We start from the raw sequence: 72089 nt of genomic DNA, 5'->3' as shown, positions 1-72089 counted from the left end.
TTCAAACAGAACAACCACATCAGAAGCGGACAGCATGACTTATTGATATTTGTATGCTGAGGATTATACTCTTTCCAAAAGCTAGACGAAACCATTCATTACTATTGAAATTACTGTTGTTGTAGGCTAAATGCAGTTGAACTAACCACTGTAAAAGTGGAAACGCTTTCATCTTGCTTCTGAACTTTGTAGCCCCCAAATTTTAATTATATAATTCTTCCATATGATATGGAAGAAGCCGAGGAGGATATCCTTGTTATTATTGTTTTTTTCCAACTGCTGTTGTGATTTTTTCCCCCTGGATTAGCATTACAGGGGCTGTGGCTGGCTTGGTGAACTATGAAATACAGAATTAGGTAGCACAGCTGGTATTGCAAAGAGAAATGATTTCCTTCTTTGCAAATCTCTTTTCCAAATATCAATTATTTTAAGTCCTTTCCTTCATTCAGAGTAGGATTGTCAGATCCCAAGGCTTGGACCCCATCTCAATTTCTAAGTGTCAGGGCAAAGAATCTTGGGGAAAGAGCACTTGCATTTTTTAAAAAAAATGGTGTATATTTTGCTCAGTTTTAGTATTTTTGTTTTTAATTTAAATCATATTTTTTGCATCTGCAGTTGTTGCTTAATGTAGTGTGCTTAATGGTGTCACTAGAGACTTATAACATTATCCCTGTATTATAAATACCGCCTTCTTCTTGAGAAATTATAGGAGAGCACCCTGTTTCAGGTTTTGGTCTTTAAATCTCAGGGAATGGCATAATCCCAATATGTCAAATCTACATTCAGAGGTGTAGAGATGAATATGTGCTAGAATGAAAGCATCCCACCCCATTTCTTCTGGAGCAAAGACAAGATACATATTACATTTTGGAGTAAGGAAACATAAAAAGAGAGAATATAGGGCAAATATTGGGGGGATTAGTTAGAGAACTCTAGCCCCACACATTTGGACTCTAGTTCTACTCACCATAAGCAGTGTTAATATTCTGAAGTCACGAGATCCTGTCTAATCTTGGAAACTAAACAGAGTTAAGGCCAGGTTAGTACTTGCATGGGAGACCAACGAATCCAGGTCTTGCAGGCTGCATTTCAGAGGAAGGCAGTTACCATCCACTTCTAAGTATTTTTTCCTTAAGAAAACCCTATGCAATTCATGAGTCACCATAAGTTGACAGGTGACAGGTGACAGGCCTAACAGTTGGTCCAAAAGTAAGGGATATCACAATAGTTCACTATGTTGGCTTCTACCAGATACCAGGTAAGTTTCAATGGGAAAGAAGAGTTGTGTAATCTATGACAATAAGAGCCCTTTTGAATTGCTCTGTGCTCTCAAGGAGATTTTCAAGAAGTTTGGATCCAACATGGTTAAGGAACAGTGTGTGTGTGTGTTTGTTGTTTCCCAGCTATTCTAAACCTTTTCCACTGAACTTTTGCTCATAACAATGGGATCTGCTGAATGAATAACTGAAATGCCATGCTTGAGTTGCACATATTGTTAAGTAATGCAATTAGTAAATACATTCACAACATGCCTGTAAGACAGGTCACTGTTACCTCTATTATATACATTGTTAAGAGAGTTGAGAAGGACTTGCTCAATAAACCTGAGACAAAAGCAACTTTTGAATTACACATCATGTAAACAAACATAAATGTATTCCATAAAATACATTTCTCTTTACTGAATGCATAAAATAGCCTTTCTCGATCTCAGACTTTCTAGTTGCATTAGATCAGTGGTTCCCAATCTTTTTTTTTTACCAGGGACCACTTGACCAGGGACCTCTTTGACCAGGGACCACTATCTAACATTAATACCAAAAGGGTTTCCAATCAGTTTTTGGTCAACTTTAGATTCAGTTTGGTTATTTGGTGTTCTGATTCAGAAAATTGCATTGGATAGACCACATCAGCTCTAGTTTCTGAAACAGAACATATGCCATCCAGTAGTCAGTCGCCATCTGCTCACCCACAGAAAACCATATTTAAAAATCTAGAGATGATGTGGTCTATTCAATGCAATTTTCTGAATCAGCACCCCAAATAACTCTAGGAACAGGCCTAAAAACAAAGCCACCAAGGTGCCCCTGCCTCAATGATTTGTCCTCAGTCATGCGTTTGGATAGGGCTTTTTAAAGTCCTTTCTCAGAAATCAATCCATCTTTCCTGCTTACCCGCACGCAAGATTCTGCCTCTAATTCTTTCATTTTTCCAGCCAATGTTATAATTAGAACTTAGAAAAAGTCATGAGAAAATGAAACTATTTGTGTGTGGCCAACATCCTTCCTGTATCATGGTGGGTTTAAAAAAAACTTTCCCTCTCACTTAAGAAGTACTGTATTCCATAATGGGCACAGACTTGCATGCCAAAAATGGGTTGTGTGGGCAATGATAATGGAGGATTTCCTGGATTTTTCCAACTTGATTTCTAATGGGCACTAGGCTATAGGAATTTCAATTTACATTCCAATACTAAAGATGTTACCAAATCCAGCTGCAAGATTTCTCTGTCGTAATGTTTGTTCTTGTAGAAGTGATGAATTGGTGGTTGCCCTGGTTTTTGGAATGCCTTCTATCAAGAGGCTTTTTAGAGACTTCCATTTTTTCAGCTCCAACCAAAACTCTTTTTATTTTCCCCATAATTTATTATTTTACTCCTTGCATTTTTTTTAAAAAAAATGACCTGTTTCTCTTATTCATTCTGATCATGAAAAATATTAACTCATCATGTTACTTTAAAAACATTTTACTCATTATTCCCAGTAAAGTAAATTTGCTCTACTTCTATTGTTTTTAAAATATAACATTGTCAATCCCTCATTATTAAAAACAAGTAGCAAGGTGCAGTTAATAAACTTACTTGGGAGTTTTCCCCAAGCACTGATTATACCTTTAGACACAACTCCAAACTGTTATTTATTTATTTATTTGCTGTATTTCTACTCTGCTCTATATCACCCCGGAGGGGACTTAGAGCAGCTTTGAGCTTTGGTAAATATTCAATGCCACACTGAAATGTAAAAGCATACAATACACAACACATTAAACTTTAAAATCAAATAACACATATAAATACAATTAAAAACTGTTAAAAACACAGCAGCTAATTCCGCGATTGATTCCGTGGATGTATATTGTACTGTGGTCCTGCTACTCCCCAAATGCCTGGTTCCACAGCCAGGCTTTGACTTTCCTCCTGAAAACCAGGAGGGAGATGCAAACATTGTTTCTGTGTTTAGAGTTTTAAAATTTCTTTTCTTCTTTAATATTTTGACATGAAATTCTGTAAATAAAAATAAATACATACATAAAAATGTTGCTACATGAGAAGAAAATACCTCATCTGGTGATCTTCATATGAATCCTATACAACCAGTGGCAACTAAAGCTTTCAAGCCAGTGGGGCAATGAACCCATGGTGTTTAAAAGATACTTCAAACTACTGAACCAAGGCCATATAGTGCAGTTTCATAATGCAGCTGAACTGCATCGTATGATAGTGTAGATTGGGCCTAAGTCTCCCAGATTAGGTGGAGAACTCATTTAAAGTTCTGACAGCGAGGAGTTCTCCAGAGACGACCCTTCACAGCACTGAATAGAGAGAAGAATGAGCACTATTCTTTTGTCAGTAACATTTGTATTTGTTTGTTCTATAAGAATTGGTGCCTTATCATGTTCATTTAAATATTATGTAAGCATATTGTTCTCTCCTTTCTCTTTCTCAAAAACTGACCCTATCCAACTTCTCCCACTTTATGGCTGCTGATGTGACAGCAGTTGTTGTGGTAGGAGGAAGAGAAAAAAAGCCCTTCCTTCAATGAAATATGAACAAAATAATGTGTGTTTCTGAATTGGTAGTTTTATATTATAAGCTTGTATGGTGCTGCAGTTAGTGTGCCTGACAACAACTAAGAAAAACTAGGTTTAAATCCTTGGTTAGAAGAAGTTCATTAGATAACTTTTGGCTTTTCAGAATCTCTTAGTCTCATCTACTTCACTAAAGTGTTGGAAAATAAAGTATGTGAGGGTGTGAGAAAGAGAGTAAGAAGGAACCAAAGGAGAAGGGTGAGATTAATAATAATAATAATAATAATAATAATAATAATAATAATAATAATACATTGCATGGAAAGTTCCTTGACAAAATTGAAGGAAAAGCTGATAAGGAGAAGACCTGGCTATGGCTCACAAATGGGACACTGAAGAAGGAGACAGAAGGCCTGATCCTTGCAGCCCAGGAGCAAGCCATCAGGACAAATGCAATTAAGGCCAAGATCGAAAAATCAGCTGATGACCCAAAATGCAGACTCTGCAAGGAAACCGACAAAACCATTGATGATATTCTCAGCTGCTGTAAGAAAATCACACAGACAGACTACAAACAGAGGTACAACTCTGTGGCCCAAATGATTCATTGGAACTTATGCCTCAAGTACCACCTGCCAGCAGCAAAGAACTAGTGGGATCACAAACCTGCAAAAGTACTGGAAAATGAGCACGCAAAGATACTGTGGGACTTCCGAATCCAGACTGACGAAGTTCTGGAACACAACACACCAGACATCACAGTTGTGGAAAAGAAAAAGGTTTGGATCATTGATGTCGCCATCCCAGGTGACAGTCACATTGACGAAAAACAACAGGAAAAACTCAGCCGCTATCAGGACCTCAAGATTGAACTTCAAAGACTCTGGCAGAAACCAGTGCAGATGGTCCCGGTGGTGATCGGCACATTCGGTGCCCTGCCAAAAGATCTCAGCCGGCATTTGGAAACAATAGACATTGACAAAATTACGATCTGTCAACTGCAAAAGGCCACCCTACTGGGATCTACGCGCATCATCCGAAAATACATCACACAGTCCTAGACTCTTGGGAAGTGTTCGACTTGTGATTTTGTGAAATGAAATCCAGCATATCTATCTTGCTTGCTGTGTCATACAATAATAATAATAATAATAATAATAATAATAATAATAATAATAATAATAATTGATCATATCCTCAGCTGCTGTAAGAAAATTGCACAGGCAGACTACAAACAGAGGCACAACTGTGTGGCCCAAATGATCCATTGGAACTTATGCCTCAAGTACCACCTGCCAGCAGCAAAGAACTGGTGGGATCACAAACCAGCAAAGATCGTGGAAAATGAACACGCAAAGATACTGTGGGACTTCCGAATCCAGACTGACAAAGTTCTGGAACACAACACACCAGACATCACAGTTGTGGAAAAGAACAAGGTTTGGATCATTGATGTTGCCATCCCAAGTGACAGTCGCATTGATGAAAAACAACAGGAAAAACTCAGCCGCTATCAGGACCTCAAGATTGAACTTCAAAGACTCTGGCAGAAACCAGTGCAGGTGGTCCCGGTGGTGATGGGCACACTGGGTGCCGTGCCAAAAGATCACAGCCAGCATTTGGAAACAATAGACATTGACAAAATTACGATCTGCCAACTGCAAAAGGCCACCCTGCTGGGATCTGCATGCATCATCCGAAAATACATCACACAGTCCTAGACACTTGGGAAGTGTTCGACTTGTGGTTTTGTGAAACGAAATCCAGCATGTCTATCTTGTTTGCTGTGTCATACAACGTCGTTGTGTCAATAATAATAATAATAATAATAATAATAATAATAATAATAATAATAATGAACTGCCTGTATTCCTCTCCTTAGGATCACATCCACTTGTAATATACCATACTGACATTGTATTGTTGGTCACACATTTCCCTTGTGCAAATTTAGATTAGAAACTCTTTTCCTCCCTCTCCACAGAGTCAACACCCACTCCCCAGCCCAGCCAGCCATGAATGAGACTAACAGTAAGGGGACCCTCACTACTGAAATGGCAAAATAAATTGTGCTTTTCTTCTTGGGGCCATCAAAGCACCATCCTCTGCCTTTCCTGACAGGCACATCTTCAGCACAGCTTCACTTGCAAAGCTCTAAGGTTAGAATGAAGCACCTAAACATAAGATCAGTGGTGAAAGGGTTACGGCTATCAGATACCATTTAAGACAACTTATAGTTGTCATGGCAGATATGAGGTCCTGAATTACTGAAGAGTGTCAAGGAGCAGGGTGGGCAGGTCACTAAAAAAATCTATTCCAGCCACCTAACTTTAGGTATACAACTTGGACCCAGAGAGCCAGAAATCTTAAGAGATCACTGCAGCTCCACTTCCCTATCAACCTTATTGGACAAAACTAAGAAAGAAGAATCTTCTGCTCCCAGCCTCATTCACCCAGGTTTCTGTGATACACACAGGGAGAAAATGCTCCTCAAAGATCAAGTCTTAAATGTCACCTGTTTTCCCATTTACCAATCTGGCATTCAACAGAAGCACTTTCAACCCAGAGAGACTATTGCCAAGGTTTTCCAGTTAGTTTGAGCTGAAGGGCTGTTTGGGAACATCTAACATGAAAATGAACAAAATCTGGCTACCAGTATTAAAAAAAAACTCAAAAATCAGAACAGTAAATAAAAAGCAACACTCTGAGTCATGGGAACTAGGGGCAGTTAACATTTCGCCTGCCATAGAAGTGGGCGAAACGTCAGGAGAGAATACTTCTAGAACATGGCCTTACAGCCCGGAAAACATACAACAACCCTGTGATCCCGGCCATGAAAGCCTTTGACAACACATTCTAGTCCTATTCGTTCAACTAAACTGCAGTGGGAGACCCCGGTGGTGCAGTGGGTTAAACCCTTGTGCCGGCAGAACTGATGACTTGAAGGTTGGGTTGCTAACCTGAAGGTTGCCGGTTCAAATCCAACCCGGGGAGAGCACAGATGAGCTCCCTCTGTTAGCTCTAGCTCCATGAGGGGACATAAGAGAAGCCTCCCACAAGGATGGTAAAAATATCAAAATGTCTGGGCATCCCCTGGGCAACGACTTTGCAGACAGCCAATTCTCTCACACCAGAAGCTACTTGCAGTTAAAAAAAAAAGCTAAACTCAACAAACTGTAATTTTCTGTAATTCCTTCTGCCCTGTACAATAGTGATGGATGCCCCCTCAGATCCAGTATGTGGTTTGACTTGGAAGACTCAAGTGTGTGAACTTTTTTTAATGTGTGAGATTGGTGCACAGTGACCAACACACAGTCTTCACAGAGAGAGATTTTGAGACAATGCCATGGTTAATACAATGACTAGAGGCCTTTCATTTGTTGCAGCCTTCATCTGCCTTCACAGCCATTGTAACATGTATCATGTTATCATCCACCTGCTCCACCATTGAGGTCTTTGGATTTTTCTTCATCTGGTTCCTCCTCTATGACTCTGCTGCCATAGGAGATACCACTAGAAGTACAGGCAGTTCTGTAGTTTGGTTCTTAAGTTGAATTTGTTCGTAAGTTGGAACAAGTACATTTTAAAGTGTAAGTTCATCCATATATATATATATATATGTATGTGTGTGTGTGTGTATGTGTATATATGCGCTTTGGATAGCATAGTGAAGAGTTAACACCTCTGTGGTGTTTGTTTTGCTGTCTGTGCCCATGTTGAGAAGATTTCAGCTCACTTTCTGTTCCTGTGAGAATTGGATTTTGAAAAATTTGGCTTGTTGTGGAAACAAAGATTGGCAATAAAGCTTCAGTGGAGGCACCTTTCCCAGCAGTGAATTTTCCTTCCGAGGGGTAAATTTCTCTCACTTCCTTTTGTCTCACCCTCATTTTAACCATGAGTTGTTTGTAAGTTTGATGTTTGTAACTCAGGGCCTGCCTGTACATGACTCTGACAGCTTCGCTCATAGGTTCACTGGAACACATAAGCCCTCTCACCATGACAAAGTGACAATCCAGTGAAGGGCTCCAGTATGTGAATCCTATTTCATCCATATGATTTATTGCTATAAGATGGGCACTCTTCCTTCTGCTAACAACAGCAGTGCATCATATAATGCCCACTTTTAAAAGATAGGTTAGATGTCATAGAATACTGTGCTGCCAAGAAAGCAATGATTAGTATGTTGAACTTGTGCTGGGGAGATTGCTCAAAAAAACAGAAAGACCAATACAGCATAAGATGGGCAGCTTTAACATTTTCCATGAAATTGTCTTCCTAGAACAAGAGATAAATACTTTTTCTCTAGAGGGACAGATGAGAAACCTAGATTATTTGAAAATATTGATGCTGAAAGTAAAGGTCAGAGTGGTATCTCCATTTTCACTCCCCTCACAGCCATTTTCAACCACAGCACTGAAATGGTATCCTACCTTCAACCAGCTTCATGTGTTTCAACTCTAAACATTGTTTAAAGATGAAGTGGAGTTTCCGAGAAAGGAACTACCATATAGGCTCCCCTTTAAAACTTTGTGTTTATGCAAGAACGAATGGCAGGAATGGTATTTTTTCTGAGCAGTACTAAAATGTCATGTTCTCAGCTTCTTGTTCCTGCTTTCAGTTGAAAAAAAAAAGTAAGGCACTCATGATGTAAACAAACATATCAAGGACAGAAGCATTTAAAACACTGGAATGAATAAAAAGAGAAGCAGAGACCTTGATGTTTGCCCTCTTATTTTGAAGAGACAGGTAGATATTCCAATACAATGCCACCAATCTTGTAATTCTTCAACATTATAACATCTCTCAATGCCGGTCATTTATTTAACAGAAAGATCAAGTTGCTTTATCAAAATTAAACTTTTCGTGAATTTCACGTTAACCTTTGGAGACTGAAAGCTTTCAATGAAAATTAAAGTGCTGTGAATAATAAACACTCCATTTATCTTCCCTTCTTTCCTAGAAAATACTGGAATTATATGAACCTAGCTAAATATATCCCTGTTTTTGTCCAGATGAAACCGCCCCAGGGAACTTCAGCCACAGTCTCATTAAAATCTGAATAAATATTGAGGAGCCAGCTCCAAGAATCATGAATGTGCTTGAAATGAGGTCCAGAAACCACAAAACTTCAGAAGATAAATTTCTTCATCTGATGAGTTTTTAGTGCACCCTGGAATCTATTTTCTGTCTTTCTTTTTGTAATTATGGAGGGAAGATGAATATTTCTTAAACTCAATTTGACTTTTTTGACAATTGTAGGATCTGAAACAGCTTCAGCAAAAAACATCTGTGTTGGTGATAACTTTACACATTGCTGCTTGAAGGGTATTCAAAGTTATTGCTTTATACTTTAAGTAGGAAAACATGATGTCACATAATGACAACGAGGGATCATTTTACTGGATCACACTTGCTTACTAAAGAGCATAACAATAGGCATGATGAAACAGACCAAAGGTAGTAGTAGTAATAATAATAATAATAATAATCCCCCCCCGCAGGTGCCACCTTGACGTGGTGGGGGGGCTTAACTGCTCCAATGATGACTGAGGGCTGTGCTGGCGGTAGTGTAACTACCGGCAGGTCCAACCAAGCCAGAGAGGCCTCCGCTGAGGAGCAGAACTAAGAGCACCTAACCCATTAGCATTATGGAGAATCAAACCCAAACGAAGTCTATACTGGCTCGGTCGTCGCCCAGGTTAAAAAGGACCGCGGTGGATGCTGCTGATTCTGGACATCCATCGACAAGTGGGCTACGGAATCATCAAAACCCAAATGAACAGTCACAGAAGCGGCAGAAATACACAATGCCAGAAAACCGCACAATTATGAAATGCTACTACAAATCTGAACCTCAAAGGCGTGGCTACCAAAAAAGGATGCATCAACTGTGGAAACAAGAGTACCCTGACTCACAGATAAGAGAACCCCGACTGGCTGACCAACAAAGATTCATAATCAGAAACAAAGTGTTCAGTGAAGTTGAACTCGAAGAAATCCAGAAAATTTGCAAAGTAAATTACCATCAGACCACAGCACAGACAGCAGCAGAGACTCCAGCAACACTTGGAATGGTGGAACAGATTTAACCAGAAGAAAGTGTGGAGCTTTTGCAAGAATTTGAAGAACCAGCACTTGAAACATCTGCTGAACCACCTTGACAGCAAGACAACAAGAGCTCAAGAATAAGATCATGGCTCATGATGCAGCAAATGCAATAAGAAAGCGGCTCCCAACTCTAAAAACAGTGCCCAAGAGACACCTGGCGCCTCTCATGAAAGATGTGAATACAGTACTCTCCACTGTCCAAATAACATCAATTGAACAAACAAACCAGTATGCCTACAGTGCAGCAGTGATAGTAACAGAAGAGCTTGGGCTCCTACAACCAAGGCAGCCCCAAAGAAAATCGACTGGAAAATCAAAGTGGAAGGTCAGGCTAGAGTTGAAAATCAAAAAGCTTAGATCAGATGCAAGTAACCTGAAAAATATGAAAGAAAAGAAACTGAAAAATGACAAAATCAAGCAATACCTGATCCGAAAGTACTGGCTGAACACCAGAAAAATTGAAGAAGCTTTGGAAATCGTGAAAGAACAAATTACAGCAACAGCCAGAAAAATTGAAAGGTATGAAGCCAGAATCATCCAGTACAGACAAAATCAACTGTTTCAATCAGACCAAAGACGGTTCTACCAGAGTCTGAACCAAACAACAGACACAGTAACCATAAAGCCAGAGAAAACTGCAACAACGAAGTTCTGGAAAGAACTTTGGGAAAATAATAAAAATTACAACAAAAACGCTGGGTGGATAAAGGAGTTTGAAGGAAAATTCTCACAGAACAAAATGGAACTGATGGAAATAACAACTGAAATGATCAGCAAACGAGTGCAAAAAGTCAAGAACTGGACATCGCCTGGTAGTGATCAACTTCATGGATTTTGGCTCAAACATCTGATTAGTTTACATGGAAAAATGGCCCAACAATTCAATGAGATGCTGCAGAAAGGAAGTATCAGTGAATGGCTAACAACTGGAAGAACATACCTGATACAAAAGGATCCAGCAAAAGGAGCAGCACCAGGAAACTATAGGCCAATAACGTGTCTGCCCACTATGTTTAAACTACTGACTGGCATCATAGCTGACAGAATTCAAGACTATCTTGAAGAAAAAAACATCTTGCCAGATGAACAGAAAGGCAACAAACGGAAAAGCAGGGGCACAAAAGACCAGTTATTGATTGACAAAATGATTCTGGAGAACTGTAAGAGCCGAAAAGCTAATCTTCACATGACGTGGATTGACTACAAAAAGGCCTTTGACTCACTCCCACACAGCTGGATCATCAAGTGCCTGGACGCCATCGGGATTAGTAAAAACGTTGGCACCTTCATTGAAAACATGATGGAGCACTGGAAAACTGAACTGTTTGTTGGAAATGAAAGCTATGGACTTGTCAACATCAGGAGAGGAATTTTCCAGGGAGATTCATTGTCCCCTCTGCTTTTCATTATTGCCACGATCCCTCTGTCAACAATCTTACAAAAAACAAATCTCGGCTACCAAACATCTAAGAATTCTCACAAAATTTCACATTTGATGTACATGGATGACCTGAAGCTATATGGGAAAATGGAAACTGAAATCCAATCTCTGACCAACACTGTCCGAATTTTTAGCACTGATATAAACATGGAGTTTGGTTTGGACAAATGTTCGACAGTGGCATTGAAGAAGGGAAAAATCATTGAAAGTGAGGGCATCAATATGCCCAATGGCCAAACAATAAGGTGTCACCAGCCAGAGGCCTATAAATATCTGGGCATATTACAGCTGGACAACATCAAGCATGAACATGTGAAAACTGTGGTCAGCAAAGAATACACACAAAGGGTCAGAAAAATTCTCAAAAGCAAGCTCAATGGAGGCAACACCATCAAGGCCATAAACACCTGGGCCATACCTCTCATAAGATATACTGCTGGCATTATAAATTGGACAAAGGCGGAACTGGACAATTTGGACAGAAAAACAAGAGAACTCATGACCATTCATCATTCCCTGCACCCTCGCAGTGATGTTGACCGGCTATATCTGCCTAGAAGATCAGGGGGCAGAGGACTCCTACAAGTAAAACAAGCAGTCAAAGAAGAAGAACATGCCCTGGCAGAATATGTAAAGCAAAGTGAAGAACCTGCTTTGATTGAAGTCAAAAATCAGAAACTCCTCAAAGCACAGCAGACAAAAAACCAGTACAAGAAAACCGCACTACAAACTAGAGCTGACAGCTGGCACAACAAAACACTGCATGGAAAGTTTCTTGACAAAATTGAAGGAAAAGCTGACAAGGAGAAGACCTGGCTCTGGCTCACGAATGGGACCCTGAAGAAGGAGACAGAAGGCCTGATCCTTGCAGCCCAGGAGCAAGCCATCAGAACAAATGCAATCAAGGCCAAGATCGAAAAATCAGCTGATGACCCAAAATGCAGACTGTGCAAGGAAACCGATGAAACCATTGATCATATCCTCAGCTGCTGTAAGAAAATTGCACAGACAGACTACAAACAGAGGCACAACTATGTGGCCCAAATGATTCATTGGAACTTATGCCTCAAGTACCACCTCCCTGCAGTAAAGAACTGGTGGGATCACAAACCACCAAAGGTTGTGGAAAATGAACACGCAAAGATACTGTGGGACTTCCGAACACAACACACCAGACATCACAGTTGTGGAAAAGAACAAGGTTTGGATCATTGATGTTGCCATCCCAGGTGACAGTCGCATTGATGAAAAACAACAGGAAAAAATCAGCCGCTATCAGGACCTCAAGATTGAACTTCAAAGACTCTGGCAGAAACCAGTGCAGGTGGTCCCGGTGGTGATGGGCACACTGGGTGCCATGCCAAAAGATCTCAGCCGGCATTTGGAAACAATAGACATTGACAAAATTACGATCTGCCAACTGCAAAAGGCCACCTTACTGGGATCTGCACGCATCATCCGAAAATACATCACACAGTCCTAGACTCTTGGGAAGTGTTCGACTTGTGATTTTGTGAAACGAAATCCAGCATACCTATCTTGTTTGCTGTGTCATACAACGTCGTTGTGTCAATAATAATAATAATAATTTTATATCACACCCTTTTCCCTGAAGGGACTCAGAGCAGATTACATTATATATATAAAGCAGATGGAGGCAAAATTGAATGGCTTAATTATAATCACATACAATGAGACACACAACACAGACAAGGCATAGGCTTCTCTTTTCATTTCTGGCTTTGGAGGCGGTGCTCATCTCTGGCTCTGGGAAGGTGTTCTGGGGGGCACAGGCTGGGTCTCCATTGTCTCAAATGTTTGGAAGAATTGGTTTTCAGAATTTGGATTTATTTAGATTTTGGAATACCTATATTCGCATATACATAATGAATATGGGATATGGGGAAGAGGGGGCTAGTCACCAGGGCCTGGTGAGTTTTTGCTGAAGGAGCCCTTAATTGAGGGAAAAGAGAGAAGAAGAAGGAGGACTCTGCTTACACACGGTCATTGTGAAAAAACAAATGTCCCAGCACACTTTCTGCCCTTTTAGCAAAGTAGCTGGAAAAGGCAGGAACCAACCCAATGAGTCTTTTTCATTCTCTCTTGGTTGGTTGCTGGTTGTTCTGAAGTTGCACCAGCAGCCCATTTCATGTACTAATATTGGAGGGAACCATAATATTTTAAGTGAGATGCCATCTCTACACTCTTTAAAGTTCAGTATGATAATCTCCTAAATACATAATAGGCAGTACCCAAATTACGAACCACATAGGTTCTGTAGGTTTGTTCTTAAGTTGAATTTGTTTGTAAATTGAAAAAGATCCAGACCTGTGTGTATGTGTGTGTGTGTACACATATACATGCGCGTACACACACACATACCTACATAAGCTTTGAATAGCATAGGGAAGGGTTAACACTCCTGTGGTGTTTATTTTGCTGTCTGTGCCCCTGTCCAGAAGATTTCACCTCACTTTCTGTCCCTGTGATTATTGGATTTTGTTGTGGAACCAAGGATTATGATAAAGCCTCAGTGAAGACACCTTTTCCCCATGATAACTCTTCCAGGAGTGAATTTCCCTTCTATAGGGTAATTTCCCTCACTTCCTGTTGTTTCACCCCTGTTTTTAACTATGAGTCATTGTAAGCAGTTGTTTGTAACTTGGGGGCTGCCTGTAAATGGAAATAGCATCAGATGGATCCATAATTGGTTGGAAAACTTTATTCAAAGAGTCGTCGTCAGTAGCTGTGCTTCAAATAGGAAGGAAGTCTCAAGTGGAGTGCTGTAGGATTCTGTCCTGAGGCCAACACTCTTCAATGTTTTCGCCAGTGGTTTAGATGACGAAGAACAAGGAACCCTTATCACATTTTGTTTTGATACAAAATTGGAAGGGGTAGCTAACCCATTGGAAGATAGAAAAATAATTCAAAACAACTTTGATAAGCTAGAGAAGTAAGTAGAAACATTAGTCTCCTGTTTTTAACACTGTATCCTGCTTGTTGATTTTAATGATTATTTTTATTGATGTTGATGTTTTTTACTGGGATAATTGTTTTATTGCTTTGTTACTGTTTTGTTTGTTTTATCGGGCCTGGCCCCATGTAAGCCGCCCCAAGTCCCTTCGGGGAGATGGGACGGGGTATAAAAATAAAGTTATTATTATTATTATTATTATTATTATTATTATTATTATTATTATTATTAAACATTGAAAATGTGATTTCAAAGAGGCATATTCAAAATTCTAAAATTAGGTCACAAAAACCAAATGCATAACTATATGATAGGGGATACTTGTCTCAGGAGTGCTACATAGAAAAAGACATTGGGGTTATAATTAATTGTCAATTAAGCATGAACCAGCAGTGTGAAGGCAAAGAAGGTAAATGCTATTGTATTACATGAAGGGCCCTGCAGTAGATCCTTCATGTACTACACAGGCTTACTGTACTTCAAATGCTGCCATAAATGAGAGGGTATACACTTATTCTCTGTTGTCTCAGAAGATATATCGTACTTACTGTAGGTGTAATGGTTTCAAGCTACAGAAAGGTGGTTTTCATTAAAAGCAAGCATTTAACAGTGAGAGCAGTTTGGCAATGAAAGCAATTGCCTAGAGAGGTGATGAGATCTCTTTCTCTGAATGTCTTCAGACAGTAATGGCTGGATAGCTATCAAGCTATGGATGCTGTAGCTGGACATCCTGCACGGTGTTGAATCTGATGGCCCATGAGCTCCTCCCAACTCTGTGATTTTATGACAGTGCAGTGCAGTGCTGGTGCATCTCTGAGTGCAAATATTTCTAGGCAGAAGTGATGTTGGACTGCATCTACGGTTGGTTAACTCTTATCAAAAAGGTGCTATCCCTTTCTCTGAGTAAAGTGGCAAAAGGCAAGCGTGTAGTCTTTCCTGGGAGAACCTAAAAGAAGCACTGACCCCAACTCCTGCTCTGTCACGGTGCAATTTCTTGCGTTTATAAATGGCTAGCTAGGGAAATTGTGACAGCAGCCAGGGATGGCTGGCCCCTGAGGTGGCATTGGTGCATTTCCCTCTCCACAGAATGACCTTCAACTTATCCACAGGTCATATCAAACCCCATAAATTTGGACCCAAAACCTACCCCTGACTTACATGTGAGCTCAAAGTAGACATGGGTATGTACAGTAATTCAAATTGTTCAACCAAAGGTACTGGCATTTTCAAACACCCCAACTTGGAATGATAGTTCATCACTGTCTCGTCTCTGTTCCATTCATTTCTAACATTTAATGAAAGTCTGTTGAAGAACTAAAATTTATTAATGGCCTTTACCAAGCTTGGTATTTAGAAGAAAAACAATAAATTAAGATTGTACCTTCCTTAGTCATCATGCTAGAGTTACAAGTTATGCTTTTGTTTCACTTCAAGAAAATGTATTCATCCCTAAAACCTTTCAGAAAGAGATACAAATATATTGTGCATATGACCTGTTGTTCTTAGAACAAAAATGCAGATACATTCTTGTATCCCCTTTTATTCTAATTTTCACAGCACCAAATCATAATGGCTAGACCATCCCCAAGGAAGAATGCTTTTGACAGTTTAAAGGGAAGCAGAAAGAATTTAAAACATAACGAAGTACAAAATGTAATAAATGTATTCCCAATTAGCAACCCATCTGTAAAAAAATTGATCACATTGGTTGGCTATTTTTATACTCAACAGAGCAGCTACTTTTAGATAAAATAATCTAACCTCAAAATGAAAAAGGACCTTATTATAATATTAATGCATGACTATTAACTCATGTTCCCCCCATTTAATAAATACAGAATGAGGAAGAGAATAAGTCCTATTCATATAATATTATCAAGTTTTGCTAGGAGCCCCGGGTGGCACAATGGGTTAAACCCTTCCACATGGGCCCACTTGGATTCCTGAAGCAGCATCACACACCCATGAATGTCAGGAAGAGGGAACATTTGGATTTCAGGATGTGAGCTCATTGTATCTGTACTTGGTCATCTCCATTAACTTCTAGTCAGTGTATTTCTAGTCAAGTTGGACATAGGTTTTTTTTGTTTTGTTTTAAACGCTTCTCATCTTCTTATGGGTTCCACCATTATAAGGGCCTTGCTCTACCTGGTCTTTAGAGATTCTGTTAGTATTATAACAACTATAGGATTGGCTAAACTTATGAAAGACCCAAGGGGTGCTGTTCTATACTCTGCATCTGGTGGTATTACCTTGACCAGACAAGATGATCATTGTGGGCTTGAAATGCAGACCTTGAAATACCAAAGATTGTGCAGTAAAACATGTATAGATTAATGCAACGTATTTTCCCTTCCATCATTTCCATACTGATTTGACTCCTTCCAAGGCAAAGTAGACAGTGTACTATTTGTTCTGTGACTTATATCTGCACACTTAGACACAGAATTTGGTATAAACATTGGTCAAGCAGGAAAAATATTTCCCCTATTAAGGTGGAACAAAATTATGTGTTAAATATCCGGTTTGATTAACAAATATATTAAGGTCTTTTATTTCTTTTTCTTTTAAATCTAAAGGCTGTCTTTTTTTCACTGATGGGTTGGAAGAAAGGAATATTTTTCATTCTTTTGGCTTAATTTAGTTCATTTTTCTTCTATCACTGCCCTGATCCAGCTAAGAGAAGTTGCATTCCAGACTCAGGGAACTAGGGCCTTTGACCTCTGTCTGTATCCAGATTTGGAACATCACATGCAAATCAATGTTGTATGCATGACTCCCATTTCCTCCAATACCCATATTTTCAGGGCATAACTGCCAAGCTGAATTCCTGTGATTAGTATTTGAAACAGATAACAAGGGTTAGATTCTAGCATCTTTTATTTCCAAACACTGAACCATCAATACTGCCCCACAATGAACCATGTAAGGAGTCCCTGGGTGGGGGGGGGGGGGGGTAGTCTTGCTGCCTTGTTTACATTTTTTATGAAATGCAATTATACTAGTCAAGCGTTGACCAAAGATATTTTGCTGCTAGAGGCAATTATCAAAGATTCCACATACACAATCTGAACATTGATTATTATTTCAACAGGACAGGATCTTCCATCAGGTCTGAAGGGAGGAAGCTAGGTTAGGGCTTCAGGGGAAGAGTGAAAGGCCACTGCCCTTCCTGTCTCCACCTACAACCTGAAGGTATCTCATTCTGAATAGTGATGAACTCAGCTCTGATTTTGATAACTTTTCACTACATCTATCTTTTTTGTTGAAGTTTCCCTGTGCATCTAAAGTGGGAAAGTGTTCATTTAAAAATATCTTGTCACAGTGTATGAGCAGCACACAATATCAGCTTTCCATATACAATTTTTAGTATGGTTTCATTATCCGGGTGGAGACCACAAGGGGGGAGGGGGGAGCTAGAGAGATAAGGATAGTCCATTTTATGGGGGTGGGGGGTGGGGTGAATAGTAAAACCATTTCCCCCTGTTATCCTGTTATTCCACCCACCAATGTCCCCATTGTGGAAACAGCCCTAGTTTATAACATGGGAAGTGGGGAGGGGGAATAACCAGCAAAAATTGGGAAATTGTTTTCCTCCTTCAACTCCCCCCCCCCCCCCATGTAAAATGGACTATCCTTCTCTCTCTAGCGCCCCCTTGCGGCCTCCACCCAGATAATGGAACAGTACTCAATTTTTTCATACTGGACCAGGAACCAAGTGTCAAGATCAAATATGGGCTGATGACAACATTTATAACACACATCCAGATATATGTTACATTTAATGCTGACAGGAGGATAGGGACAGAAGAGAAAGTGCCTTGTACTTTCCAAAGCACACCTCCAACCACTGTGTCCAGACTAGACCAGATTGGACAGTCTGACTTCATTATATCCAACCAAAGCAAAAAATGGTCACACTACTCAAATTTGAGTTTAAGTAACAGTGCTCCATATGGAACTGGGAACCACATCGAGACCTCTTCTGGTCAAATCAAATATTACGTGAATTTCTTACCTCAGCTTTTTAAAAAGATAAGTATCATCTTTATACCAATTTTTGCCTTAACTTAGCTGAACATATATTTCATAAAGCAGGAAATAAAAAGAGAAACTAGATACACTATGAAGTACAGTGAGTCTTTCCTGAAATACTGAAATCCCTGGAGGTGAGATTTCTCAAGCTATATGAGTTGACCAAACATGGATTCCACTAAGTTTAACATTTGAGGCAAAAAAGCTTCCAAATTAAATGCATGCCCAGTTCTCAAAACCTCTTATAAGTCAGAAGTCAGAAATTATTTAACTGTAATGCTTGTTGCTCATTGCTAATGGCGTTTTCATTTCCAGAGCAGTTATCCATGGATCTATGAAAGTATTTATCACGCTAAATAGTTTATTTAACTATCTGTAAGACACCAAAGTTAACATATACATAATATTAAACTACATGTTGAGGGGTAGCTTGTGCATGTGTATATATCACAATGCAGTTAGCATACTGTTTAATTAGATATATATTGGTGAACATTGTGCTAGCAATGTGTTTCCCAGTGTTATTTTAAATATCGTAATTGCACACAGAATGGCATTTAAACACTTCATATGTAATTAAAGCTGTACCGTAGTTTTCAGTCTGTTCTTAAAAGCTATTTGGTTACTAGGCATTCCTGGAACACTTTTGGAATCTGATATATTAATATGTTTTCCCTGCTGCAGTAAAAGCAGTGCCTTGGACCCAAGCCAGAGCCCAATATGTTCACCACTGAGCTGTGCCCATGACTTCTGAATTGTGCCAATGTGCCTCCTTCGACTTAGTATTGCTAGCATGCTCCCTCCAATTCAAAAAAAATTTCCTTACTAAATACTTCTAATCCTTGATTCCACTGATTCTACTGGGTTGTTTTTTAAAAGAAGTTGGAGGAGCTGTGATGGCTATATAATAAAATAATTGTTTCATTAAGTAAAGGTAAAGGTTTTTCCCTGACATAAAGTCTAGTCGTGTCCGACTCTGGGGGTTGGTGCTCATCTCCATTTCTAAACTGAAGAGTTGGCATTGTCTGTAGACACCTCCAAGGTCATGTGGCCGGCATGACTGCATGGAGTGCCATTACCTTCCCGCTGAAGCAGTACCTATTAATCTACTCACATTTGCATGTTTTTCTAACTGCTAGGTTGTAGGGGCAAACAGTGGGAGTTCACAATTGTTTCATTAGTGTAAAATTATTTTGTCCTTTGGCCCTTCTTACCACTTTCCCACCTATTTTGAATATCCACAAATCACAAAATCCATAAGAATGTAAGATTCTGTCCCGTAGTGAGTCAGACCATTGATTCATCTAGCTCTGTATTGCCCACACTGACCGGTGGTAACTTTCTTGGGATACATGTCCACTGTGGAATCTGGCTCAATGCTATGGAATCATAGGAGTTGTAGTTTTATCCTTTATCCTTCTCTGCCAAAGAGTGCAAAATTCCATTATCCCATAGTATTGAGCTCCAGTTAAAGTGGTGTCAGATTGCATTAATTCTACAGATGAACTCTTGGATAACAGAGAGTATTATTTTCCTGTTCTAACTGGAGCTGCTGTGGACTGAATCTGAAACATTTGCTTGCAAACATGTGTTTGCATTATGTTCATTATTTGTAAATAACTTATTTTAAACAACAGCGTCTGATGAACTAGTCTGCATTTCCCAAGTGTTTATGCAAAATAACATTTATTTGTCTATTTATGGATAAACCTTGTTATAAGGGGAATGATCATGTGGTGTGATGCTTTAAGTATTGGGCTAGGATTTGCATCCATGGAACCTGTTGGATGATCCTGGTCAAATCATGCTATCTCAGCCTTAGAAAAAGGCGATGGCAAACCACTTCTGAGCAAATGTTGCCAGGAAAAGCCACATGATAGGTTCACCTTAGTGATGTTATAAGTCAGAAATTATTTAAACACACAGCAGCAGCAACCACGTCTTTAAGATGTTGCCCATGTAGTATTGAATATCACAAAAGCTCTATGACACTGTCATCATCATGCTGGAAGATTTCCAGCATGTTTGGGAGTTGCTCTACATGCAGAACTGGAAAATGGTAGGGATGACAAACCTCTGGAATCCAGCAATAGTGAGATCAGAATGGTATCTTCCTTCAACATAACATATTTTCTATTGAAATCCCAGATATGAGTGGTGATAAGAGTCTGCTTACAATCATTCCAATCTTTTCCTGATGGTGTAAAAGAGTTTCATATCACCTATCAGATTGCTTCCTCTATTTTGTGCTTGCTGACAAATGCACCTAATAAATGTCAATCAAAAGGAATCTGGTTTATTCAGAGATTGCCTCTAGCTTCTTGAGCACACTGAAAGGAAGTAGTAAACTCATATCTGTTCTCTTTCATGTTGTTTTCATTTTAACTTCTGACCCTCTCTGCAAGATTTTTCTTATTTTTTACTGAATTGAAAATGCATTTACATAGGTCCATTTACTGCATGATCCAACATTCCTCACTCTAGTTTTAGGAAGAGTTTTCTTTAAGTGCAACATTACAGCAACACTTTACCAAAGAGATCTTCTGAAATATAATAAAATCAGTATTTCACTTAATATTTGAGTAAGGTGATCCCTTGTCTTTCAACTCTTAAAGCATTCCACTGTTAGGTCTTCACAGTTGCATGCTCATAATTTTCATCAAGGCTCAGGTAAGGGTGGAGAATATTTCAAATATATATATATATATATATATATATATATATATATATATATCACATTAAAATAAAATTGCAGCTAGGTGGACAGCACCTGCTAAAACCCTGTGTGGGGTTCTAGCTCACATTTTTCATTTTGACAAGACCACATCTACACAAACCCAGAATTTAGGAATGATCCAGCATGCTGGACACCAGATTGGGCCTGACAGGAGTCCACAAAGGGACCCGCTCAGCTGCCATGGAGATGGGATGGTTTGGCACTGCTAGGTAGCCACCCTAAATGTCACTACTTGTCAAGACCCAGGCTACAGAACACCAATAACCATGCGCAGAGGCCAGATTCTATCTAATATCTTTATTAAAGGAATATATAAAGTCAATAAAAACAAGTGAAGAATATAGTTCAGAAGTAGACCTTTCAGGAAAGGTCAAATATAGTCCAGGAAAATAATGTCCAATATGTGATATTAGAGTCCAAAGTTATAATCCATTAACCGAAACACACACTTTGCCAAGCAATAGTGTAGGGAGATGACAAGGTCTTTTAGTCCGTTGAAGCTTGACAACAAGGCTGGAGAACAAACTAGATTCTTGGCAAAACAAGACTTGATACGAGGCAAACAAGAAGCAAGAACAAGGTCCGTGGCGAGGTCCGCGGTCAAACGTGAAACAAGGCAGGCTTGGAACTTGGTCCGGGAAACAAGGAACTGGGATTACTAAGTCCACACACGATCTCACTCCTCAAGCTGACGAGTTGACTCCGCAAGGTTTCCTTTGCGGCAAAACACCTAAATAGGGTCTCGTTTCCCGCCAGAAGAACCCTTTCCCTGGAGAACGAGAAGTGAAACTCAACTCCGTCCAGATGCATGACTCCTTAGAATTTCCCAAGGGAAGCAGACCTAATCTGCTAATTGTTTGGCTGCGATTCTGAGACTCCGGCGATTAGCCTCCCTAGCTCCTCTATCTCTATTATAATTGTCTTTTCGGGAAAACGGGGGAGAATTCTACCCAAGGCTTGTTTGGCTGACTTCTTGAGGGCAAACATCCTCCAGGTGCAGGGGCTCCGATTCTGGCTGAACCGGTGGAAATCCCATGTTTTCCTCTTAGTCTGCCACAATAGTACTAGGAACGGGACTACAAGGCCCATGAGTCATCACACTACTGCCCTCTGGTGTCTCCGGCCATGAAACAGCACCTACCTTTTCTCTGTCATCCATTCTGACATCAGCCACAGTGATGGGCGAGTGGGGGAGAGAAAGACATCCCCCTCAACCCCCTCTACCTTCTCAATGATCCCTGTCATTCTGGCCGATGTCAGAGCGAGTGAAAGGGGGAAGATAGGTACCATTTCACAGCCGGGAACTGCTATGATATGGGGTAGGGGGACAGGGAACTGTCATCCCATGTGATTTGGCCACCTGAGCCTTGGGAACATGGGATGGATGCCCAGACAGTTGTGACCAGTTCCTGTCAGAAACCGGTCCAACTGTCCTCACTGGGGCAGGATTTGGGCCTTCACCTGACTTTGGGTAATCCAGGGCAAGGCTGCATGAAGATGGCCTTGTCCAGGGTTACCCCAGATCAGCCTTGTCCAGAATATAACTGGATATGCTATAGATATGCTGCAACATTTATTGTGATTAAGAGTTGGGCTTTACGTACTATATCCAAATGCCTTAGAAAGAGGCTGAAGATGCTTGGATACACGTAATGATGCTCCTGATTGCCTGAACAACTTGCCTGACATTAAAAGAGAATCAACCATGTCTTCTTCTATCTGGTCCTCTGGAAGTTTTGGAATACAACTCCGATACTCACTTATCATGAGATATGTTGGTTCAGGCTTCTAGGAGATCTCGCATACCCAGGTAATTTATGTCTCTGTCTGACCTCATTTCGTTGTTGTTTCCATTTCCTGTGGTCAGTTTTAACTTGTTGGAGCAGATACCGCTCTGTACTGTCATAGTAAAGAGTCCAGAGAAAGAAGGCTGTGGGACAGAAGAAAAGTAAAGTGTATTCGTTCTCATAATTTCTAACAAATGAATGCATGTTGGAAGATAGTAACCAATCTCACACTGGTATGGGGAGATATGGAATGTAGCCTTAAATGATAAATTATCAATGGAACTGAGGGTATTCGGGGGAAAACTAATAGATCTGATTTTGATTTATACTGGTCAGTTTTCATTAAATATGTCCTAGAAAGTGAAAAAGGAAAACAATACAACCTTGTTGGTCAAGAATTTTGGATATGACATTTGTTTAATGGTTCACTTATAAATCTTATGGTAAAGGAAATGATACTTGTTCAAGCTTTGGTGGCAGGATTATGTGTTTGTAAAATGTTCATTGTTTGGTGTTCTGTTTTACTGTAAGTTGTTAATGTATGTAAATAAAAATTCATTTAAAAAAAACAAATGAATGCATGTGCATTTACTAACTAATCCTATTCATGTCTCTTGACATGAAACCACTATGAATCCTACTGACTCTTGTGCCCCAGAACATCATGCTGGAAATGTGATATGACTTGTGCTGATTTGTTTTTAATATAAAAGAGGACGCCTATATATTCTTGAATGAACATCTGATATCAGACACACTTTAAATTAATCTGTTTCCTCATTTATATTTAAACAATGCATTTGTGCCCATGTTGAACCACAGAGTGGGTCCTTTCCCACTATGCAATTATAGCACTATGGATTCAGCTTAACTGCATGGCTCCTGTGGGATGCTGCAGTGAAGAATTTGGTGAGGTGCTAGAAGGATTCTCTGGCAGGGATTTCTAAATAGCCCTTCCTAAACTGTAAATCCCAGAATCCCATGGTAGCTAAGGTGGAATGATCATTCTATAACAGCAGTTGTGAAAGGTCCCCAGGTGTTTTGGCCTACAACTCCCAGAAATCCCAACCAATTTACCAGCTGTTAGGATTTCTGGGAGTTGAAGGCCAAAACATCTGGGGATTCACAGGTTGAGAACCAGTCCTAGAGTAATATGACTCTAAGTCTCCCTTATGACATTTACAAGGGGAGGATCAAGGGTACAAGATGGGAACAAGTAATTCGGATTTTTCATACTTGCTGGTTCTCACTGACACTTCCAACTGTTCTTGACCTTTTTCAGCTAGTTGTTTCTATAGCTGCCAGTCTATGATCAGAAGGAAGACATGGCATTGATGTATATTTGGAAAATGTACAAGAGGTAAATGTTTAGACTGTAGGGAAAGAGTCGGAATCCTTTCCTCCTGTCCATGGATTTCCCCTACAAATCACCCTTACCTACTTTTGTGTTAGTAACTGTTGCATTAGATTGTTGGCAGTACCATACATCTTTCACAAAATTCAGTTACTTACTATATTATCTTCTTTACCCTTTTCTTTCATTACTGCCTCAATTTTTTTTTAAAAAAAACTTAGCTCATAATGGCAAGAAAGTTAAATGGATTATTGGTAAATAGTGTAAAGATTATTAATAGAACACTACGGGGCATAAGTGCAGTGAAGTGCAATGCAAGTGTTGGATTTCCTGCTAAGATTTCCAGTATCTTATTTATTCCTGACAACCTGAAACCCTTTGCACCTTTGAAAATAACATCATGCCTGAATATCCAAACTGGAAGCACTGCACTTGTTGAATTTCAAAATATCACTGGGCTGTTTCAGGCACAGAAACCACAAGAGTTCATGTGGGTGGACAGGTGTGGCAGCCCTAATTAAACAAGAAAGTTACAGTCTCGAATTGTGCCCCTAATAGCAACACATTGTGATTAACATTGTTGTCACTATCTCATGTCTCAGGGATGCCACAGTGCAGTCATTTTGGAAACCTTCTTGACCATCTTCCATATCCAAGTAGCCATCTACTCTAATTATAACCTGTTCCAGTCTTTTATACTCGGCTGTATATCTGATATTATTATTCATTTCCTTCAGGTCGAAGAAAAAGTATTTCTTGGCAAAGAGCAGCAATCAAAGAAAAAGAGATGGATGTTAGCAAAAACCAGAAAGAAAGAAACATGTCTTAGTTTTGATTTAGCTCTTTGTAAAACAAGCCATAATGAGTCTTTAGAAAAGAACAAGAAAGTTGTGGTTGTACAGCGTAAGTGTGGTGTGTGATGTTTTGCTAGCAGTCTGTCTTCACTGTCATCAGAATGCAGTTTTTCTAGACTTGCTGTGGGCCTCAACACTTTTCTTGGAAATGGAGGTTATGTTGACACCCACAGGCCAGCAATACTTCTCGCAAGAAAGAACATGACTTTATATTTGATTCTCTTGAAAGGAGATTAGCAGCAATATGATTTGGAAGAAGTGCCAGGTTCATTCGGCCATCACCATTATTTTTCTCTTTCTGTGCCTTTGCTCTAGCACGTAGGTGAAATGAATGAAATATTCTTGGCTTGATTTTATACAGACACAGAGTACAAGGACAGTAAAGCTCACACTGTCAGTAAGGGACAGGCCTGCAGAAGTAAACTGAAAGCTTCTTTTAGTTCCATTTCCCCTGCAGCCTTCTATTATGTTATAGAGCCTCATCACACAAGAGCAGTGGTTCTCAACCTATGGGTCCCAAGATGTTTTTTTTTTTTTTGCCTACAACTCCCAGAAATCCCAGCCAGTTTACCAGCCGTTAGGACTTCTGGGAGTTGAAGGCCAAAACATCTGAGGACCCATAAGTTGAGAACCACTGCACTAGAGTATGGGAGCCCCCAGTGGCACAGTGGGTTGAACCCTCATGGTGGCAGGACTGCTGACTTGAAGGTTGGGTTGCTGACCTGAAGGTTGCCAGTTTGAATCCAACCAGGGGAGAGCACAGATGAGCTCCCTCTATCAGTTCCAGCTCCATGCAGGGACATGAGAGAAGCCTCACACACACACACACACACACACACACACACACACACACACACACACACAAACCTAGAGTATGGATCCACTTTAAATCTGGTTTCTGCCTCCTGCAGAATCCCTGGGCTTGTAGTTTAGGGAGGGACCTTTAAACAGCAAGTTCCTGGGCCTCACTAAATGACAAACCCCAGAATTCTGCAGGAGGCAGAAAATGGATTTAAAGTGGATCCATGCTCTAGTGTGATGAGGCTGTAAAGCCTTTAATTAAGATTACTACAATATATGACCACAGGAGCAAGACTAGTTGTGAGATGCAAGGCTTTTCTGGCAGGAGGAGTTTTGGTATCTCACCGCTGCCACCAATAAATGTTATGTAAAAGAGTCACGAGGCTTTTCAGGCAGGGGGGAAACTTTATTTCAAGATCCCAACCTCTGCCAACACATATGTATGTATGTGCGTGCGTGAGGCGATGAGGCGATGAGGGAGATGGATGGAACCTGACTTGTAATTCACACTTGGAAATACGCTATCTGTGTCTCTGTGTCACCTTTCTTTATGTGTGTTTGTTACAGGGTTTGATTTTAAATGTCTGTATATGTCTCTTCAATGTGTAAACCAAACCTGGAGCCAATATGTAGCTTCCAACTTCTCATGGGTTACATAAATATAATCTCCAGCCAACTTCCAGAAATGTAACTTCAGTCCTGTAACTTGACACGAGACTTCAGTATATAAGTTGAAACAAAGTAATGTTTACTTAAGAATTCTTTTGCTCATAAAGCGTATTTGTTACAAAGTTATTTATTTGTTCGACTTGGATATTCTTGCTTTTGTCTTTAACTCTTTTGAATACATAAAACTGTTATCATATAACTTTCAGAACAGTTTAGCTTATTTCAGCTTGGTTATGCACTTTCTTAAGTTTCAAATGTATATATTTTCTCCTCAGCCTTCTGGCTGGATAACTTATTACCTATAGCCAGGACCGGCCCGAGGAAATGTCAAGGGGTACGTAAAAAGTTTTTTTGCGCCCCCTCCCCTGCGCCGCAGTGGCCAGGACTGGCCCTGCCTCCCGCGCCCTAACCCTGCCTCCTGTGCTAGGCGGCCACGCCTCCTGTGGCGTGGGCGGCGTGGGAGGCGGGGCCAGGGCGCGAGCGGTACGGGAGGCAGGGCCAGACGCGGTCCCGCCTTCCACGGCACGTGTCCTGGCTCAGCCAGGCTGCGGTGGGAGTTCTTCCAGGCTGCAGCCTGAAAGGACTCCTGCCGCAGCGGGCGCGCGCCATGGGAGGCGTGGCCAGTCCCGCCTCCCGTGCTGTATCCCAGCCACAGGCTGGCCACGTTCAAGATGATGACACTGAAGGGGACTTTGGTTTCCAAGATGGAACAGAAGAGGATTCTGGTTTTGGGATGTTTAAGGAGCTTCACTGGCTGCCATTTACTTTCTGGGCCCAATTTAAGGTGCAGGTTATCACCTACAAAGCCCTAAACGGTTTGGGACCCACCTACCTTAGAGACTGCATCTCCCTCTATGAACCCACACGTTCTCTTTGCTCGTTGGGGGAGGCCCTTCTCTCGCTCCCACCACCCTCACAGTCACGGTTGGTGGGGACGAGAGAGAGGGCCTTCTCCGTCGTGGCCCCCCGGCTTTGGAACTCTCTACCTAGAGATCAGGCAGGCCCCTACCCTCCTCTCCTTCCGGAAGAGCTTAAAAACCTGGCTGTTTCAAAAGGCCTTCGATGTTTAGTTGTTGCTGGATTGATCTATCTGTCCATTCCATAATAGTCCCATTGTTGTTGTCTTGCCATTTTATACCGCACTTTATTGTCCAACTGTGAAATTTCCTTTTCCCATTTCGTATCACTCTGCATTTCGCCTGGGATCTACGAATTAGTCTCCTGTTTTTAACACTGTATCCTGCTTGTTGATTTTAATGATTGTTTTTATTGATGTTGATGTTTTTTACTGGGATAATTGTTTTATTGCTTTGTTACTGTTTTGTTTGTTTTATCGGGCCTGGCCCCATGTAAGCCGCCCCGAGTCCCTTCGAGGAGATGGGGCGGGGTATAAAAATAAAGTTATTATTATTATTTATTATTATTTTGCAGCAGTCTGAGCCTCCTGTTAGAGACATGCAGTTTCACTTTGAGCAGGATGACCTGCTGGCCCCAGAAGAGTCAGATAACGGTCAGGCTGACATTCTTCCTTTAGGAGTTTTTGAGGAGGATCTGAGTGTTGTGAGAAATAATGAGGAGGAAACTGGAGAGCTGAGAAATAATGAAGGAACCGGGGCAACTGAAGACCAGGTGCGAGATAACAGTGCCCCTGAGCTGTCCAGGCAAGACCGTTTGTCTTGGCGGGGTTCTGAGCTTCGCAGAAGTGACCGTTAGGCGCGCAAAAGAGAGCTTTCGAAAGAATCAAGCTGTGGGAAAAGAAACGCATTCCTTGGTTGTTATTAAAAGAAGCCTGTGCAGACCATGCCCTTTGTCAGAGCAATTCATCGCTTCATCTGTGTGCATGTTTCCCTTGCCAGCGTTTTGGAGTCTAGGGCCTTGTTTTGTGCTTTCTAAGGACTACACTTTGCCTCTGGGATTACTTTGCATTCTTGGACCCTGTTCCTTGCCTCCTATGGATTAATACCTTGCTTGGTGGATTACTTATATTTCTGGACCTTGTGTTTTGGATCCTGTGGACTAAGACTTTGTGCTTTGAACTTCATGCTTTGGATTCTATGGACTAAGACCTTGTGCTTTGAACTTCATGGACTAACTCTGTGCTTTATGGATTATTGCTATTACTTTGCCTTTTGAATCAATGGACCTTGCCTTTTGGATTGATGGAGATTAATGTACTATTGATTCCTTTTTACCTTTGGACACTTTTTTTACAACATTGAATTATCTTTTGATTGCTTGCTTGGTCTATATTCTGCTTTGCTTTAATAAAGACCTTAAAAGACTATTTGTGTGTTGACTGGGTATCCTAGCAAGGTGAACTTAGGCTGAGGTGCGTCATCCCACGGGGTGCGCCCTGGCTGGGCAGCCAGGCTTTGTGTGGTGGAAGGACGGCCGCCACACGCAGCCTGGCTGCGCCAGGGCGCGCCCCACGGGAGGCAGTGCCAAACCTGGCCACACCTCCCACATTGCGCGACCCCGCCTCCCGCGTTGCGTGACCCTGCCTCCCATGTTGCGCAGTCCCACCTCCCAGGGGCTCAATAGCGCCCCTGGGAAGGTGGCGCCCAACAATGGGGCGTGGTCAGCGTGCCGTGTTGGGCCGGGCCTGCCTATAGCCGCTCTTTACCATCAATAACCTGACTGAAGCTTAGTCTCAAAGGACTCACTGTCCCTCAGTTTCAACTAACTGGGGGTTTAAACTCAAAATAGCCACTTTTTACTTCAATATAACAATAAGAGCTACAAACTTAAACACAGATCCTCTTCCCTGTAGCTCACCCGGCTAGAGACTAAATAATCTTCAAAATGTTCCCTCTTTTTTCCACTCAGCTAGCTTTGCCCCTTTTCTAGCTAGCCACTCTAAAATGGATCCATTTCTACTGAAAAGGGCTACATATGCATGGTGACGCAACAACCAATCAGATGTAGCCAATTCCTGCCTGCCCTTGCCATAATATCAACATTAACTAACACAGACAAAAACTCCATTATACTGTAATTAGCTTTTCCGTTACACTATTGTATGCACAGAAATGGCAAACTACCGTAATTCCAAAGAGTGTAGACTGGCTCTTGTAACTTACAGACTGAGTTGAAATAGACAAATTATCAGTGTTGATTAGTCTGAAGTCATTGGTGACATTTTAAAAGACCAGGAACCCCTTACTGGCTTTTTTGCAGGAAAAAAGAGAATATTTTGCAAACTGTAGATTTTGCTAATTAATTGGTTTAGTTAATATAAACAGTTCAAAAAGTTATTTTACATAGTAAGATATATAGCCATCATTAGAAAAGTGAAATCCAATGTAATGCTTTTATTTCTGTTACTTCCTGTTCTTTCTTTCTATTACTTTTGTTTGTTTAAATATTTTCACCTCTTTTTATTATATTTGAAAGTATCTAATAAAATATTACATGAAATAAGGCTGGCGCAACTTCAAACACTTCAGTTTTGGAAGTGTAATGTTTACTTTTTGTTGATGGGTCATGAGTTCAGGCTTTGCCTGTACTATTTTCATTGCAGAAGACTTCTTGCTTCAAGTGTGTGTGTGTGTAATTGTGTATGTGTGGGTGAGGGTGTGCTTGCCAAACCCCAGCTTCCACCTATTTGGCAGCATACAAGCTGCATATGGATAGTCTCTGTTCACATGGCCTATTAGGTTTGTGCAGTTTCTAAGCCTTTAGGTTTTCTGCACAGATCCAGTTGAATTCACAGAAGTTCAAGGAAGAACTAGAGCAGGACCAGGGAACACCACATGCTCGTCAACTACAGTTAATATGCCTGTTTCTTGGGAAATGAAGGGAGATCAGAAGAGTGTGTGGAATGAGAGGTGGTGGGACTGAGAACAGAATTATATTTTTCCATTCATAAGAGGCGGACTTTCCATCACTGGAGATTTTAAAACAGAGGTTGGATGCCCATCTCTTGGGACTACTTTAGTGCAGGATTCCTACTTGGGAGGAGGGATCAGACTGGCCGATTCTTTAAGTCCCATCCAAGTGTGTGATTCTATGGTTCAGCTGCTTGACTCTACGACAAGATCCTAATACAAGATTCTAGAATGTGGGCATTTCTCTGTTGGTAATATCTGTCTACTATCTTGTTCAATGTCTTCCTTTATTCTTTTTGTGTTGTGCAGCCCCAAGAATGAATGGTAGAAAATCCCAAAACACTAGAGAGGCATGAGACCAAAGGCCTCCCCAAAGTCAATGTTAATGAGGAACATGTAAACATAAGCAGGGTTTCACCTAGGCATTCACCCTGGGACTTTGCAGGTAACGGAAATGCAGAGTAGAGTCCAGAACAATATAGGATGCCACTGGCCATGAGAATTAATTCTAATGCAGACTGTGGAAAGTTACTTTTTTGAACAGCAACTCCCAGAATCTGGCTGGAAGACTCTGGGAGTTGTTGTTCCAAAATGTAACTTACTCATGTTCTGATCAAATGTGGACTGATTCCTGCTGTATTCAACAATAACATGGTCATATTTGATGGGTAAAATTATCCTAAGAGACTTAATAATAATTTATAAATGTGAGTGAAAAGGATTTGGTGTGGGATTCATAACAAGGAAGTGACTAATTGTCTCACAAGGAAAGTATTCCAGAGGGGTGAGGCTGGAAACATTACCAAACCTCTTGTTGCAATGCAACCTAGTAAAAGCTGCACAGAGAGGGATATTGAATCTATGGACACTTCCTGAGTATAGCTTTCAGTCATAACACCTCAAGCTGTCAGATATCAATCCCCAAAGAAGGGCTGGCTTGATTCATCACATGGGCAGGAGACCTCCAAGGAAAATATAGGTAGCAGGAGAAGGAAGCTGGGCTGATGATTCAGTAGGTGGTACTTTTCTTAGTGAGTCAGAAGCAAACCACCAGGTCTTGAGCTTGTTACTGAGATGACAGGGGGCTCTGTGGGACACCTTCAGAGCAGTCTTAGTGGGGCAGAAAATCGGACAGATCCCACACTGCAGCATCCAGAACTCTGCCAGAACATAAGGAGGCAGGATGAGGAAGTGGCCTGGGTTTGTGCCAATGTTTCTCTCTGTGGTTTGCAATGGAGATGGAACTGCCAACAGCCTGTGACTGGTTTTAGTAAGGGGCCTAATCCTGGGTCCTCGTGGTTTCTTTTGGTTTCACAATAACTAAGTAATAACCAAGTTACAGTAGACATACAGCACAATGTGGAATATCATCACTCCTTTAGCAATGCTAAGATAACTGTTCTAGTTTTATAGACACAGGAGTCAGAGGCCTGCCTACCAAGGTAGCTTGCACTCTAGACTTGTAGCATTTTTATTTTTCTCACACCGAGAAGTAAATTATTTAGTTGTGTGTGCATGCATCTTCATGTTGCCTATCAACTCATGTCAACTCTGTGAATTACCTAAAAGGTGGTTTTGTCAGTTCCATTCTCTGAAATATAACTTGCCACACCTGGTATCCTTTGGCAGTCCCCCATCCAAGTGCTAATAAGAGATGTTGGACCCTGGCCTGCAAGACAGCACATTAGTGCAGATGCTTATAGGCTCAGAAAATGGTCTGCCAATGAAATAAAAACTAGAAACCAGCAAGCTTTACACTAGAACCTTATATAGGGCTTTGATCATGTGTGTTTGGATTACATATGTGGGTATTTCTATGATATGCATATTTATGTATGTCTAACTGGACCAAATTTGGATGAAAATCCAGGCTACCAATTGGGATATTGATGGCTGTATCTCTTTATTTATTTCGTGTCAAAAGCATTGCATAACAAATATATTTAGAAATGATGGAAAAAAAATAGAGGAAATCACAAACAACTAAATAGTTTTAGACCAGAAACGGGCAACAGCAACCGCATTGTCCATAGCTTTAAACAACTCCTCCTCCGTGCATGAGGCAGGACATTGTGGGCAAGCATACATATGCGGAGTTGTTTGTTCTGCTCCGCAGTCACACAAGGTGGAGGATTCCTCCAGGTAGTGCCACCTTGCCAAGTTGTCTTTAGATCTGCCCACTCCACTTCTGAGTCTGTTCAGGGACTTCCAAGTTGCCCATTCTTGGTTTGCCCCTGGAGGAAGACCCTCATGGGGGGCCATCCAGTTAGAATTGCCAGGTTTAGCTGCCCAGAGGGACACCCTTGCTGCTGCTGGAAGAACATCAAGAGGAGTGGTGGTTCTCATGAAGCCCTTCCTTGATTTGAGTCTACTGGGAGGAGGCTGATAGTCATGCAGTGGGTGGCTTTCACAATGTTCAACCTTATTTCTCTCACAGTTAGCAGCAACTTCCCGTCGCATGTCAGGAGGGGCAATGCCAGCTAGCTTGTAGAGTTTATCAACAGGTGTAGGTTTAAGGCATCCTGTGATTATTCTGCATGTTTCGCTGTATCTCAAGGGGATGGTAAATCTCAACTACAGAACTATAACAGGGGTATTTATTATATGATGTTTTCTCTCTTTTGTTCTTCTCCCCATGGGAGACCATTGGAAACCATTTATTTTACAAAAAGTTATCAGATTTTTGAGTGTGTTTGTAAAAGAATAACTTTCCATATGGTCTCCCATCTGAAGAGCAACAGAAGAGGAACAATGTCATGTGAAAAGTCCTGTTGCTATCCGGCTGTAATTGTGATTAACCTGCCTCATGTGATAAACTCCTCAGTGAGGTTTAGGAATCAGCAAATGGCATTTAAGAGACTGAGTTAGCTTGGAAGAAGGTCTGAGTGAGAGTGAAATGTTTGTTTTAAATGTATTCAGTTATTATCTTTTTTGTTATGTTCAGCTTCTATAACGAAGGTGGAGGCATTATTTTTCATTCAACCCTCGTATATTAAATATGGTAACTAGTTGTTTGCAAGTAATTACTTACATGATCTGAGTAGGAAATGGAATGGGTTCTGCCCTGTGTTGTCTTCTGCATCAACCACTATTCACCAGTTGTTATTCTTTGTGCAGTACTTCTTCGGACTTATTTGTGAGCCTGTCTATGGAAACGCTCTTCAGATTGGCATGCAACAAAGACTTAATAACAGAGAACAGTGCTCAGGCAAAAATCTATGGCAACTCCTCAACACAACATGCTGCCTGATTCAAGTTGGCTTTCCCATGTCTTACCAGGGGTTCCTGGGAACTCTCTCTGGCTAGACAGGGACATCAGGAGACTGGGATGCTGAATGCCTGGGAACGCCAGAGTGTACTTGAGGAATGTCAGAGTCCTATGCTTCCTATGAACCAGTTGCTTGGGAGCTGAGATCACAGAACTGGGGAATTCTGGCTTCTTGTCTTGAAAAGACTTGAGGCAGGAAAATAAAGAACAGGCAGGAGGCTTAACAATGCAGGAATGTGATGGTGGATAGAACCTGCCAAAGTGCAACAAGCCCAATGCACTGACATCTTAGACAAGCAGAAAAGTTGTTGGAACAGTGTGTGAACATGTCTCTTTGTATGTATGGATTCAATAGCTCTGGGTACATTCAGATCAGAGCTTGCTATAGTTACTTTTTTGGACTTCAGTGCTCCCTTGCTAATCTGCAATTCAGGTTCCGCGGATTCGCTGTATCGCAGATTTTTCCATCCGGCCCGCCCTCCCCTTGCAGGCACAAAAGGGCCCAGTTTGGGGCACGTGACCCGGTCCACGCTTCCTCCTCAGCCACCTGCAGGCAGTGCCAGTGGGCCCTGCCTGCACTTCATTGCCCCAGGAACAACAAGGACGACAGAACAGTACGTTTAAAGAGGAAAAGAGGGAGGGAGGGAGGCTATATTTATTGAAATAAATATAGTGCTGCTATATCGCGGTTTTCCACTTTTCGCGGGCAGGCTTGGAACCTAACCCCCACGAAAAGTGAAGGAGCACTGTACAATTCAAACTCCCCCAGAAAGTTAAAAAAAATTCAAGAAGTTGTGATCAAGAAATACAAGAAAAACTTAGCAGGAATCAATAAGTAGAACTACTAGGCTATACAGAGTCATACAGGATTGCAGCCATAGTATGGAAATTAATGTCCTGTTTGTTCAAAAATTTGGCTGTGTTCAGCAGTAATTGACTGGGTCCTAGCTTAATGTAAAATCATAAGTCCATTTCTGATGTCTTTTTAAGATTCGTTTTGTTGTGTTTTGTAGTGATACTGTGTGTAGAGAAGGAGTATGCACTTACTAACTGAGCACACTTCTAGCAATACAGTTGGGCTACTTGGCTGGTAGAATGTTGTTTCACTCAACTGTGGTAGAATCAATGTGTCAGCTTTGTTCTACACATGAACACAGATCAGGCAATATATCAACTCTTGATTACTTTGAGACACATGAGGAACATCACCCGAGTGCACAGGCTGAATTGAGACACATCCATTTTAAAGTCAGATCAGGTCAGGTAAAACAGCCATTTTGGTCTGTAGTAAATGCTGATGGATAATGTCCCATTTCCACACATATCAGCCCTCTACACTGCAGTCATATAGGTGATATATTTTTGCACAGGTTGCAACTGGGTCAGGTATTACAATAGAAAAATGAAATACAGATGGTAAATGTTATTGCAGGGTTCTTACTCTATTGCTGGCAGCACTGCTATGATGGAACTTTCCTCTCAAACTCTGCAGTCCTCAATGTCACCTCACTGTAAAGGGGTTTTTAGTATTCCAGAACAGGTTGTTGGGGTGTTGTGAGTCCACAGTAGAAGGGATTGTGAACTCACAACAAATTTTTGATTCTGCTAAGTTAAGCAGTTCCATTGATGGAAATCCTTGGTTGTGTTCAAACCGAGGCATCTTGTGTGCAGGCATGGTGTGCACTTAATGAGTTCTGAATTATTCTAAGGTCTTGTCCCCAAAGTCAGAAGTAAACTCTGTTTTCATTATCTCCCTTTGAATGCTCAAAGGGAAGATGGAACAAGCACCGTTGCAGGTTACTAGTCAATATAGAGAGGAGGGAGGAAGAGGAACGTAAATACATTATGTACCTCTTTCAACAGTTGCCTCATAGGTGAGACCAGAAGGGATAGAGGAAGTTTTTTTTTAAGATACACAGGAAGGTGGGAAGCAAGACATCAGAAAAGACAGTCAGAGAAGAGAAAAGTGGGTGTTTTTTTTAAAAAAAAAATGTCAGTGCCACATATTGGCCCCTTTCAAAAATAAAACAAATAATGTTTAGTTGAAGAAGTCATCTACTGGTTGGCTTTGCCAAGCATAGACATCTGGACAGTGATGATAAAAAGCTTTCCCTGGAGAACAAATTGCTTATCAGACTGATGCAGTCTGAGGAAACATTTTGGTACAAATGATTTTGAGTTCTATAATTGTGGCTGCCATAAAAGATTACTCCATTCCAGGTACTTCCTCTTGGGTATCTCAAAGCCGGTGTCAGCCTTTCTTTATCAATCCTAAGTGTGGATTTGAATCTTATATTAGTTTACATGTTTGCTCAGTTTTTAGTGTTTTTTAGGAATGTGATAGGAGTGTATATGTAGGAGGGGGGAAATCCCATGACACCTTAAAGATTAACAAATTTGCTGTAATGAATTAGTAGTCTAAGATGTCATAAGATTCTTTGTTATTTCTTTTAGCTTAGCATTCTATATGTTTTTACTTCTTCCCACGTTTTATCCATTTCTTCTTTTGAATTTACCTTTTATCATTTTATTGCTGCTTTTTGGTTTTCCATTTTCCATTAATTTGATCCTATATTCTCAATCTGTTTTTCTCAGAACTGATGAAAGCATTGGGGTTTGAATGCAGAGTATCTATATTAAAGGCCCTAACACTTCTAGAGCAAATAAAGCCTAAAAATCAAAATTATACTCTGAGGTTACCATACTTTGAATGTATCATGAGATGACATGTATTCTTAGAAAAGGCTTTATAAAAGTCTTTACAAAATGGGAAGCAGTAGGAAAAAAGGAAGACTATATTACCAGTTGATAGTCACAATCAAGGAAGTCAAGCCTAGAATTTGCAGGACCTGAAATTGAAAAAGGCAAATGTATATCTTGGAGTTTGAACACTTTGGGAATGCACTTTAGGAGAAAGCAATAATTATTGTTTCTATTTTTGTCTTTGAAATAAATTGATTAAAAATAATTGTCTGGCCATCTTAGATTTGTATCTAAGATTTATGGATCTATAAATGCTCCATATTCAGTAAGTCTACATACTCATGATTGTAGCACTGTTACCATCATCATAAATACTCCCTTAGCCCACCTTCACACCCAGCAGCCACATCAGGTGAAGGAGGTTTGTTCAGTTGTCACTAGGAATGTAAGGAGGTTGAGATTTCTTGCCTTATCCCACTGCAAGAATCGGAAACAGGATCCACACTGCAGTTCCTCATTGCAACCCCATTTCCTGGTGGGAGGGGTGGAGATAGCCTCCTCCTTGTGCCCCAAATGACAGCTGGACAGACCTCCTTTGCCCAATGCAGTTGCTAGCTGTTAAGATGAACTTGGAGGGTTGGGGCAGAAGACATTGCTTACTTACGTAGTTGAAGGATATTTCTTGAAATGTGCTTAACAGTGCCTTCAGGTGTGATTTTATCATGTAAGTAGTGAACTCTGGTAGGTTCTGTGTCTGTGGAGAGGTGATTCCTCTCCACATTTAGTTTGAGCTTTATGGGAGCTGTCCAAAGTGCTAGAACTTATGATGGCACCCTAAAGAGCCCATGAGATCTTTGTTTAGCTCTTCCACAGTTATCAAAGTGAGATGGTAGTCATGACTTATGTGCTTGGGGTGTCAGGGGTAGAGATACATTTATAATGTTCTCACCTACCTAAGTTAGGAAGTTAGGCCATTCTGTCACATTTTGCTTCCATAACAAAACAAAAAAAAGCAAAAAAACAAAATGGTGCTGCTTCTTATCAAAATTGTTGAAGGGACTGGGCCTGAAGGAAGAAACCTAGGCTATTGATTCCAGGGTAGCCCATTAGCCATCATACCTGAAAAACTACTTTAAAAAGTAATCTTGTTACAGAGCCTCTAAAAGTAATTTATTATAATTCTGTTCTGCAGGTGTAGCATTATGATAAGAGAATGGCTAAAATTGCCTTTGTATAAGGTTGGGGGGAAAAGACTGGCAACACTTCTAATAAATCAATCAAACACTTTTTGTTATTTTAGAAATTACAAAAAATATACATGAAAATATTTGTTTACATTCTACATTAGCTACTTAACAATATCTCCTGGACTGATCCCTCCAAGGCCACCTTAAGCACCAGCAATCAAATAGAGCAAGATTGATCCATTCAGCTTCTGACTGGGGTGCATGAAGCATGACGATTCTCCTCTTGCCAGCAAATGAGGCTGTGACAATTTGAATCTGGGCTCCTGTCATAAGTCCTTGTCGTAGCCTCCTTTGCTGGTGTGAGGAGGTTGAAACATCATCCTATTTGGACTCCAGTTAGCAGCAGGATAGACTTCTTTGCCAGATCCAGCTGCTGGCTCTGAAGATGAACTGGTTTGCAGCTTGAAGTGGGGTACAACACGATTAAAAATGCCCAGATAATATATAATACCATTAAAACATATATATTTAAATACAGAGTGCAAAGGATACAACATGATACTAATAGATGTAGATTACAATTCATAGTTTAAAATGTATTGAATAAGTCTACCAGAGGACATAGGACTTCAATTGTGCTTTAAATTTTGACAGTTCATTTAGTTTTCGGATCTCTTTCGGTAAGTTATTCCACAGTCTAGGGATTCATAACTCTAAGTTCCAGATATATAATTGCATTACACTTATTAAACAAACAAAAAGGTAATATAATTCTTACCCATTTGTAGCATCATCATGCTGTCATTACCAAAAGAATAATGAATCACAGGCAACCATATTGCTTAGATCACATTGCTTCTGAGCTCTGATATAGAACACAATTCCTTCTTGCAACACCTTGTGGATGCCTCATTATCCTTAGCAATGAGAACTGGCACAGGTATGAAAACCTAAAGTTAGGAACAGGTCAGTGTTCGTATTCATTGAGAGATTCACACAGCAGAGATTTGAAGCTGGTTTACAGAACTTATGGGTAAGGCAATATGGAAGAATGAACTTTGAAAGTCAGATGGTTCCTGCAGTCAGTAGGCCATCAGATAAATCAGCAAAGAACATGATGGAGGCACTATGAAGACAACTTCCTAAAACTTTAAAAAGGCAATGCTCTTAGGTATCTTAGAGGCTCTTCAAACTACTACATGTGTTATATATTGAAAGTATTTCCGAAAAACATACATGTAATTTTTAGCATCAGGTCACACTGCTCATAAATTGATCTTTTTTGTTTATTGAGTAAGAATGATGACGATATCACTAGGAATCCAAGCTGGAGCATAAAAAGGTTTCCTATTCCCTCCTCATTTGCCCTAATCTGCCATTGCAAGTGCTGCCTACTTATGGAATAATACAAAGCAGAAGACTCTTAATCTCATGCTGTTAGTTGCATAGTCATTAATTGGTTATAAAAGGAATTCTTGAGGAGTGACTGGCTTGTTGTGTAAAGCAGAACAAGTATACACAAGATAGTTGCTACAGAAATAAAAGGTGAGCCACCTGACTTCTTTGTTGTGCCATTAAAATTTGGGCACTCAGATATTTTGGATACTTTCCAAATCTAAGGTATACTAGGGTTGTTCTTTGATTAACTGAGTTGAAACAAGGGTCTGAATTTTCTATAGGTCTGAACTAGTCTTTGAAAAAACTACTTTTTTTAGCACAGTGGTCATGCTGACTAAAAGACTCTTGGCTTTATATTTGGAAAAGTAACTTTCTGAAGTTCTAGGCCTGATATCACACACTAAGGCTGGGGAACCTTTAGGTCCATAGATATAAAAGAACAGCTGCCCTCATGTACCTCATTGTTAGCCAAGCTGGTTAGGCCTGATGATGGGATATTGGTGAGGGGATGTTGGATTGAGACCAATGCATGTCACAGTCTGAGAAACTGCACAAAAGGAAGGTTGATAGCACGGGTGCAATATCTTTGATTCTCTAGATATTTTCCAACTATTTCTCATAATTGGCCATGTTATGTGGGATTGATGGGAACCGTAAGCCAAAATACCTAGAACTAAAGGCTTTCTTTCCCTGCTGCAGCATATAAATTATGCTGCTGTTGCTATGTGCCTTCAGATTGACTCCAAGTTATGGTAAACTCACCCTAGGGCCTTTTGGTAAGAGTTGTTCAGAAGTTTCCATTGCTTTTCTTTAAGGCTGAGAATGCATGACTTGCCCAAAGTTGCCCAGTATGTTTCCCTAGTGCCCTGAAGTCTTAGTTCAGGTTCTTTCTTGGAGTCAATCTGAAGGCACACAGCAACAGCAGCATAATTTGTCTTGCACATGTCATGCAGCATTCTCCCATCAGATTGGACACATCCCATCTGTAAGAAGAGAATATCTGCTAATGAAAAAATTAGAATGCACTTTTGTCATGTCCTAGGACTATCTTTGGTATGTCCCATTCACTGACATGTAGGGAATCTTGATATTGTCATCTTATTTATTTATTTATTACATCACTTCTACCCTGCCCTTCTCACCCATCAGGGGACTCAGGGCAGCTTACAATATAAAAATACATAAAAACAGTTTACATCGCATTTAGAAATTCATTTAAATAAAAATTACATTACAATTAAGAACCTACATTAAAAACCTTCATAATTATACATATAAATATACATTCACAGCAAGTTTCAAGTCCAAATGGGGTCTGTCATGTCATCTTCAGTTACAAACTTTTTGTTCCTTCCATCTTCATTCTTAGCAATGAAAAGGGGGAGAGGAAGAAGGATGAAATGGCTCCACAATTTCTTTTAGTTCTGAGCAGAAGGAGCCTGGTGTCTAGAATATCCCTCATTGTGGTAGATTAGAAAAGTCACATTTAGATTTCAGTCACCTTTCCTGCACTATTCAATTTTAATAAGAAAGATTTCTGAGTTTCCTTTTCTTTTCCTCCACCCTTTTAGGTGGATTATACATTCCAGCACTCCAGCTAGAGTTAAATCTTACTGTCTTATGTGAATTTTGCATTTTAAAAACTCCTCCGGGCATTGCACCCCCCTAAAAATGTCGTTCCACCACATGATTTTTTTTTGTCATTTGGCTCCAAATTTCTAGCATTGCAGAGAGTGAGGCACTGATAATCATTTGCACTAAAACTCCTACTCTTTGTTTGCATTGCCCCTTTCCTTTCAACACGCAATCCATATCTATCTCTAAATGCTCAACTGCAATTCTAGAAAGTGGTGACTGAATCAAGATGTTTTTAGGAGAAGGCAGAATTCTTATGAGGGAGCAATGTTCTCATCTCCGCTCCCATAGCCATTCCTTACATGACAGCTGTAGCAACTAAAAGCCTTCACATTTCTGCCTCTCAGGTTTACCCTACCACCACCACCAAGTCTGTACAGGAGGATAAGAATAACTAGCTAGTTGGAAGGATCACCATGGCAATGCAGTTGAAGGTCATTTACATACATATAGATTAGTTGTATTGTTTTCTTCCTCTTCAGACTGGCTGGTGACCTAGTGTGATGGTGCATATTGGTGCACTGTGCCATTTCTTTGCTTGGGCATCTGGATTTGATTGATTACACATGTTCCTCCCACCTGTTGTACCATTTGACATGATACTTCTTGACAGTCTTGCACACTTTGCTTGTGGAATAACCCAGAAGAAACCACAGATGTGGGATCAAGTCATGGGTGGATGTGGGTTAATAAAGCATAAGGGCAATGATCCCTGCCACAGGGCAATGGCTTGAACGGGATGTCCTAGTGCTGTGGCTCTGTGGTTTGAGACAAAATATACAGCATTTTCTTTAAGCAGTAAAAGAAGTCAGCCCAATTTCCCTTGGGAGTTGCTTTTAAAGTCTATATCCAGCAGAGGTCAGAGCTGCACTACTGAACATACAGTTCAAAAGACATTTATTTAAGCATTTATTTAGCTGGCTTTTGGAACAGGAACTTTTGTCGGAAGGAAACAGAAGACTTAAACTCCACTTAAAATCAGAACTGTTTGTGGCGTAAAACAGGCTCCACTCAGTAGCTTGCTGTTCACAATCTCTGCTGTCAAAATTCGGCAAGTGCTTTTCAAACTGCATTTCAAATAAGATGTTTTTCAATGTTTTGCATAAATTTAAACTTTTCCATTAGTGGAGCTGTGGGGAGAGAGAAGCGATAACTACAAGGTTACAGAATGTGTTTACTTACCAATTTGGAAATAACAGCAGTGTCGATGCATTGAATTTGTCATCTGCTCATGACTAGCAGATGGTCCTCCTTCTTTACAAGTAAACTGCATGACTCACATGCAGTTTGCAAAATGAAGCTTGCACTCCACTGGAAGGAAGAGGTGGACATCCATGCTGCCAGCCCATATGATGCATTTGTTATGCACCAGTCATCTTCCATTATATGTTCTGAAGGAATACACACACACACACACACACACACACACACACACTAGCTTGGGAACCCGGCGATGCCCGGGTTATTTGAAAAAGTCATTATTTGTCTTTAAATGTTATGTATTCTCATTGTGGAGTGGGTGAACCACAGTTCCCAGAATCGTGGTTCAATCCTCCCCAAACTTGCCAGTATTCAAAGTTGGCCATTTTGGATCTGTGTACCAAGTGTGGTCCAGATCTGTCATTGGGTGGTCATCGCCTGGCTGGAGTGCTCTCTGGATGGGGGTGAACTACTACAACTCCCAGATTCACGGGACAATTGTCTTGAAACATCTGTCAGTATCCACAGCAGACAATGTTCAGTCTGTGTGCCCAGTTTGGTCCAGATCCATCATTGGCTGGGTTCAGTGATCTTTAGATGCAGGTGAACTACAACTCCCAAAAGCAAGGCCAATTCCCACAAACCCCTGCAGTATGTTCAGTTGGTCATGAGGCTTCTCTGTGCAAATTTTGGTCCCGGTCCATTGTCGGTGGGGGTCAGTGTTTCTCTGGATGCAGGTGAACTATAACTCCCTTTCCCCCAAACTTGTCCAATATCTTGTATTGGTTATGGGGGCTCTTTGTGCCAAGTTTGATCCTGGTCAATCATCAGTGGGGTTAGATTGTAGGTGAACTATAAATCCCAGTACCTACTACTCCCAAATGTCCAGGCCAATTCCCTTCCAAATCCACCAGTATTCAAATCTGGGCATATCGGGGATGCATTGCAAGTTTGGTCCAGACCCATCATTGTTTGGGTTCATAGCGTTCTGGGTGTAGGTGAACTACAACTCCTATGAATTCCCCAGTAGGAGTCACAATGTTCTGACTTGATACAGGGTAAACTACAACTTCAATCCCCCATACTCCTCCAGTAAATTTAGTTGCTGCTCAGTTCTACTGTGTTTGTTATGCAGACAGATTTGAAAGGGAAGGGCAGTAGGCGGGATCATGCAATTTCCACACCAATGGAGAACTCTGGGATGCCTGCCTGTGGTGGAAAAAGCAGAATCTAGGATGAAATGGTCCCCAAATGAAAGCATTCCTTGGGTGGTGGGCCATAGTGTTTGGGGAGGACATTGGGCTACATTGGGCAGGGATTGGGCTACATGTTCATGGAGCTCGCTGTAACCGCAATGTCAGTGGACGGGAGTGACTTGCTGGCTTCTCAGCACTGGGAACTAAAGCCCGTTTGTGGAGGCCAGAGACTGTGTGAGCGGACACCTGTGCCACATACATACATACAGGTTTTCACTTTTATTATAGCTATAGAATAGAATATAGAATATATAGAATATAGAATAGAATAGAATAGAATAGAATAGAATAGAATAGAATAGATATAGAAGATATAGATATATAGATAATAGATATAGATTAGCTTGGGAACCCGGCGATGCCCGGGTTGAGTGGACACCTATGCCACATACACACATACAGGTTTTCACTTTTATTATGGATAGATAGATAGAAGATAGATATAGATATAGATATAGATAGATAGATTAGCTTGGGAACCCAGCAATGCATGGGTTGAGTGGACACCTGTGCCACATACACACATACAGGTTTTCACTTTTATTATGAAAAGATAAATAGAAGATAGATATAGATATAGATAGATATAGAAGAAGAAGATGATATAGATAGATGGATATATGTGTGTGTGTGTGTGTGTGTGTGTGTGTGTGTGTATGTGTATGTATGTGTGTGTGTGTGTGTGTGTGTATATATATATATATATAAATAATTTTGGCCTAGGACAAAACAACAAAACTACACATCCCAGAAACACTAAACTTGGCAACACAACCCCTCAACCATGCCTCTATGTTCATACAACAAAAAGAAAAGAAAAATAAAGTCCTAATTAGAGGGAGATGAATAATTGTTTTTTATCCAATTGCTGCCAGTTACAAGGCTAAACTCTGCCCACTTGGTCTCCTAGCAACCTACTCAGCCCAGGGGACAGGCACAGTTAGGCCTCAGGCCTCTTCCCCACTGCCTCTAAGATACAGATTATCTGATTTTAACTGGAGTATATGGCAGTGTAGACTCAAGGCCCTTCCACACAACTATATTACCCATTTATAATCTTATATTATCTGCTTTGAACTGGATTATCTTGAGTCCACACTGCCAGATAATTCACTTCAGTGTGCATTTTATACAGCTGTGTAGAAGGGGCCTCATATAATCCAGTTCTAAGCAGATAATATAAGATTATAAATATACAGTAGAGTCTCACTTATCCAACATAAACAGGCTGGCAGAACGTTGGATAAGTGAATATGTTGGATAATAAGAAGGGATTCAGGAAAAGCCGATTAAACATCAAATTAGGTAATGATTATACAAATAAAGCACCAAAAAATCATGTTATACAACAAATTAGACAGAAAATGTAGTTCCATGTGCAGTAATGCTATGTATTAATTACTGTATTTACAAATGTACCACCAAAATATCACAATGAATTTAAAACACTGACTACAAAAACATTGACTACTAAAAGGCAGACTGCATTGGATAATCCAGAACACTGGATAAGCGAATATTGGATAACTGAGATTCTACTGTAATATGAAATAATTACTGTGGTAGAATAATACAGAACAATATAATCTCTAAAACCAGGACAGTAAATAAAGAGCAACACTCTGAAAGTAGGGAAATTGGGAATTCCACAAAGGAAACAATCAGGGCCAGCTAACACCTCCCAAGAAAGGATTCTTCCAGAAAGGAAGCTGAGAAGGGAGTGAAGCAGTGTGTATTACCAAAGTCATTATTATTACTATTATAATTATAATAATAATAATAATAATAATAATAATTATTATTATTATTATTATTATTATTATTATTATTATGTTGCTGTGAACCATGAAAATGAATACAATCTGGCTCCAAGTATTCAAAAACACTAAAATCAGAATATATAAAAATTACTGTGGTATAATAAAATAGAACAATACAATCACCAAAATCAGAACACTAAATAAAGAACAACACTCTGAAAGCAGGGGAATTCCACACAGGAAACAATCAGGGCCAGCTAACACCTCCCAACGAAGTATCCCATCACCAAACTCTGGCAAATCCTGTTTTCTCAGGGCCACAGACAATAGAAGCACATAAAATAACGCAAAGAACAGCACTCTGAAAACAAGGGAATTCCAGACAGGAAACAATCAGGGCCAGCTAACACCTCTCAACAAAAAATTCACTCAGGGAGGAATCAGCCAGGCTTTAAATCTGCAAGGCCATTACATGCTAATTATTTTGCCTAATTGCAACATTCATACTTGCCTCCAATGGATGGAATGGTGTAAGCTTCATTGTCCTTAGTGGCTAATAATTAAGATCTAGCAGTATGATCATATAACAAGCCAATATGTTCTCCTATCCATATATCTCACTGATATACTCTTTTCTTTGCCTTTTGACAAATAAAATAGCGAGTTTACTCAGTTCTGCTAGTTTGCTTTTAAAAGACAGAGTCTAGCCCCTTTGCTTATTCTCCACTCTTATGATCTGCAGCCGTGACTTCAATAGTCAAAAAATGAAATTAATGATGGAAGAAAAAATCATCATAGAATTATTTCTTGCTTATGATATCATCAAATCATTTTTCTTAACCCCTTCAACTTTCTATAATGAAAGTATATGTATTAGCCACTTTAAAGAGTTCAAATTATAACCTTCCAAGTTATGCAAGAGCAAGATAATATATACCTTGACAATGATTCGGATAACATATCATTTTGAGTTAGCATGCCATTTGCTGACATTTTCTTCAACATCCCATTCAACGTGTCCTAGTCCTTAATCCATGAAACTTTCATTCCAACAGTGCTTCTCACAACTTTTACTATTAACTTTTACGTAGGAGAATATGTAAGATGTATATATCGGAAACAGCAACATATGATATGTGAAATGTCATCTCTTCTTGACTGTTAAAATATTGAAGATTTTTTTTAAAAAATGAATTAATTTATTAAATTGCTAAATATGGAAATAAATTAATCTTATAGAAAATGCCCTAGCATTGAAGGCATTTTAAAGTAATGGTTTTCAAGATGTGACCATGAATGACGCTGATTAGTTCATCTTTATGAGGAAACCAAGACTTTCGCCACCCTCTGCAAATCTCTAGTATATGGATAATTATTTTTAACAGATAAAATTAGTTGTTTACAAATAATAATAATAATAATAATAATAATAATAATAATAAGAAGAAGAAGAAGAAGAAGAAGAAGAAGAAGAAGAAGAAGAAGAAGAAGAAGTTTATTTATATCCCGCCTCCATCTCCCCCAAAGGGGACTCGGGGCGGCTTACAGCAAAATCAAAATGCAAATTACCATAATTATGCAATCAACTTATGTGGGGATTGAGAAAGTGCATCCCTAGCATCACATTTGTGACTCCCTTCCCACCAAAGTTCCCAGACCTTACCCTTAATTCAAAGTTTTGGGGGTCAAAAATAAATTTCCCACAAAAATCTTTTTGGGTTGTTGAAGGCTTTCATGGCTGGGATCACAGGGTTGTTGTATGTCTTTCGGGCTGTGCGGCCATGTTCCAGAAGTATTCTCTCCTGACATTTCTCCCACATCTATGGCAGGCATCCATGCCTCACAGCCTCTGAGGATGCCTGCCATAGATGTGGGTGAAACGTCAGAAGAGAATACTTCTGGAACATGGCCACACAGCCCGAAAGACATACAACAACCCCAAAAATATTTTTACTATTGAACAAAGCAATGCTCAACTTGGGGGGGGGGGGGGGAATCAAACTGGGCTAAATTTCCAGAGTGGAATGTTAGAAAACCCAATAAATCCTGGGTCCGAAAAGCTGCCAACCATTTCAAAGGAAGTCAGTCATCAGCTAGCATTGTCACCCCATCCTCACAGTAGCCTATGGACCTCATCACATGGAGATCCAGTAACTTGGGGACAGCATGGGAAACTTTTCATTGTGGGTTGTGGGTTGTAGGCTGCCATCCCATGACATTGCCACATGTCCTTGGCTTCTTCCATGAGGAAATGGGTTCCCTTTCAGTGTGTTGCCAGCATGCTACTAGTACAGAGCCCAACAAAGCCCCACCAGAGGTAGCCCTATGTCATTTGATGGGCTCTGGCAGCATGTTGGCAGAACTCAGTGACGGGGATAGTAAGTATCACATTTCCTCACCTGGCCTATGAATATACAGATGTACTTTTTACCATAGAGGAAAATGAAGTTTAAAAAGAAACACAAGGTAAATAACTGTATTTCAAAGGGAATGTGAATGCATAGTCTTAACTGCAAGCTTAAAAGAAGGGTTGCAGTTCAAGGATAACCTCATAGTGCAGCATGTAAAACATCCAAGAATGGTATGCTGAAGTAGTCAAACTGTGAAAATTAGCTGCAATCCTCTGGTTTGCTGTATATTTCTAACATGGTGCTCAAACGTCAGTGAGCACCTACCCATATATATAGTGTTATAAAGATCTAAAGAGAGAAAAACAGGTTCTCATTCTTAGAATAAAAGAATGTTCCAAATGCAAATGTTGTTTTCTGGTAAGCAATTATACCATCTTTTCAGAGTGCTGGAAATAAATTTGCCATTAATTCCTGGTTTCACAACAACAGTTGCTACACTCGTAGATCCATCACAATTGGGCATTTCCTGAACAGCCTTTACAAATACCATAAAGCCACTGGTAATGAAACTGCTAAGTCTTTGAAACTGTATGCACATTGACATTTACAAGCTACTTCACAGAGAGGCGTTCAGCTGAAGACTCTTGCCCCAATATGGGCCTCTACATGCACGTCACTTTATTGAAACAATCTTCTTTTATAAAACAAAACTGAATTCAACTGACTATGCCCCTTACAGCCAGCACTGAGGGCTGCTACGCACACTCCAGGCTCAGTTGACTGAAAGGAGACCCACTGAAAGGAGTGGGACTTCAGTTAGCTAGGGCTATCTTAAATTATATGCATTTCAATCAGCCTACTTCAGGTGTGATTGAAACAAGATCAAGAGCATTGTTGGTATGTCATCTTTGAAACCACAAAAAAAAACTATGCCTTATCACAACTTTAGCTGCCTTCTTTCAATTTATGTCTCTGTCTCCTGCACAAAAGAGAGGATCAATGGCATCATAGGATGGTTTCTTCATAGATTTCTACTAGAATTTTTCTAAGGGATGATAAAATTTCACCATAGTGTTGGGAAATATGACCTCATGTGGTCAACCATTTAAGATGGACTTGATCTCTAGTTATATGAAAGCTTAGGCAAGTATTAAGTGGGCAAACTTGTAATACTAAAAGCTCTTCATAAGAATAACCGTTGCTGGATTTAGTGGAAGAATAGACAAAATTTATTATAACCTGATTCTCCTCCTTTGCTGAATCTGAATCAGAATGTAATAAGAACTGATAATGTTTGCCTATTTCTAATTAATAATAATACACCAGCAAGCCAGAATGATATAGTGGCTTGAGTGTTGGATTAGGACTCTGGAAGAACAGTTGGCATCCCCACTCAGCCATGGAAACCCAATGAGTATTTTGGGGCAAGTGATGCTCTTTCAGTCTAAAAGGAAGGCAATGGCAAACATCCACTGAATAAATTTTGCCAAGAAAACGCCTGTGAAAGGTTCATCTTAGGATTGCTATAAGTCAGAGTTGATTTGAAGGCACCTAACAACCAAAAATACATCGTGTCACAAACAGTGTACAAGATTACAATGTGATATTAAGTTCCCATTACACCTCAAAGAATTTACTTCTGAAAATAGCATGATGCCCTGTTGATTTAATATATGTTGTGTTGAAAGTCCAAAATGGCTTATATTTTTTTTACAATAACTCATGGTCTATTGTCTGAAAAATATAAACATATAGCTTATTTACAAAGTAACACATGCACTTCTATTCTACAAAACAGTGATAAGAAATTTGCCCGGAAGCACCACTTTCCTGATATGATTTTCTTTTACCTAATTGAAAGCTGGTTTCTTTAATGCAGAATAATATAGCAAGGTGGGGTATAGCTTTGTGTTGGAACAACAAGCCATGAAATTATCAGTAGGCAGATTCAAATAGAACAACACTCATGGCATGTTTTGAAAAGTGTTGCAACCCCTGCAATATATTTACTTTTTAATCACATCTTTCTACAAGCAGCTGTAAAATTTACCCCATGGGTTGTTTTTCTTAAAGAGAAAGTAAAAGAAGTATAGGATTCTTTTAAAAAACAGACATTCAGAGCAATTGCTCTGTTGAGGGTAGGGTTTTTTTTGTGGAATGGGATTGGCTCCCTTAAAATTTCAGCACGGGCGAAAGTACTATTGTCAGTGAGATCCTTATATAGTAGTATTTCAGAACCAACATTTGTCTCTTGCTGCCAGGACTCTCTGTTTCACAAGCTTCCCTTTTCCTTCCACACCCAGATGAATTCTTAGGAATGCAGGGAGGGGAAAAATCCTCTAGTGACTCATTAGAGTCTGCCATGTAATTATCACCGATTTTTTTTAAAAAAACAACTGTCTCAAACTATCATGATATTCATTTTTTGCATACCCTAGAAAAAACTGATGCACTCAACCCTTGGAGCAAGAACATAATACAAATACAAATTCTGAGAATTTGCCTGTGATCTGAACTATCTGGGTGGCGCGAGCAGACTATATCCTCCAAGATTAGTGGGAATGCCATACTAATAAAGTCCATTGATATTTCAAGGTATGTTGTGATAGTAGGTTTCCAAAACAAAAGGGACAGGGTGGCCTGGAATCCAGGGAGCTGCCTTCATGCCATGGTCAATTGTCCATTTAACATGAGAAATTGGTGAAAGAAAGAAAAGTGAACTCATAACAAATGACATATCAGAGCTAGTTACAAGACAGATCCTAAATTTATTCCACTGCTCTAACCATCTGGTCTTCCTCCTCCATCATTTGATGAGGTCTAACTATGAAAAAGCTTTAGACTTTTCACCTGAAAAAAATCTGTGAAGAAATAGTTGTAATAAAATGTAGAGATACTTTTGTTATCTGGGGAAAGAATTTAGTGGCAATAACAGAGTATTTGTAGGTACTGTTGGCCCTCCACATTTACAGGTTTGACTTTTGTGGATTTGATTATTTGCATATTCGATTAAAAAGCTCTTTCTAGGAATTCCCTAGGTTCTCCAATGCAATTCTATGGTCAGTGTCCACTCAAAACATTTAAGACAAACAAACAAAAACCTTTTGTCAGGCTTTCATACACAATGCCTCAAGTAATAGATTTGGCATCCACCCTTTTGCCATTTCTATATTAACAGCAGTATATTGTCAAATCAAATCAAAAGGATGGATTAACCATATTAATAATATCAGAATATATTAATATTATTTAACAGGGGAAAGATCTATAAAACATAATTTTGAACTAGGATCATTAGTAATTCTCAGCAGAATTTCCATTGCATGCTGAGAATTGGTTTAGTGGTCACTGTGCCATGTCACAGGATGAGTTTGTGCAGGATTTTAGCCTGAAATTAAAAAAAATAGTTATCCATGGTATCCTATTTGGCAGTTACAATTCAGTACCTTGAATAGCTGTTTCAAATAGAGGTTAGACTAAAACCTGGAAAGGATTCACCATCTTGATATCTAACTTATGACTGTGGGCATATTCAAAGAAATTGCTTTCATGAACTCAATGGCCTGATCTCCCTTCCAAGCTTTGTGGAGTGATTTTAGTTACATTAATACTCAAGAGAGGCAAAGAATATGAAAGATTTTATGTCTTATACAGGACAGTTCTCCATCTCAAGGTTCCTTCAATTTGAAAGTCTGCCCAGTCATTCAAGCTCATTATTGCATAACGTATTGGAAAACTGCATCCACTCTCTGGGCACATATTCTTTTTGCAAATGTGAATCTCCATGAATATGTGGAAACCACCTTTTGAAAACCACTAGTCAAGAAAAGCATGACCTTGTTGGAAGTCAACTCTTTGAACAAGTGATATTCACAAGCATTCATGTAATGGCACACAGGCAACTCAGTTGTTAAACTGAAGAACCATGTCTTTAAACTACCAAGGATAAAGATATGCCACTACAAAAATATATTTGGTTAGCAGGGGATGGTTGTTTCTTTGCAGTTGTAATTGCCCAAAAAATACACATTCCATTTAAACCTCTTATTTAAAATATGCAATCAGACATACAAACAAAATTTTCTTTGAAACATAATATATCCTGTTTACTCATAAACATCTTGTATTAATTCACCATATAGGCACATTTCTTATTGAAGTTCAGTTGTAGATAAGATATAGCTTCTCTCTGTGCTGAGTACACAGGGTATCATTCTTTATCAATTGTCAATAGTCCAAAGTATAGTTGTACTCACTGAAGTCCATAAGTCATACTTCTTTACTGAAGTCTTTAAACAGCAACATGCATACACCTCCACTGAGGTTTGGACACATACACCTGCTTTCATTGAAGACCAAATACATACATGAAGACAAAATATAATCCCTCCCACACCAAAGAGGTAATTCAAACTGGCAAATCAACATACACATAGAATACAGGTTAGTAAATATATACAATAACAAGTAAATAGTGAGAGGCTTGGGAGGTTGCTATTTCCAACAATTTTCAAAATAATATTTTTTTTAAAGACTACAGAGACCTGGAAATTTCAAACTGACATATAGCAATAGTTCTTACTAGTGGGGTGTTTGTTATTTTTATCCAAATTATAGCAATTAAATTCTAAGTTTTCAACTATACATATAAGTCAGCATGTGCAAATTTGTGCCCCCTTTTAAGATTTTCTTTGGTGACAGCCAATTGACTGAAGTTGAAATATAGGCTGCTCTAGATGTTACCATCTCCCTGAAAAATATTTGTACCTTTTCAGCTGCAGGTGCAGATTGGTGCAGCAATGTGAAGAAGCACAAGAGCTGCATCCCATGCTACCCATCCTTCATTCCTACCTGTAGTTTTCTGCCTTCGTGTGCAATGGAAAGCACTATCCTATCATCAATGTTGAATAAAGCTTCAAATGATTTCCCCATTGAAATCAGGCAGGCTCCCTCCTTCCTATCCTTCCGTAGGAAGGTAAAAACTTGGTTGTGGGGCCAGGCTTTCGAATAAGAATCAGCAGCATTAATTACTATTATATATGCTGGAACTCAATTGACAGACCCAGTCTTTTAAACTTGTACACGCCTATCTATATTTTATAAATGCATTTTATGAATATTATATGTAAGTTAATTTTTAACTGATTTATAGTGTATTGTACTGTTTTTATATGTCTGTTTTATTGTAAGCCGCCCTGAGTCCCCTGTTGGGTGAGAAGGGCGGGATATAAATATTGTAATAAAATAAATAAATAAATAAATAAATAAATAAATGCCAGGTAAGTCAATGGAACTGATGTGCCATTCTGGCCTACATTTTAGGCAAAAAATGCAATGAACCAGCCCTGAAAAGAGAGCTGAAGATTTACTATAGGAGTGAGGAGTGTGTGTGTGTGTGTTCAGTGAAAAAGGGGTTCAATGAATTTTTCAAAAGTGGTAGTATAGTTGTGTGTGTGTGTGGGGGGGGGAGGCAATATACTTCCAGCCCCTGACATTTTTACCCCCTTGTAAAACAGGATGCAAACAGATGGGGAGGGGTCACTTTCTTGAAAAGTCATTTTGAACAATAACATAATTTCTCTTTCTCCCTTAAATGCATGGTTTTTGACACATAAAAGAATAAAAACTGACCAATTCGTATACACAAAAGGAAGATTTTTCATCACAAAGATCCTTGGCCAAGTATGTTTGTGTGTAATACTAGGAGCAGGTATGTATTCAGCCAGGCTTCATTGTTTGTATTTGCATCACTTAATTCATAATGGTTGCTCAGGACAACAGTCTATTTTTGAAGGAGAAGTGCAACAGCAGAGTGTAGACAAACAACTTAGGGACTTTTTGTACCAAGCACACAATAATATTCCTATTTTACAAAGTTCATTCTAGTATCTCACCCAGCTGGTTAATAAGAACAGATTTTACATTGACAAGAATACTGTAATCAAAACACAAACTTAAGATTTTAGGTGACCTTCACAGATTGGAGAATTGGACCAATACTAACAAAATGAATTTCAATAAGATATATAGAAGATATAACACCGAGAAAGAAAGAAAAACCTTGTATGTGACATCTGGCTTGACAGAAGTACATATGAAAAGAATGTAGAGGCTCTTAGTAAGTCTCAAGCTAAATGTGCACACAGTGTGTGATACAGCAACACAGAGTCAAAGCAATTTTAGGCAGCATCTACAATACTATACAATATCCAGATCAAGAAGAGTAACAGTATCGGCTCTGCTCTGCTTTGGATGGTTTAAAAACATGCAAATGTGAGTAGACCAACAGGAAGATAACGGCACTCCATGCAGCCATGCTGGCCACATGACCTTAGAGGTGTCTACAGACAATGCCGGCTCTTCAGCTAAGAAATTGAGATGAGAACCACCCCCCAGAGTTGGACACGACTAGACTTAATGTCAAGGGGAAACCTTTACCTTTACCTTAAGAGCTGATCCAAAACTGGACTGATGGCCCTCATGCTGTTTTCAGCTCTACAGTTCTATGATTCCATTTCTTTGGCACAAACCACCTCACTGTCTTGAGTCTCATGGTTGACTTTCAGACGGTACCTGCTTCCACAACTCAAGAGAATACCTTTCAAGGGGCTAAGAAAAAAGGTATGGCTTATCCAGAATTGCAAAATTAGACCTTAAGAATCTAGTTCAGATTCAGAACTATACAAGAGCACATTGATGTAATCTTCCAGAAAGCTTTTGGAGAGATTTAAAATAAATAATAGAATAGAATAATACATAAATAAAAGAAAGGCTACGTGTTCATTGTTGTACTTCCTGTTGATTTAAAATGTAATAAAATACAGCCATGATTCCTTCCTCAATTTTAAAGTTCTGGGATTAAAACAAACACAATGAGCTAGTAAGAGAAGCTCCCTTTGGCTGTTTCACTTTCCTCTCTGTTCCTAATCCCAATAATGCTATTTGCATACGTCAAATATGAATTTACAATGTCCTGCAAAAAATATTTTCTGAGAGGTGGTATAATTTGAAAAAAATGTGATGTCTGTGTTGTCGAAGGCTTTCATGGCTGGGATCACAGGATATGTGAGGTCTTTTTGTATGTCACTGACTACAAGTTGCCTATTGACATATAGTGACCCCATGGATTTCAGAGGGTGTTCTTAGGCAAGAAATAAGTAGAGCTGGTTTTGTCAGTTTCTTCCTTTGAAATATAGGCTGCAGTACCTGGTATTCATTCAGAGTCTCCCATCCAAGCACTAACCCGGGCTATCCCTGCTTGGTATCCCAGGTCAGATGGGATGGGTGCAGCATACAAACAAGCAAGCAATACTAATCCAAACTCTCCAAAAGCTTATAGACAACCTTGGCACTGTTGTCTCCAAAAACATGTCTTGAATCCTCTTGATTAGTTACAGTTAGACCAATTGAATCAATGTTTGATTCATGAGTCAACACTTATGTGAATCCCAATAGAGTCAATGGGTCTACTGACAACAGGGTTCAAAGTAGTGTTTTAAATACTGTATATATATATTCCCTACAAATATTAGAATACTGAATGTGTACTGACTTTGAGACATTTTTCACTAGCACTGATGTAACACAATCCAGCAACCTAAAATCTATGGCTGTATCTTAGTCATAGAATCATAGAATTATAGAATCGTAGAGTTAGAAGAGACCCCACGGGCCATCCAGTCCAACCCCCTGCAAGAAGCAGTCCCCTTTTATATGTTGGTTTTCCATGGGACAAGGCTTTGTCCAGAAGTTATATTATTATTTAGAATACAATGAATCAGAACATACTTAAAAGGGAAACAAAATGAGGGTATTGCCCCTCAAATAAGAATTCTGCTCTCTAAAACAAAATTTTCTTCAGTCTCAAAGTTCTAGCATTGCAGAGAAGAGATTGTTCATAGAGTTCGTAGATTAAGATCTTCTGGGGAGGTCCTGCTCTCGGCCCCACCAGTCGGGACAAGGGACAGGGTCTTCTTGGTGGTGGCCCCATGGCTGTGGAACTCCCTCCCGAGTGAGATCAGGTTGGCCCCCTCCCTCCTGACCTTTGGGAGACAGCTAAAGACCTGGCTGTGGAACCAGGCGTTCGGCCCATCATAGGAATATTTAAAGTTAAAATGAAAGTTGAAAGTGCCTAGGACTATTTATGGACAACGGCTATGTCTTGTGTGATATATGATGTTATTTTATGTGATGTGTTTAATGTTTAATGTTTTATCAGGGGAGGGTCAACTTTGATGTTTTATACTGTTTTTTATCAAGGGCATTGAATTATTGCCAACATTGTGAACCACCCTGAGTCCCCTTCGAGGTTGAGAAGGGCGGTATATAAATACCGCAAATAAATAAATGGAGTCCCGGTGGCGAAGTGCGTTAAAGCACTGAGCTGGAGACCGAAAGGTCCCAGTTTCAAACCCCGGGAGCGGCATGAGTGGCCGCTGTTAGCTCCAGCTCCTGCCAACCTAGCAGTTTGAAAACATGCCAATGTGAGTAGATCAATAGGTAGGCTCCGGCGGGAAAGCAACGGCGCTCCATGCAGTCATGTCGGCCACATGACCTTGGAGGTGTTTACGGACAATGCCGGCTCTTCGGCTTAGAAATGGAGATGAGCACCAATCCCCAGAGTCAGACATGACTGGACTTAACGTTAGGGGAAAACCTTTACCTAAATAAATAAATTCACATCTCAAACTCATTTATGTGCATTTCTTTGGTAACCTTGCCTACCCCTTTCCTTTGGACACCTAAACTGCATTTCTAAATGCTCAGTGAAAGCTTAAATTACTGTAATGCTCATTTAATGAGGGGCCATGCTTTTGTATGGGAGTCAGTGTAGTATAGTGATTTGAGTGTTGAACTGCAGCTCTGGAGACCAGGGTTCAAACTGCTGATCAGCCATGAAACCCACTTGACAGGCATGTAGCCGGGGTGTGTGTGTGTGTGTGTGGAGGGGGCTTGAGGAGCTTTAGCACCCCCCCTGAAATTATCAGGGTGGTCCATGAGAAGGCCTTACATTTATTACTTAAATTGTTATGTTTATTCATATCATGATCTGATTACCATGCTCAATATATCCCATATGCATGGGGGTGTTGGGATAATGATACAAAAGATTTGCTAGAGTAGATCCTCTCTCACCCAGACTCAGCCCCCCACCCCCACCGAACCAAAATCCCAGCCCCTCCCAAATCAAAATCCTGGCTACGGGCCTGCCACTTGATGATCTTGAGAAGACAGCACTCTCTCAGCCTCAGAAGAAGGCAAAAGCAAATTTCTGAATAAATATTGCCAAACCGCCCCCTTGTGATAGAGTCTCCATAGATCAGGAATGAAAGCACACAATAACAGTAACAATACTGCAGACAACCTTTGCACCAGCTCTAACACTTCACTATTTTCTCTTAACATCTGCCACCTGAAGCAGCTGCCTCACTACATCTGATGGCAATAGTCCTGGGAAATAGCCTGAGCTACTGCATGCTGCAATTCTGAGTCATTTCATTTCTGCCTTCACTGACTCATCTGCAATGTGCAGGTAGTTTTGTGAAAGAGAAGTAACTATCCTATTGCCACAGCAAAATATTTCACCAAGTATTTGTCTCACTGGATCAGCATCTTATTAAACTTATTAAGAAAATCAAGTTTAACACAACGCAACACTTTTGCAAATACATGTATTTAATGATGTCACTGTAGCATTCAATGGGAAATAAGAAAAATACAGATTATTGGGAAGGAATGGAGAAAAACAATTTAATTGGAATAATTGATGCAAAACAAGTAATTCTGGCCTGGGAGGAATCAAGAAAAAGAGCAATCAAATCTGGGGATCGGGGAGCAAACCATTGCTGAGTGGGTGTCAATGGAGAAAAAACAGTATGTATGCTTGTGTGTAAGAGAAGCAGACAGACAGGTAAAAAGATCCTACATGCATGTCCAGATTAGTATACACAATATTATCTCCTCTTCCTTAGACGATCCCTCATTGTCCGAGTATGATTTTTTTTTAATGTGTGGAGGTCGGTGCACAGCTGATCAACACAGTCTTCACAAAGCGAGGGTCCCAACTAGGGGTGTGGTTAACATGACGAAGGTGACTTCTCAATCTGTTGTAGCCTTCTTTTGCCTTCACAACTGTTGTAACATGTACCATGTAATCTTCTGGCTGATCTGCCGTTGAGGTCTTTGGATTGTACTCAGTTTGGAACCTCACCCGCACCCCCCCTCCCCAGGAGTTCATGACTCCAGTGGTTATGCCCACAGGTTCATTGGGACACGCAAGCCCTCTCACCATGACAAGGTGACAATCCCTCTTAGCACCCAGCTGATGGGGTAAGTGAGCACCCTTCTCCAACTTCTCTATTGCAATTTTTCCCTCCATGGGATATGTTGTCAGATTAAAGTGCTGTAATGCCCTTGAAAAGTGTACAGAAAACATAACTACTGGGGTATGATGCCAGATTGTTGCCTGGTATGCCTTTTAGAGACTACATATCACCAATCCTGAACCCACTTCATTGGCTTTCAGTTTGTTTCCAAATTTAATTCAAGGTGCCTCTTTGGGGGGGGGGGGGGATCCTAATGGCTTAAGAACAAAACATCTCATCCTCTCATTTGGCCTTTCCTGGAGGTGAGGCTTTCTCAATGATAGCACCTCTACTGGGATAGTCAAACTGATTCCATCTTCCTTGAGCTTCCAGCAGGAAGTCAGAAGTGTATTATTTCATCAGGTCTTCGTCTTTTGAATTGTATTTCAATCATTTTCAAAGAATATTTTGTGTGCTCTTTTTTATACTGGAGTTTTATTGGATTTTTCTTTAGAGTTCCCAGTAGGCAGAGAAATGGTATTACACAAAGAGGAGGAGGCGGAAGTGATTATGATGATAGCCTCATCCAGTAAATTTGCAACTTCATTTACCTAAAAAGAAAAGAATAAAAATCTAGAACACTTGCACCATATTCTTGTCTGCATTTTATAAATGCCACATTGACAACTTGATATAAATTGAAGATTTGTTCAAAGAGAAGAGAAACTAGACTCATACGAAAGAACATTACTTTAAAAATATCTAGTGAAATGTAGAAACATATTCAAATGTAACCACTTTCACACTTTTCATTTTGAAGCTTTAAAAATCCTTGGCCTTGATGATAGGGAACGTTCACACACAGCTCTAGAAGGCAGAATATCAGACTTTACTTGTGGCTTTTGAAAAATATATATCAAGACCTTATTCAAATGCAGTAAGAAAATAAACTTTGGGCCATCTTGCAGAATGTAGGGATGAGATGTAAAGAAAAAATTGATTCAAAGCAGATATACCTCCCCAGCAACCCTCCCACCCCATTCTCCACCTCATTGTTGAACCCCAAGACAGCGCGAGCACTCAAAAACCAGGCAGGAGCCAATATAACACACAAGCTGTTTATTGAAGCAGAGTAAATATATAGGTCTATGCACATTTAAGGTGGAAAGTCAAAGTAAGAAATAGTCCATAACATATAGTCTATTGCAATTCAGGAAGAGTTCATCAATGTCCAATTTGTAATCCACAAGTGAAGCTCGATAGCTTCCCTTAGATATCAAAATTTGTCCATGAAACAATAGTGGAAAACAAACACTGCAAATCCACTTGAAAAGTCCCGTAGCAAAGTCAAAGAAGCAAGGTAAACAAAGTGAAGTCAATCTTGATTCAGGAACAAGGAAGTCATGGTAACAAGGCAAGGTCTACTTGGGAGTCGCGGCTCTCCTGGAACTGAAAACTCGGCACAGATTCAGAAGGCAAGGAGCTGGAAACTGGAACCTCTTCCGAGGAAAAGCAAAGTTGACACCGCAATGAAAATACAGTGTAGAGTACTTTTAACAGAATCCCAAGTCTGTAAGAATTAGGGAGTACAGGGCCCACAAAAAGTTCTCATGGGAAAACTAATCATTATCTAGTTTGAGAGCGAGTCTTTGACTTCTTCTCAATCCTTGTTTTCTACTTCTATCTTGGGTAACAAAATCTCTCCAATTAAAACTTCCATTCTCCCCAAAGTCCAAGTCAGTACCATCTGGTGTAGTTAACGCTGGAGAGAATTCGTAATGTTTGGCAATTAGCATATCTGGCACCTGCAAGGCCAAGAGGCCTGAATTCTGAGCAGGAATGTCTACGAATTCCGCCTCCTCATCTGTTTCTGACTCCAACTCTCGATGAAACCTGGGCCATGATGGCTGAGCCACAACACCCATATTATTTGGGATCACCTCTTTGAACCTGCAGAACTACTCATGTTGGGAAACAGGTATCTTCAGGTGAGTGAATTTCATAAGCAACTTCTTCCATAAACTTCCTTGAGTTTTAAAATGTCATTGATTATAATTACCTCCAGACCCATTCCTATTTTTGTTTACAAAATTCAGTGATCATTCACCATGTACAAAGCAAGTGAACGTTCTTGGGTAGACTTGCCACAATCATAGCCATTACAAGTGTGTCTTTCTTCATATTCAGAAGGAAGCTAAGAAGAGAAAAGAAGCATAGTAGATAAGATCTTAATTTAATAAATGTGGTCAGTGTAGTGATTCAAAAATTGGATACAGCCCTGGAGACCAGAGTTTGAATCCCTACTCAGCCATGGAAACCCATTGTGTGACCTTGGACAAGTCAAAGAATGGCAAGGGAAAATCCTCTCTGAACAAATTCTGCCAATAAATCCCCATTATAGGGTCACCATATATTGGAAATGACTTGAAGACACAAAACAATACCAAGCGAACACTTTGATACTATAAACTAACCAGGCACCCTCCAGAGGTTTTGGACTGCAACTCCCATAGACTCAACTAGCATGAACAATAACCATGTATTGTATGTGTGCTGTTGTACACAGCATCTTGAGGAATGTGGATGTGCAAAGAAATCATCCAAGTTCTCCCTTGTAATGCAAATAGATCTTGTAGCATCTCTGAGGGTAACTGAGGCCGCTTCCAGACATCATTTTAAACCGTGCCAAAGAGGGTTTAAAAAACCTGCTTCGACGTAGGTTAGAGTCCACACACTTCCCCCCAAAACCCCCACTTCCCCATAGCGGTATCTAGACACCCAACACCCCTCAGACAACAGCGGTATCACCCAGACACCCAGCATCCCCTCCCAAATGAACCCTTTAAAATTAAAAGAAATTATTCAGCCACCATTATGCTTTTCGGCATGCTTTTTGGAATGTACCAATGTAGCACTAAGAGCACCAGGAGTGATTTCCCCTATCTCTTAGTGCTACATTGGTACGTTTCAAGAAGCATGCAAAAAAGAATAATGGTGGCCGGGTAAGTTTTTCTTTTATTTTAAAGATTTTTTTGGGGGGGGGGGATTTGGGGAGGGTTGGGTTCCCTCTTCACTTCTCCAGGCCCACAGGATCCAAAGAGGCAAATTGGGCTGTGCAGACTGACCCTTCAGTAGTCCCAGGACTACCGAGGGGTCAGTCCCCACAGGAACCCATACTCCATTCGACCCGGGTCTTTCAGGAAGACCCAGGTCTAATGGAGTATCAAGTTAATTTAGGACAAAACAAGATTTTCCTGCTTTGTCTCAAATTAATTTGATTTTACTGGAGATGCCGTTTGGACGCAACTGGTAAAACCACAGGAGCTCCCATGTTATGGGCCGGGAGGGCCTTCATACAGTTAAAACTTATGCGCCAGCTGCACCCATGTCTGGATGGGCCCGAAGAAAACTACTCTATATACAGTACTCATATATAAGCTTAGAAAAGTTAGTCAAAAAATAAACTAAAAAAACTGAGTTGACTTACTCATGGGTCAAGGTGAGTTCTATAATTTAATTCTTATTGAAAAGAAAAGAAAAGAAAAGAAAAGAAAAGAAAAGAAAAGAAAAAAAAAAGAAAAAAAAAGAAAAGAAAACCCCATATCCTTTTCTGAATGAAGTGGTGAAAGGCAAGAACATACATTGGCCATCTTGAGTCCCTCCATCATGGCAACACTTTTTGGGCTTTCTGAGTGGGAAAATGGCAGAAGCGATAAGGGTGGTCAGTTTCAAGGCAACATTGGTGCTTTCCCATTTCTGAGGAATGTGCTTAGTTCTGCGGAATGACTCTTAACTTATTCACAGATTTTTTCAAAACCCTCCATTTTGGTTCCAAAATCTGCCTTATACTTCCATATGTCATTGACTTATACATTACGTAGGATACGTTAGTAGCAAAAGCATGCATCCCTTTGCACATTAATATTCCGGATTAACATGGTTGTGTCTTTGAATTCTTCCTTGTAATGTTTTCCTTTCTAATCTGTAGGACCATGAACAACTTATATTACACTTTGACAATAGTCATATAGCATGCAGAGTTGAATTGCCATGGGTCCCAATTATGTCACAGTTCATTGTGTTTGTTTCTCACTGAGAGCAGGTTTATGTGGAAACACTGCCCAAGCTTGCAATTAGATTCAAAAACAGCTGCCAGATCATTCCAAATCAAGTATAATTTTGAACAGGGAAATTCAAGGATTATAAAATAAGATCATTAATGAGGGAAATCTTTCATCAAGTATGGTTCTTACATAAACAAGAAAGGAAGCTGTCATGTATCTCTGTGCGAGATTATCTCTGAAGGAATCAAAATACGATTTTTGAAAAGATAAACTTCTAACTTCTAAAAGTAAGAATTGTTTCTTACTTTTAAAAAAATGCTCAGGTGCTTTTGGTGAAATTGGGTATTGTGGTCTGGGAATGACACTTTGCCCTGGAGACTAGGATGCAGAACAATGACTTCAAAATAAGAAAGGAGATTCCACCTGAACATTAGGAAGAACTTCCTAACTGTGAGACCTGTTCAGCAGTGGAACCCTCTGTGGGGGAGGCTCCTTTTTTGGAGGCTTTTAAGCAGAGACTGAATGGCCATCTATCGGGGGTGCTTTGAATGTGATTTTCCTCGAGGTCTCTTCCAACTCTTTGATTCTTTGATTCTATGATTATATCCCTACCCAGCAATGAGCAGCTCAGCCCTTGATCCATTGTCTACAGCTTACAGATGTTCTTAATTCACAGGAACATAGGAAGGCATCTTGTACTGAATCACCCTATTGATCTATTAGTTGCTAGTATTGTCAACTCTTGACCCTGTTTAGCTTCTGAGATTGAAAGACTGTATGGCCCTATATTGAGCCTGCCTGGGTCCTATAATTGTATCTTTTTTGTGTCTTCCTGATGGCTACTCTTTTGTCAAGGAAGCAATAAAAATTCTGCAACTCCTTGCCAAGTATGGTTTATCTAGTCTTTTTTATGTTGATGTTCTGCCAGACATGACATTCGCCTTATAGTCTGTCCACAATTATAGCTAATGTGGTGTGTTTTTGTGTTTGGAGGGGGACTGCAGCCAATGACTAGCCCCAACTAGAGTCGACCTACTGAATCAGTAAGTCAGTGGTCTGAACCTTATTACCAGTATTAGTACCAGCTATAGAAAACCCATTGAATCAATAAGATTTACCTATGCATTGGCTTAGTGGTCAACAATTCAATTCAGGCCAATCAATATAGAAATTATATACATGTAAGATGCAATGGGTTTTCCATAGTACTCAGTTTTAGGGGACTGATGACATCACTAATTTCACTGCTTAATTTGATTATTTCGATATTTCCAGATTTTTAATTCTATTTTTAATGTTGGCTTTTGTATATTTCAACTCTACTGTATTTGTTTTAAATTGTAATCTACCATTACAATTTAATTTTGGGTAAAAGGTGAAAACAAAAAAAAATTGCTTACCTATTTTTAATGAGTGAAGTCAATAGCAATAGAGAGGAATGAAGAATTAACAAGAATAAAGATACTGCAGTGATTCTAGTTTGCTATATACATTTCCTTCAAGAGAACAGAAGCCAAACATGTTCATCCAAAAGGAGAGTCAGTTTGCCACAGAATAACACCACATGTGTGAACACAAGTACAGATAGAAATATGCTATAAGGAATGCAAGTCAGCCTGTAATGCTAATAGGGCCTCAATAGCTGTAACAATTAGACTGCTAAAAATCTCACAATCCCCAGATAAATAAATATTGATTTTGTCTTTGCAGGGAATATATTGGGATGTGACTGTTACTAGCACAATTTTTACTGGCTGCTTCCTACCAAGTGCAATTTGAGCAGGCACCCTATCAAGCCATTAGCTGGCACTTAGAATAAGAATTGGCAGCATCCCTGAACACATTTGCACAGGCAGCACTTAGATTTGTTCTTGCATTTTCTGCAATTGGCTGGATGCTGTGTGTTTTTTTAAAAGCCTTTTTTCTTTTCTTCTTATACCAACGCTATACACAAGTGTGATGATGTGTACTATAAAATGTTTCACTTGTTAATGATTTTGGTTTTGAAGACAAATTAGTGACTTGATTGTGCTACATAATGTCAAGTACAAAGACTCAGACATGACCTCCAAATGCTATATGGCATGGGTCCAGACTATTTGAAAGAGTGTATCTCCCCATATGAACATGCTAGAGTGTTAAGATCCTTTGGGAAAGACGTTATGTTTGTCCTGCCACCTTCACAGCCTTGCTTGGTGAGAACACAAGAAGGAGCCTTCTCAGTGGCTGCTCCCACCCTCCGCAATGCCCTTCCATGGGGGCTACGCTGGCCCCCTACCACCTTTCTTTTCAGCTGTCTTTCTTCAAGCAGGCTTTTCAAATACAATCATTCTCCAGGAGACTTTATAATGAAGGGCTTGCTTTGTTTATTTACATCTTTAACTTTTGTATCCTTTTAAAATAAGGCCCTTCCACACAGCCATATAACCCAGAATATCAAGGCAGAGAATCTCAAAATACCTTCTTTGAACTGGGTTATCTGAGTCCACACTGCCATATATTCCAGTTCAAAGCAGATAATGTGGGATTTTATCCAGCTGCGTGGAAGGGGCCATAGTTTCATACCCTTTCAAATAAAATGTCTAACTTTTTTATTTTTTAAAAAAATCACTGTTAGATTTTAACCTATTTTATCTGTGAGCCCCTTGGGTCCCATTCTGGGGGAAGGGCAGTGTATAAATTAAACTGAATAGTAAATAAATATAGGGGCAATTGAACTTGATGATCCCTGGGGTTGTTCCTTATTATTATTATTATTATTATTATTATTATTATTATTATTATTATTATTATTACAAAGGCTGTGTGGCCATCTGTTGGGGTGCTTTGAAGAAGAGGGTTGGACTGTATGGCCCCTGGGGTCTTCCACTGAAATACTGTGTTCAAGCCATAGGTGGCGTGAGCTCCTGCCATCAGTCCAGCTTCTGGATACCAATAGTTAACAGCAATGTGAGTAGATAAATAGGTACTGCTTTGGCGGGCAAAGTAAAAGGTGCCTCTGAAAAACATGCTGGTGGTTTGACCAGGAAGCTGTCCATGGATGACAAGCTCCTTGCATGGAAGAATGGCAGAACAGCACTTCCCCATGGCCAAGTCATAGCCTCCAGATGCCAGAGATGAAAAAAGAGGGAAGCCTTGCCTCTTTTTATGTACTGTCTTTGTCAATGGTAAAAATGGCATTGAATGTTTGCCATAAATGTACCTGTAATCCACTCTGAGTCTCCTTGGGGCAATAAAGCGTAATATAAATAAAGTATATTATTATTATTAAGTTTATGTTGGTTAAGAAAAGTTGAAATGGTTAAGACTGCAGTCGTATGGCCTGTGGGAGGTCCATGAGTGTGGTCAAGAAGTAAAGCCCAACATCTGATAAAAATTCCTTTGGGAAGTCTCATCACTATTAAAGAAGACAGATCATGGGAGAATACTGAAACCTTTGCAGTCTCAGCCACTTTAGTGCTGAGTCTTTGGCTTCAGATTGGGCAAAGGTATGGAAAGTGCTGGGTAGAATAGCAATCCTGTACCAACCTCGATGTTTTTGCCCATTCTCAAGCTATGACCAAAAATACCTTTCTATTCGTTCTGTTCATATATTTGTTCAACCTTTAAACTTGTACCAGCTGATTTATTTAAAGGGAGCGGGGAGATTGGACTCATTTATCCTGGAAATCAACATTAGAACACATCTGGGCAAAGAATGTTAGAAATCTGGAGTACAAATCATCAATTCCACTGACAATGAGAATATGAAAGATGATAGCATAGGACTGTGCTGGATGGAAATGCGCTGGATGAGACATTTGAATTCCAGCCCAAGCAGAGGATGAAATGCAACCCTGAATAGGCCAGCAATCATTCTGTGATACCTCTTTTTTGTATTGGAGTAGCAGGGGACCCAGGGATATGGAGGGAGCAAGAAGTCCTTCTAGCCATTTTAATGAGAAACAGGAAATTGATATAGGTCCAGAGTTCCAACTTCTCACACCAAGTAAGATAGAAACCCTACAGGACCATGGACAGATCAGTAGGTGCAAGGAATTTGTTCTGATGGAATCCTAGCACTTTCTCATATTTCCTGTTTGTACCACTCTATGCATTTGTTGTAGTTATGGACCTTCAAGTCAAGTATGACTTACAGTAACCAGCAATCCTATCAGGAATTTCACCCTTGGTCTCGTAAAGTCCTAGTCTGGCACTCAAACTGCTAACCGACACTGGCTCATTTTGTGTATTGCTGCAAAATTACTGGAGCTCAGGAGATGTCTGGAAAGGGAACCATTGTTCCTCAAGGAGACCAGTTTTATGCATGTGGATGAAATTTGGTGTCTCCCTTCTCTACTTGAAATACAATAAATAGAGCCTCCTCCTCCTCCTCTTCCTTCTCCTCTATCATGTCCCAGTTCTTCTTGTTGAATCAAATCAAGATTATGGCATCATACTGTCGTCTTAAGCTTCAGAAGGTTTCTCAAGGGATGCAAAGCTATTTGCAGCCCATGTTTCAAACTTCAAGTACAATAATAGCATAACTAGATCAATACCAGAAAAAATAAAAACACACAAGACAGTTACTGTAACCCCAGTTATCAGGTTCCTATCCTAGGTGTAGCTGAATGAAACCCACAGAAAGTCTCCTAACAGCTTTAACATGGCTCGCCTTTTTTTCCTATTAAGCAGAGAGGGCAGGGAAAATGTGCAAGTTAGTGAACATAAAAATTGGTTTCCTAGCTGTGAGTGGAGCCCAAGCCTTCTCCCCTCTCTCAGGCATCTTGTTGGCTTCCAAGGAGCAGTGGAACAGAGTGGGAAAACTTTCCACGCAGTCTGGATTCAAAACTGCTTCACATGCAACAGTATCCTCTCAATGTATTAGATTTAGAGGAACTGAGATTCCAGTTGCCAAATCTGAGGTATTATGCTTTACATCCAGCTGGATCCCTTGCCTACACTGCTTCTTTACCAGTGCACTCACACCCGATATATGGGAGTAGTTTTCACATTCCATTATTATAATCTACTCTTCTTCCCATGCATTCATTACCTTTCTTGACAAGAATTTACCTCATGACACATGACTAGCCCTGAGGGCCAGTTACATAACCCTTCATTGTGCTTGCTGCTAGATGTGTATGCAGCCTTGAACCATACAACTCCATTGAGCTTGTTCTGTTTAACACAAATGACAAATGTCCTTCAATATAAAAATGGTGAAAATCTCACTGCCGTATAAACTTACAGGCAAGGAGGTAGACAGTTTCTCTTCTGTGTCTGGGGACCCTGAGGAAAGGAACATTTTCTGTCCACCTGAAGTGGGTAGTAGGGCATAACTTTTAGCTAAGACCTCATAAATCCTGGTCCCTTATATGAGAAACAAAGAATATTTGCATATTTCTTTCAGCAGGTTCTTTGACTAGGTTTTGTGAAAGTCTAATGTCTACAACAGCCAACAGTGTCAAAAGAAACTGCCTGAAAAATTGTTCACTTGAAACAGATTATCAAATCTCCATTCAGGATAATAAACAAAAGGTGTTGAAATGATCATGTTTTGACAAGGTTGTTATGAAACATTTCTTGCCCTCTTTCTGAAAGGGAAAGTCTTTGTTAAGAAGCTTCTAAGTCTGCAACGTGAGTACGATGCACAGTTAAGGAACCATATAAATATGTGCCCAGTTAGAGTTTTGAGATTTATATGCTTCCCTACATGCATTTTTTAGATGCTGATCTACAATGTCAAAAAATCTAGCCATCTCCTTCCACTACAAGTGCAAAGCAATTACCATTGCCAAATTTCTTATCAATTTCACCTCCACAAGTCATTGTTAGTCAGGATTGAGTGAGTTAGATTTAGGATATCATAACTGCTTCATTGAGCCCCTGGTGACGCAGTGGGTTAAACTGCTGAACTTGCTGACCAAAAAGGTTGATGGTTTGACTCCAGGGAGTGGGGTGAGCCCCCTTTATTAGCCCCAGCTTCTGCCAACCTAGCAGTTCAAAAACATGCAAATGTAAGTAGATCAATAGGGGCTTCTCCGATGGGAAGGTAACGGTGCTCCATGCAGTCATGCCAGCCTCATGACCTTGGAGGCATCTTTGGACAATGCTGACTCTTTGGCTTAGAAACTAAGATGATCACCAACCCCCAGAGTCGGACATACCTAGACTTAATGCCAAGGGGAAACGTTTACCTTTACCTTAACTGCTTCATATTCTTATTTCCAATTGTAGCACTATTGCCATGACCACAAATGACCCTGATCAACTGGGTGGCTTTTTAGGTGGATGTCAGTAGTCAGATGAAAGGTTAAAGCATAGCTCAGGCATCATAGATACAGGTTTAAGTTTGATGGCGTAGTTTTTAGAGAAATCAAAAATACATTTGGAGTGATTCTCAGGTTTCATGGGTGAGTAGACTTCTCTCTGAAGGAACCAGGACTTTATCTGGCTTGCATGAAACCAAACTGAATCTCAGAATCATAGATTAGTAGGTTGCACAAGGGTCACCTAGTCCAACCCGTGCCATGCAGGACACACCATCAAAGTAATTCTGTTTGAAGACCTCCAAAGAATGAGAATCCACCACCCTCCAAGGCAGTCTATTACAAGGTGGAACTGGCTTTTCCTGTCAGGAATTTCTTTTTAATGCTTAAGCGGTATTTCCTTTCAGGCAATTTGAATCAATTGATTCATGTTCTGGTCTCAAAAGCAGATGAAAATCAACTTGCTCCAACTTCAACATGGAATATCATATTATCTTTCAGTTTCCTCTTCTCTAAGCAGTCCCAGTTCCCTAAGCTGTTCTCATAGGACTTGGTTTCCAGATCCCTTGACACTTTGATTGCCCTCCTCTGAACATGTTCGAGCTTGCGGTGGAACATTACTCCGAGTGGGTTATGACCAAAGCTGAGTAGAGCACTCTTGATGTGGGTCTCCCATTAATGCAGTCCAGATTTGCATTGGCCTTTTTGACAGTGGCATTACATCATTGATTCATGTTAAGTTGGTGATCTGCTAAGACCCCCCAAATCCTTTTCAGCAGTAGTGTTGTCAAGTCAGGTGACTTTCTAATTGTATTGTACATTTCATTTTTCTTGTCTAAGTGTAATACTTTACATTTGTTCTTGCTGAAATCATCCTGCTAATTTTGGCTCAGCTGTCCAATCTAATAACATCATTTTGAATCCTGATCTTTAGAATATTAGCTATCCTGCATAGTTTGGTGTCATCTGTAAATTTAATAAACATCATTAGTAAATGCAGGGAACAACAAATGGTTTTAGGTATAAGCCCTGGGCACCCCACTAGTCACTTTCCTCCAAGAGGAAGAGAACCCATTGATTAATATGCTTTAGGTTCAGTTCTGCAACTAGTCACAAACCCACTTAGCCATAGCACTGCTTAGCCTGCATTTAACCTGGTTGCCTATAAGAACATCATGGGGACCTTGTCAAATATACTATATTTGACATATATATAACATTCCCCTGAACAACCAAGATAGCAATTCCACTTAAAAAAAGAGAAATAAGTCTGACATGGCTTGCTTTCGAGAAGCTCACACTTACTTTTATTAATTAAAACATTCCCTTTCAATTGTTCACATACTACCTATTTATGAATTTGGTATATAGTATTTCCTGAAACTGACATTGGATTGACTGGGAAATAGTAGTTTGGGTCTCTTTCCTTTTAGAAGGTAGGGACAACCTTTACCTTACTCCACTGGGGGTCCTTGATAGTCTTTTTTGCAAAGAAAAGAGAATAGAGGCAGTTCCCACATTACAAACAAGATAGGTTATTGGGTTTGTCCTTAAGTTGAATATAGGATAGCATAGAAAAGGATTAACACCCCTGTGGTGTTTCCTTTGCTGTCTGTGCCCCTGTTCAGAAGATTTCACCTCACTTTATGTCTCTGTGATAATTGAATTTTGAAAAATTTGGCTTGTTGTGGAAACAAGGATTAGAAAGAAAACTTCACTGGGGATACCTTTTCCCCATAACAACTCTTCCAGGAGTGAATTTCCCTTCCAAGAGATAGATTTCTCTCACTTCCTGCTGTCTCTCCCTGTTCTTAACTATGAATCATTTTAAGTCAGATGTTTTTAACTCAGGGACTGCCTGTAATACAATACTTGTGGGTTTTGGTAATGAGGTCACTAATTTTTCTTCTTTTTGTTTCTGACAGTATTTTTTCTCCCCCCCCCCCACCCCCATATACCTTACAATATTGTTCTTTCCCCTCAAAACTCATGTAAACCCTCCTGATCAGATTTATATTTTAGTAAATATGTTCTTGCCAGCAGCCATAAGATACAGCCCATCTCTTGAAGAAGTTCCTCATTCTTCACTGGTACCTTGTGTTTTGAGAGGTGTGGAAACACGGGAGGGGGAGGGGATGACGGACACAAAGGAATGAGGTCAAACTGCTAACCTAGCCATTTTGCCGACTACGGTACTTTAACTAAATCATAATCCATCTCTCCAATATAATGATATTATGGTTGCTACCTTCATCTATGCTCTTTTTAAACAAAAAGAGAGAAGAGTGCAAGCAAGTGTTTCTTTTAGTTGACTTTAATCTTCTGAAAGATAATGTTTTATTCTGTTGTTCTAGTAGCCCATTCAACCCCCCCCCCCCCCAAATAAAACGTTTCCCTGGTGTTTGCTTCCCCTGCAATGTAAGAACAATCTTTAAGTTAATTAATATTGTGCTAAGCTTTTGTGTCTGCCTGCCTTATCTATTCTCCCCTTTCCCTATTTTTATTCTCCTGTATTCTCAGAGTGTTATGGTTTTAAATCTCAAGGACTGGGAGCTCAGGGAAAGAATTTTAGGCTGAAACCATTGCCTTATGATATAAAGGATTATTGTTAGTGTGTTTCTTGTTACTGGACAGTGCTTCAAACCAGCTCCTATATAGTGCCCAGGGGTTCTGTCTGGCTATTTCATTTCTTCTATTTCTTTGAGAAGTTTTTAAAACTATAGTTAGCACCAGATGTTAAGGGTATGAAGTGCCATTTTAGGGAATTAATGAGCTATCAAAGCATTTGCTGCTTCAGATATCACTATTTATTTATTGTATCAGAAGCAAAGCAAGGGAACAATTGCAATGTATTTGAAAACGCAAACAAAGTTAAAAACTTGGCATCATACTAAATGTCCTTTGACCGGCAGCTGGCCACTTTGGTGTACTTTGAAAAGGTCCCCCATTGCTCATGTGGAAGGGCTCAGAGTGCATTGTAATAGATGGTCTGTGGTTTGCTCTTCTCCACACTCGCATGTTGTGGACTCCACTTTGTAGCCCCATTTCTTAAGGTTGGGTCTGCATCTCGTGGTGCCAGAGTGCAGCCTGTTCAGTGCCTTCCACGTTAACCAGTCTTCTGTGTGCCCAGGAGGGAGTCTCTCATTCGGTATTAGCCATGGATTGAGGTTCCGTTTTTAGCCTGCCACTTTTGGACTCTCGCTTGCTGATGTGTTCTTGTGAGTATCTCTGTAGAGCTTAGAAAACTGTTTCTTGATTTAATGCATTGGCATGCTGGCTGATATCCGAACAGAGGATGGACTGGAGATGTCACTGCCTTGGTCCTTTCATTACTGGCTGCTACTTCCCGGTGGATGTCAGGTGGTGCAATACCGGCTAAACAGTATAATTTTTCCAGTGGCGTAGGGCATAGACATCCTGTAATAATGTGGCATGTCTCATTAAGAGCCACACCTACTGTTTTAACATCCAATGTCACTGAAGAGGATACTATAGGATTGCTGTTTTGTGGCTTTCGTTACAACACCAAGAGAAGTCCCTGGAACTCAAGCCCTAGAGCAGTAGCTGGAGGGCCACAGGTTGTGCATCATTGCCCTAGGGATTTGAAATTCACATGGTGTAGAATGTCTCTGAGCTGGTGTGTGTGTTTGCATGCATTTTGCATATTTATTCCTCAAGCTTTGGGACCAGAGTTCCTGGGTGGGTCTGTATAGCCAAAGACTGTGAGCTACCCAACCACACAGACCACACAAGAATAAATCTTTTTCTCTTCTTGACTGTGATCCTCTGGAGTAATGGGCATCTATAGCCAAGTGAGACAGAACCTGGCCATGACTGCCCGAGAAATCTGTCTTGCCCATCAACCAGTGTTCCAATGGGAGAAAGTTTTCAGTTATGGGTGATATTGGGGCATCCCACCGCAGCTGTTTGGAAATTTCTGGACCCATTCAGACAATTACTTGGACATGGCTATTCAGACACATGTTGCCCTAGAACAGTGGTTCTCGATCTTCCTAATGCTGCAACTCCTTAATACAGTTCCTCATGTTGTGGTGACCCCTAACCATAAAATTATTTTTGTTGCAATTGATAACTATAATTTTGCTACTATTATGAATCATAATGTAAATATCAGATGTGCAGTATGTATTTTCATTCACTGGACCAAATTTGGCACAAATACCAGATATGCCCAAATTTGAATATTGGTGGAGTTGAAGGGGGATTGATTTTGTCATTTGGCAGTTGTAGTTGCTGGGATTTATAGTTAATCTACAATCAAGGCACATTTCAGACTCCACCAATGATGGAATTGAAC

At 40.0% G+C, this 72089-nt stretch overlaps 1 long non-coding RNA gene across 2 annotated transcripts; it reads right to left on the bottom strand.

The window, feature by feature from the left end:
- Window positions 1-21384: 21384 nt before the first annotated feature.
- Window positions 21385-44846, bottom strand: LOC134297483 (uncharacterized). 2 transcript variants are annotated; one of them, XR_010004242.1, is made up of 3 exons: window positions 36465-44846; window positions 22863-23032; window positions 21385-21871 (listed from the first exon to the last, which is right to left on the bottom strand). It is a non-coding gene; the product is annotated as an uncharacterized LOC134297483 (long non-coding RNA). The 2 variants fall into 2 exon arrangements; XR_010004241.1 differs by lacking the exon at window positions 36465-44846 and having other exon boundaries at window positions 22863-25623.
- Window positions 44847-72089: the final 27243 nt, after the last annotated feature.

Source organism: Anolis carolinensis, chromosome 3 (genome assembly GCF_035594765.1).
Source record: "Anolis carolinensis isolate JA03-04 chromosome 3, rAnoCar3.1.pri, whole genome shotgun sequence".
Classification (NCBI taxonomy): domain Eukaryota; kingdom Metazoa; phylum Chordata; class Lepidosauria; order Squamata; family Dactyloidae; genus Anolis; species Anolis carolinensis.
Note: the sequence above shows the minus strand (reverse complement) of the source record. Positions and strands in the feature narration are given on the sequence as shown.